The sequence below is a fragment of the Bidens hawaiensis genome, unplaced genomic scaffold (assembly GCF_021521415.1).
Source record: "Bidens hawaiensis isolate Kalapana, Puna unplaced genomic scaffold, B.hawaiensis_p1.1 tig00003430_1, whole genome shotgun sequence".
Taxonomy (NCBI): Eukaryota; Viridiplantae; Streptophyta; class Magnoliopsida; order Asterales; family Asteraceae; genus Bidens; species Bidens hawaiensis.
Window position 1 is genome coordinate 1,501,949 of NW_027491191.1, and position 72,089 is coordinate 1,574,037.

The following is a 72,089-nucleotide window of genomic DNA, read 5'->3' on the forward strand; positions in this document are numbered from 1 at the left end:
TCCTCAGGGAATACTTCTGGATAGTCGCACACGATGGGAACATCTTTCATTTCTTTCGTCTCGGCCGTAGCGTTGACAACATACGCCAGGTAGGCACCACACACTCGTCGTAATAACCCTTCGGCCTTTATCATCGAAATGACGTTAAGCCCTGAACTTTCCTTATCACCATAAACCGTCACCGCACTGCCATCCAAGGACTTTAACTTTATTATCCTACTCTTACACACTATCTGAGCTTCATATTCGGACAACCAATCCATTCCCAAAACTACATCGAACCCTCCTAATGTCATAACATACAAAGTAACAGGGAACTCATGTCCCTCCAATTCTATCTTATAGTCCTTAATCTTTTTCGTTATTTTCACCGAGGTGTCACTAGCAGTTTCTATTATGAAGGTTTCAGATACTCGGCAACATTTCATTTTAGTTTACTAAATGTCGTAGCTACAAAACTTCTATTCGCACCCGAATCAAATAATACTGAAGCAGAAATACCGTTTACTAAGAACGTACCGGTCACAACGTCAGGAAACTGTCTGGCCTGCTCTTGAGTCAGCATATAGGCCCTAGTCCTTGGCCTCCCTTGTTCAGCATCTTTCTTCTCACTCCCACCAGCTTCACCACTCGTATAAGTCCGTGCCAAGTGGCCTGTCTGCCCACACTTATAGCACGTGGGCTTTGCATGGCAATCTTGAGCAAATTGCCCCTCCTTACCACATTTGTAACAAGCATTCGACCCTAATCTACATTCCCCACCATGGGACTTCCCACACTTACGGCACACACCAGACCCAGTGCCCCACTTGCATTCTCCAGCGTGCATCTTTCCGCACGTCCTACACGACCTCTTCTCCCACACTCTCGGCTGCTTGTTCTTAGGGTTCCACAACTGAGTACCAGGTCGTTTAGCATAAGCGACCCACTTCTTATCCTTCTTCTCTTCCACCACCACGTCATCTATCGACAAATCATCGTACACCATCTCAGCCAGCCCTACAGCGGAGTCAAAAGTACCTGGTCTACCAGCCTTGACCAAGACGCGAACATTTTGCGGCAGCCCCCTAAGGTAACACTTGATCCGCTTGGCCTCAGTGTTCACCATGTCTGGCACCAACCTTGACAGACGGTTGAATTCGATGGTGTATTCGCGGTGTGTCATCTTACCCGCCTTCAGACTCAAAAACTTCATTTCAACCCTCTCAACATCCACATAAGCACAAAACCTCTTCATTACCAACTCCTTCAGATCCCCCCACTGCATAGCTTTGATTTCCTCCGGGTCTTCCTCTGTTCAACAGCTTCCCACCAGTACATGACTTCATCAAGAAACGATTTGGTGGCAAAACCCACAGCTTGATCGGGACGGCATTCGCTAATTCGGATAACCTTGTCCATCGTGGTTATCCATTGGAGAGTAGCGATTGTGTCTCCCAAGCCAGTTAGCTTCGGTGGATCACAACCTTTGAACGACTTGTAGTTGCACCCACCTCGGCCTCTCTTCCCGTCATCAACCTTCACCGACTTAACCACACTTGATTCCTCCTTCTCCTTCTCATCATCTTTCTTACTCTTTTCTCCAGACCTCTCAGCAGTCTTTGCCTGGCTTCCAGCTGACTTTTCAGGATTCTAGTTCTTCGCAGCAGCTGCTACCGCCTGGGCAATGGCAGCTTGAACAGCAGGGTCAAGTTGATACCCCTCGTTGTTACTCGGATTTCCACCGGCTGCACTTCCTTCTCCCTCAGCGTTAGTAGCTGCTTCTACTGACGGTTCTCGGAGGATGCGTGGCCTACCACGACGTCCCGTACGTCCTCCCCTTCCAGCAATTTTCTTAGCTCCAGCCAGCGTATTCTATAAGGAAACACAAATGTCATCACTTAAGAAACCATTTAGTACAAGGATAGTAAGGCTAACAGGTACTAACATTGGCCAGTTGTGATTAGCTGATCACGTTACTCTCCGTGTCCTATTCATTTCCCTTTGTGAGTCCACTTGTGCTAGTTCTACTTCTAACGTTTAAACAATCAAACCGTTTGTATCATCATATACTCCTATCACTAGTATTAAGCTAGCATTCATACATTCTTTATTTAGCAATTAAGCAAACATTCATTCATCATTCTACTTTACATGTGAATTTAATCTCATACTTTACCTTTACTTAGCTTGCTTGAGTGACACATGGCATTCTCGTACTGGCATCTTCTTCCTTTTCTTACTTTAATCCCATTCTCCGTTCGAGTCTAAGCATGTAGGATGCTTAAATCTCTCGAACTTTGCTTTGATACCAACTTGTGAGTCCCCGTCTCCGGTGCCTTACATTGGACGTTGGATTTACTCGTAAACACAGTTCTAAATATCATAGTTAATTAAAACCTTACGCGGAATATAAAACTTTCATAAATATAATACAATAAATCATAACTTGTCTTAAAACATAACTTGAAACATGTCTTTCAGTTCAAACATTAACAAATAAATCTTCATATGCCAGCTTCTTTATTCGTCTGCCATGTGTCTCTCATCAAGCCAACTGTCTCATTCTACTCACCTGCGTGCATACTAAAAGTCAGCTACGCTGAGTGAGTTCTAGTTAATCATACAACATACAATCAGTTCACATACTTGCACACATGCCCGAAGGTGTATTCATTTTTCATACTTTACTTTACATACATATCTATCCTTACTGTGTTAAGGGCCTTCCGCCCTTTACCTTTGCCGATATTTTTAGGGTCGGTTGGGCATTCGCCGACATTATTAGGGTCGGTTCCCTACATTCGACGACATTATTAGGGTCGGTTCCCTACATTCGCCGAAATTATTAGGGTCGGTTCCCTACATTCGCCGACATTCTTAGGGTCGGTTCCCTATATGTAGTACATGTACCATGCGTGTCTTTACATACCTTTCTTAATATTACATGCAATATCCAAAGATCGTTCACGTACCATCATCATAACATACATTCATCATTATATCATATGTATAAACAAGTAGTCATATCTTTGACTATCACTTGGTAGCAGATGCAACATCCGAATATCGTTCATGCACTATCATCATAACATACATATATCTTTCACTTATCATACATACACATCAATCATGCCTTTAACTATCACTTAACGGTACGTGCAATATCCGAAGATCGTTCATGCATCGTCAAACAATCATCATACATAATTCATAAAAGGCATACACTTACCACTTAAGGTAAGTGTATTAACTATCACATCGAGTATGCACACAGCCCCGAAAACATAACAAGGAAGTGGGGCTAGAAACTCACCTAAACGCGATTACGTTCACCAGTTATAGTTAATCCTTTCCTAAGCTGGGAACGACTAATTGTATAATCATACATATATTAAATACGGCTCTAGCTCTTCTTATCATCTACTTAATTAATCTCACGTATCTATGTCTGTTTTACTTCATTGGATCATTACCGGTTAGTAAATCGTTAATCGTTAACCTTATAAAGGTATCTTTCATAAATTATCAAAGTCCAAGGGTTATTGTGTAATTATCTCATTCTTTTCTAAGTCCAGAGACTTTTTTGTCAATATGTTAAACTTCTAGTTCGTAACTTATCGTTAACGAATTGGGTTACCATAACGAACTGGTCCTTGTAACGAATTGAACCCTTTAACGAACTGGTTATTAAACGAATTGGACCTTTTAACGAACTGGTCCTTTGACGAATCAGTTCATGTAGCGAATCAGTCCAGGTAACGAATTGGACCTTCCAATTCGTTATCTCCTTCAACGAATGACTATAAAGAATCAAGGGTGATTCGTTATCTTCTCCCTTAACGAATTGGACACGAACTGAAGGTAGTTCGTTATGCTTTATGTAACGAATTACATGGCGAATCACCCCTAATTCGTTAACTCCCCATTAACGAATTAGGGTTAGGTCAGAGAATTTCAGGAACATTCTCTAACATTCCCCTTTTACCTCGTACCATTTCCAGCGCCGCCTTTCCGGCGCCATCACCGGAAAAACGCGACTTCGCCGGAAAAATGAGTTTTGACTCGTTTTTCACCGTTTTTCGCCCCGTTCGATCCAGATCTGAGCTAGGGTGACCCCTAAGCTCATCTTAGGTTCGGTTTATACCTGATTCCACCCGGATCAACTTAAACGGTTTAACGGTTTCGGCTCTTCGTTTCGTGATTACATCTTACAGGTTTATGCTCAAACAACATCATACTATCTTTACCTGGGATCGGGATCGGTTTTCCTTGGTGATTTCGGCTAGAGAGAGAGAGATTAAGTTTTTGTTTTGGTGGTGTATGGAATATGTGTGAAATGAGTGATTAATGGGTATTTATAGCTTATATAATTATGGATCATGGGCTTAAGCCCATGGTCTTTTCCTCTTTCTTTCATAACCCAAGTCCATAACCCATATCCATTTAACCAAACACTAGCCCGACTCATAATAACTCGTATCTCATTTATTAACCAAACTCCTAAAAACGGGATGTTACACCTTGTTCCTTTTTCTTGAACATAGCAGATACAATAATGAATTTAGAAGTTCAGTCACCGGTTGAAGTTATTGAAACAAATCTAATTGATCGTATTTATTCAAAAGGCCTTTTGGTCATTAATAGCGTTTTAGATGTTGAAGTAGAAAAAAGAAATCGCATGGATTCTGCGTTTGAGGAAGAATTTAATGACATAATGGGAAGAGTTTTTGATACTCCTGATGATGCTTATGATTTCTACAATCACTATGCGTTTTTACATGGATTTGGAGTACGTATCCATAATGCTTATAAAAATAAGACAACAAATGAGCATTATAGAAGAATGTATGTATGCAATAAAGAAGGTTTCAAAGATTTGAAGTGTAAAAGTTCAGTAGGAGACGTTAAAAAAGGTCGAAGGGATTTAAGGACCGGATGTAACGCATGTATTCGGATTTCAAACAAAAGATTGTAAATGGTTTGTGGATGTGTTCAATGATTCACATAATCATGAGCTTATTGTTTCTCCGACCAAAGTATTGAATCACCGGTCTCATGGGAAGTTTCACCACTCACTGGCTTGCAAATCTCTAATGGCGGAACTAGGTCAATCCGGGTTGAAACCTCCTCAAATCAAGAAGGTCATAAATGCCATGAAAATTCCACACGAAAATAATGTTACATCAAAACAATGTTCTAACGTCTTAGTCGATCAACGAAAAAAATACAAAGGTAAGGAGTTCAATGGGATTATTAAACATTTCCAAGATAAATTACTAGAAGATCAGAACCTTTATTTTGTTGTGGATTTATTTGATGATGGGTCTACAAGAAATATTTTCTGGGCTGATGGGAGATCAAGAGAATCGTATATTAAATTTAAGTAGGGATGTTGTTATGTTTGATGTCACATACATGACCAATAAAATTAAGATGCCATTTGCCCCATTTTTCGGATGAGTCATCATGGGCAGTCTATATTTTTTAGTGGTGCATTATTGGAAAATGAGAAGCAAGATACTTTTGAATGGTTATTTCAAAATTTCTTAAAGTGCATGTTTGATAAGTATTTGTAACATCCCATTTTCTCGTTTTGGTTAATAATATAAATTATGAATTATTATGAGTCGGGCTTGTGTCGGGTTAAATAAATATGAGTTATGGACTTGGGTTAAAATAAATAGAGGAAAGACCATGGGCTTAAGCCTATGATCCATGATATATAAACAATAATTAACCCTTAATCCATTCATTTACACATATTCCATACACCACCCAAAACACACACTTAAGCTCTCTCTCTCTAGTATTTCTCTCTCTCTCTCTCTCTCTAGTCGAAATCACCAAGAAACCGAGCATCAACCCGAGGTAATGATAGTATGATATTGTAGAGATCCAATTCCGTTAGATCTAGTTGCAAAACGACGAGTCGACACCGTTAAACTATTAAAGTCACGAGATCCGGGTGGAATCGGGTATAAACCGAACCTAAGATGAGATTAGGGGTCTCCCTAGCTTAGATCTGGATCGAACGGGACGAAAAACGGTGAAAACTGTGGAAAACGAGTGAGATCTCGTTTTTTCCGGCGAACTCGCGGTTTTCCGGCGACGGCGGTGCCGGAAAACGGCAGACGAGGTTATTGACATGTCAGAGAATGTTTCTGACATTCTCTGACCAAACCCTGATTCGTTAACGGGAAGTTAACGAACTAGGGGTGATTCGTCAAGTGATTCATTAAGGGAAGCTTAACGAACTAGCCTTAGTTCGTGTCCAAGTTCGCTATGGAAGAGATAACGAATTAGAAGGTCCAATTCGCTACATGGACTGGTTCGTTATATGAACTGGTTCGTTAGATGGACCGATTCATCATAGGACCGATTCGTTACAAGGTCCAATTCGTTACAAGGACCAGTTCGTTATGACAAGTCAATTCATTAAAGAACTGAGTAATGAACTGAAAGTTTAAAATAATGACAGAATAGTCCCTGGACTTAAAAAATGAATGATTTAATTACAAAATAGCCCTTGAACCTTATTAATTTATAGAAGATACCTTAAAGGATTGAGAGGTTAACAATAAAATATAATCATGAAATCCTAATGGAAAATATGCTAAGAAAGTTAATGAAAATAAAATTTTTCCAAGCTGACCTGGCAGCTTAACCCCAGCCAGGGGCTCTGCCCCTTAGACCCCGCTAGGGGCTGCTGGCCCTAGAACCCCGCTGCCAGGGGAGCTGCCCCCAGACCCTCGTTCGTCGAGGGTTATAATTAGACTAGAAATGCGATATGGGTAGTGATAGTTAATTAATACGTGTAATTGTTATACAATTAGTCGCGCACAGCTAAAGAAGGGAATAACTATTAACGGTGAATGTAACCGCGTTCAAGTGAGTTTCTAGCCCCACTTCCTTGTTATGTTTTCGGGGCTGTGTGCATACTCGATGTGATAGTTAATACACTTACCTTAAGCGGTAAGTGTATGATTGGTATGATTTATGTATGATGATTGCTTGACGGTGCGTGAACGATCTTCAGATATTGCATGTATCGTCAGGAGGTAGTTAAAGATATGATTGATATATATGGTGTATGAATGATGTATGTATGTTATGTATGTTATGTTAATAGTATGTGAACGATCTTTGGATATTGCACGTATTATTATGGAAGGTATGTAAAGACAGGTATGTTACAGTTTCACGAAACAAAGGGACCAGACCCTAATAATATCTGTGAGGTTAGGGACCAAACCCTAATAATATCTGTGAGGATAGGGACCAGACCCTAATAATATCTGTGATGTTGGGGACCAGACCCTTATAATATCTGTGAGGTTATAGGGCGGAAGGCCCTTCACGTAGTATGGATAGTTATGTATGTAAAGTAAAGTATGAATGATGTACACACCTTCGGGCATGAGTGCAAGTATGTGAACTGATTGTATGTTGTATGATTAACTAAAACTCACTCAGCGTAGCTAACTTTTAGTATGCACGCAGGCGAGTAGAATGAGGCAGCTCGCTTGAGAGGAAACACATGGCATGGAATTGAAGACACTGGCATCTCAAGGAAATGTTATGTTATTTTAAAATACTATGTTTTATGTTTAAACGATTTGAATGCTCGTAAGACAAGAATTGGTGGTTATGTAATATATTAGTTTGAAAGTTTTATATTCCGCGTAAAGTTTAAATTAACTCTGATATTTAGAACTGTGTTGCTGAGTAAATCCAACGTCCATAGTGAGGCACCAGTAACGGGGCCTTACAGTATCCATACGCGATAATTACTTATCAAGATAAAGCTATTTGCAATGCAATCCAAAAACTCGGCATCGCTATTGTTCATTGCATATTAAAAAACATGAGACTGAACGTCTTTGGTCTTTTAAAGTTCAATATAGTGACTTTGAAGAGTTACACAATAAATGGAAACAAAGTAATACGATTGAATATTTTGAAACTCGTTGGAAATATTTATGTGGTAAATACAATTTTCAATGTGGCAGTTGGATAACGGAGATGTATAACCAACGTAAATATTAGGCGAAAGCCTTCTTGAAAGATTGTTTTTTTGCTGGTATGATATCAAGTGGAAGAAGCGAGAGCATTCATTCTTTTTTTTATGGATATGTAAATTCAAATACCATGTTGAATGAGTTTGTAGTACAATATGATAAAGATGTTGAGGGTCGAAGGGCTTCTGAAGAAGATGAATACTTCAGGGGCATGAATTCCAAGCTAAACTTTTCTTCTGTTAGTCCGATAGAATAAAAAGCAAGTTCACGTTACACTAAGCAGCTCTTTAAAGTATTCATGAAGGGATGGACCGAAGCTACCTTCAATTTAACTCATGAGACAATAAGCAAGAGTTTAGAAAAAATCAACTATAAGGTTGGACAATTGAATATTGATAAAATATATTGGAGAAATCTTAAGTATCGTCTCTCGGATAAGTTAGATGTTACTTGTTCTTGTTCAAAGTTTGAAACATATGGGATGTTATGAAAGCATATCTTATATGTATTGAAGAAAAAGAATGTTCAAACCCTCCCTGATCATTATACTTTACCTAGGTGGACACTCGATACTATATATAAGTTGGCTGATTGCACTATTGGGACCGAAGACACACATAGTGGGAATGAGGTCAGTAGATTAACTTTATGGTGTGTTCAATAAAACTTTAGAAAAGCGGTCGAGCAAGCAAGAGACTCTCTATCTGAGATAACGAAACAAAATAGCATGTTGTTGAAGTTTTTATAAGAGCAAAGTACTCGAACAAAGTCAAAACAGCCTGAGAGCGTGTCACAAGATTCTGATGTGGAAAGTTTACAAGTAAACTTGATGCCTCAAATTTCTATTCGTGATCCACAAGTTCATACTAATACAAAAGGTCGTCCTAAAAGTGCAACTAGATTAAAATCTTTCCAGGAAGCACCAAAAAAGAGAGCTTGTTCTTACTGCAAGGAACTAGGTCATTACATTACCGGGTGTCCAAAAAAGAAGGTAAGATCTATGTTTACTAATAAAAATGTAATCATTTTTTTGTTGTTAAAATTAATCTCATATTTAGGCGAAAGATGCTTTACTAGAAAGAGAATGATGATTTGTGGATGGGCTTGAAGATGTGTATGTTTTGGGGTCTTTTGAGTGCTGTATTGATTTTTTTTTAATTTGATTAGATACTAAGATTTTGGTTTTTTCTCATAATGTTTTAGTATGCTGGATCTATTTTTAAAAGTAGTATAAATTGAAACGGGCTAAAATGTAGAAGTTTGAAATGAGGCGGATCAAAATATAAGCAATATATATATATATATATGATTGATTTCTTTTGAGAACCACTTTGAGTTTTAAGAACTCGAAAGAACTCAACGTAACAAATTTTTTTTTGAATTTTTTTTACACATGTGTAATACGTAAGTGTAAGTGATGTACAATAAATTACGGTATTTTTTTACACACCGAATCAACTTTTTACACATGTGTAACTAACGTTTAAACTTGTGTAATTATCAAAAATATTTATTCTCTCTCCTGCTTTATTTTTTAATTGAATTTAATCTCAGCCACATATTTCATATCATTTAATTAAATATGTGGTTCAAAATTGAGTTCTTAAAGTTCTTAAAACTCACCATGGTTCTCAAAATAACCCTCCCATATATATATATATATATATATATATATATATATATATATAAACGTAAGCAGGTCAAGAGTGATATAAATTTCCATGAAAATAAATTACAACAATGACAAACTTGTAGCAGCATGAAGTGTACTAAGCCAACTAGGCTGCATGAAGCAGCATAAAGTGTATTGAGTCAACTAGGCTATAATCAGTAGTTAAAATACTAAGTTAAATGGTAAAAAGAACTGAATGTCAAAGAATGAGGAATGGTAATGGCTAGTGGAAGTGCAACTGCTGCAAGTCCCCTCATTTTGTGGTATAGCATGTTTATGTTGTATGTTAAAAAAATATGAAATGAAAATCAGTTAAGAACTTTTAAGTCCCCTCATTTTATAATTGTCTGTCTGTAATGACCGATTGTTAAATTGAAGCAGATCACAATATAGTAAAGAAATAGGAAACGGGTCAAAATAAATAAAATGGCCTAATAAACAAGTCAGATATAGACATTTAAAATGAAATGGGTCACAATACAATGAACTAAAATTAACCTGGTCAAATACAAAAACTTAAAATGAAACAGGTACAAGACCATGGGTTGAAACATACATTAACATTGATGATACTTGTACAAAGAATGTAAACTTTCTTTACAACATAACAAATTATAATCTAACAAGCACACAATTCACAAATCTCGCCCAACAGTTTTTGTATCAATATCCGAGGATGTCAAATTGCCTTCGGTGCAAAGCATGTAGCAGACACAAAAGAACACCATCATTTCCTTCACCTCAAAATGCTTCTTCCACAACTCAATCATGTGTTCATGAACGAATTTCATACCGAATCTGCAAGGAAAGAATAATATGCACAACAGCCAAGAGCTGTAAACAAGTTTAACTGAGCCGAGGCAGATTGGGCTCGCGCTTGAACTCAAAGTTAAACGAGTCGCTTAGCCTATGTGGGTCTTTGCACATTTATTTTTATATTTTTAATCTTATACATACTGATATACAAAGGACCAAAAAGTTATATTTTTTTAGTATTGCCAATTTTATAAACTAGATAAGCCTGGCTCTTGCTCGGATAAGTCACAAAACCTAGTTGGCTCGTTTACAAGAAGGGTTTTTATTTAGAGCAAGATATTGAGTAACTAACTTCATTTATACTGCAAAAGCCACCTACAGATAGATTGATTCAGGGTCGAGATTTTACTACAACAGCGGAACCATGGCCACATTGTTGTTACTGCACAAAGAAAGCCAAATGGCATATCTACAAGTAAAAAAAGGTTAAAATGATTAATTTAGTGATAAAAACTTGAGTTGTTCACCTGGCACATGAAGGTACAAAAGAATATAATTTACTCGACTCATATATTTAACAGCCCTAACAATAGTGAACGAGTCAGTGATCAAATGAAATAATTACCAAAATTGCGGTTTTTGGGCCCGACAATGCAAACATCGTCTGTAACATCGGTTCCAACATGTAACATCTGCCCTGATCCGACCCGACCAGGTACCCGTTTCTCTGACCCGATCTCTTTCTTTTATGATTTAATATTTATACTTATATTTTACTTTAAATAATAATATATTTTCCTTCCCGCCTCTTTCTCTCTCTTTCTTTCCGCCGTCCCGTCCCTCTCCTTCTCTCTTTCCGCCTTCTTTTCCCTCTTGTCGCCGTCCCGCCCTTACGCCTTGTTTCCCTCTTTTTCTTCTAACTCTTTGCTTGTCCTTTGGTTCTTCCCGCCTAAGGTTGTCTGCGCAGCTCCACGCGCCAGACTCCTTACAAGGAAGCCTGCGTGAAGACCATCTGTTCCAGCGATACGCGAGACGAACTCTTCTCGCAGCGCGCTAAGAATTGTAATTCTTCTCGCAGCGCGCGAAGAACGGTAGTTCTTCCCGCGACGCGCTAAGGATTTGTAGTTCTTCTCGCAGCGCGCTAAGGATCGTAGTTCATCCCTCGACGCGCGAAGAATTATAGTTCTTCCCGCGGCGCGCTAGGAATTTTAGTTCCTCCGGCGGCGCGCTAAGAAATGTGATTCTTCCCGCGGCGCGCTTAGAAATGTAGTTCTTTCAGCGATGCGTTAAGGTTGGTTCTGTCTGCCTTCGCGCTCGCGCTCTCTTGACCTTCTGTGTCAGCCTTCTCGCGCTAAACCCTTTGAGTTTTCTTCTGTTTAATCTAGCCGTTTGCTTTTGTGTTGTCTTATCTTTTGAGCTGTTGACCTAATCTGCTTTATGTCTGAAAAGTTACTTTCGGCGCAGCATGCGCACCAACCCCATTGGTTGGCAGAAAAAGTGACTGACATTATCTTTTGAGATCTGCTTTTTCCTTGCTTGACCAGTACCTTTTTCTGAACTGCCCATGCCTTTTTACTGTTCCCTGTCAGCTTTATCTTGCCTCTGCAGCTGCCATATCTTTCCATATCTTTTGCTTTTGGATTCTTATGCTTTTTGATATCTTTTGATTGATCCTGTTAAAGATCTTTTCCCCTTTTCTAGGGATTATGTCTCCTAGGGTTTTCCTATAAATAATGATATTATTTTTCCTAACACATCACACACAAACACTTAATTTAACCTCCTCCTTGCTCTCTCTGCCGCCTTCCTCTCTGCCTCCGTCTTCCTTTCTATTCTGCCCTGCTTTTCCGGTAATATATATATTATATATAATAATTTACTTATTAATTATGCTAACTTGTAATCAAGACTTAAAACAAATCATTAAAACAATAATCTTATTTATAGGTTAACTTGTGCTTGTTTAAAGTTGGTTCTTGCTTTATCTTACACCGCATCGTTTATCAAGTGAGTAATCTCGTACCTAATCCCTTTTTGCTTTTAATGTTTTGGGATGTTCATGTGTTCATACAAACTTAGAGTCTTAAACTGTTTATGAACTTTAGTCGCGCAGTATCCCATGTGTTGAGGACGTAGACTTGGCTGTTTATTTGTATGTGTGGATCATTAACCGTCTTGTCGGTCTATTCCGCAGTTCTCATGGTACCATTAGATGAACACGGGAGAACTATCGTTTATGATTTTCTCTTTTGTTTGCACATGCACAGTTTGTCTTGTTTGTGAGCTCAATTGTGAGCACTGGCAGTCTATGAATCTTAGAGTTGGTCCCGATCAGATTACACCCTTGTTGAAAACCAGACATACACATGTTGCGCGCAGATTTATTGTTATCTATGTATTGTATTAAACTTGATTTCTCACCAACACGCAAGTGTTTGACGTTTATTTTAACACATGTTCAGGTTTGCTGTAGCTACATTTGGAGCTTGTGGACACGTAGGACGTTGTTACTTTTGGACCTAGATTAAAATGTATCAAGACAAGTTATTGTTGTTCGAATATTTTGCCTTATAATATATTGAATTATGTTGCTTTATGTTATCTTGTGTTTACTCTGCGCGTGCGCGAATGAATGTATTTATTAAATATTGACACCCAATAGTGTCACGAGTAATGAAACAATATGTGGCGCCCCGATGTATAATCCGCCTTTGGTCGGGGTGTTACACAACAGATGCTCAACATAGACGGTTATAACACATAAGAATATTGTCAAACATACAACATCGGTGCCAATAATGTAGCAGCCTAAGATTAACACCACATTCAAACAGAAAGCATAATAAAATTCAATCAGTCTAGTTGACAATTACTAGGTTTAAATAGAAATTGGAATTCATGAATGAAATCCTAAATTTAAATGATGTGATATTCATACTGACATCAAAGCAAGTAGTCTGATAAAAGTCAATAAATATATTTAATGTGAAGGACTAAAGACTAGACTTTTGGAAGCGGTTCTTTCAGTTTGACCAACATAAAGTCAAAATAGAAGCAGCTGCGTGTGTGTGAGGACAAAGAAGATTGCAATTTCATCATTCAAAATCAGAAAGCATAATAAAATTCAATCAGACGAACTCTTTCGTGTAATTTAAGAATGCTTACCGCTCATCAATTTTTGGAGTAGAATTGATTAAAACCCTAAAAATTGACAATTCTCTAGTCCAAGATCGAAGAATTAGATTTTGAAGTAGAATACCCCCGATCTCTAGGTCGCTACATGTTGAGGAACCAAGAGAATCAGGGAAATTAGGTTTGGTTCAAAACTACATAACTTAGATATACAACGAACGGCCTTACTTATATGTTATTTTTTTCGCAATTCATATAATCCGGAAATGAAATTTAATTGATCATTGTATAATACATTAAATTAGTTATAGTATGATAATCAATCTTATATTGTTGTTCAAATTCCAATTAAATCACTAATGTCAACGCAATTTAAAACATTATACTTTCTAATATTATCGTATTTAACATTTTAAAATAATACACATTTAATATGACATTTTAGAAACTGTTTTTCACCATTCAAATTTGGATTTTCAGTATTTATGTGAAGTTTTAAAAAATGTGTTATATAGTTTGAGTTTCACCAGCTATTCAAAAACCAAAATTTAACGAATTTAACCATTTCATAAATTTTTAATATTAATGCCTTAAATAAAATAATTTATTTTTATTAACCATTTCTAAATATTTCAAGTTATTATGATTTTAATGTCAATTTCAACTATATCTATTAATATATTTATTCCTAAATATCAAAAATAAAATATATAATAAAATGTACATTTATTTGATTCAGTTTTTATATAATTCCTTTAATTTATTGTTAGTATTCATAGCATATTTAAGCCTTTATTTCTATTTTTTATATTTGACCATATTTTCTAAAACCGATTGAATACGGAATTACAGATTAAATACAAATTTTACAAATTGAATGTCAAAATTAATGTATAAAATAAACCCTCATTTTAATATTACAAAAATAAAAAAAAATCATTTTTTGAAGTTTATTTATTACAATACAACTGCACTAAATATTTTTTTTTTTTTTAAATTTACTAATAATTTTTTTTATTCATTAAAGTGAACTCTAGCATTGGATTTAATAGATCTAACAAAAAACGTTATTGAAGGTTTCTTATGCAAAAGTTAAAATAAAAATTCTTTTATAATAATTTGTATATTTATTTATTACAGTTTTTATATTTTTATATAATTATATGTTTTGCTCATATACAAAGCATGTACTTTTTCTTCATTCCAAATCTTATTAACAAAAACTACAATTATAATTTTTCAAATTCTAGCAATATAATCTATTTGTAGTCGTATCTCAAACTCAGCAAACATTATTTGACTAATTCTCATTGACATTAAAAGATTTTGATACTTTAAAATCTTAGAAAAGTTTACATTTTTTTTATTTGACAATTTTATAATTATGTCTAAATGTCAAGATGCATATGCCTAAAAATAGCATCAATTGACTTCTTGAATTTATGTACCTTAAGAATTTTGTTATTCCATCATTATTATCAAATTAACTCACTTTCTATTGTTACAAAATTCTATAAAAAAAATCATTATTGTTAGAGTCAAAAATCAATATTCGTTTTATATCAATAATAATCGTATTACCAAAATTATCGTAATATTAAATAAAATTACTTAAAAAGTTTATTCGTATTAATTAATTATGTATTTAGTAATTGTTACACTTTTAATTATGGTATCAAAATATATCAATGCCTTATTCATAAGTAGAAATAAAAAATATTTGTAACTTTCAACTTATATTCGTTTAAATAGAATTAATTATAAATTTTATTTAATACTCATCAACCATATTCATATACATCATCTACTAAGTTATATTTTAATTCATATTTTAATCACTATTTTTATTGTACAAAATGATAATACATTTTTGACCTAATATAAGTTTTGACATCAAATCAAAATCTTAAGTTGACAAACATTAATTTACATTAAATCTTATAAATTTAAACACCTAAAAATAATGCATAAAATGATTTTAACATAATTGTCAAACAAATAGTGGTTGCTAAAAATAAAACACGTTTTCTCCTTAATTTATACATTTTTCTCCGTAAATAACCAGTGAACATGGAATGTTTTCTTAGTTTATTCATATTATTCCCATAATGAAGAAATAATTTTTAATTATTTCTATGTTTAAGTTTAACAAAATTAAATTTCTATTTTCATCACCAACAAATTTGCATGTACGAAATATGGCGAGAAGTTTAATCTCTCGAGTAGAGGCAATTTGTCTAAATGGGTAAAAAAAATACAGCTACAAAGAAAACGGGTTAAACGGATACACAATGAAAGAAGCATAAAACCTAAAGAGCACAATCTGTTAAAACAATATTAATTATTATATTTATTCAATAATTATTCAACATAATTTATTCATAAGGAAATTATTTAAAAAATGGATAAGAAAGCTTTGTCTAATTTTCTAAATGATATATATTAGAAATCAACTATATGTCAACTATACTTGAATGAAAATTAATATGTTAATGAATATTGATTAAGACTTTATTTTGAAGATCAATTAATTATAGTATTATAAAAGACTAAATTTAGGTTTTAGATTGTCATAACAGTTTATTTTGTAACATATATTTAAAATATACTTATAAAAAGAAATGTCTTAGATATTGTTCATCTTTTAACATTGATGTGCAACAAATATTTAAATTGACGTGTAAATAAACACGAGTACTATCTTAGAGTAATATACATTACAGTTATTGATGTGTAATAAATGTCTTAGATAATTTCATTTTTTAAATCAACATTGAGATAGAAGTTTTGTTTAATCAAAATTGTAAAATTGTTTAGTTGATTTGGAGACTAATTTCTTTGTTTGCTTATTCTTGTACTCATGATATAAGTTATAAAATATCTTATTTTTCATTTATCTTTGTTAGTTTTTGTATGTTTTTTAAATTTGATTCAAATAAGTTTTGATGTTTATAATTCATGTAAAATTACCATTTATTTATAAATACAACATTTGTATTTCATTATTTATAAATACAACAACGCCATTATAGATATACCTGATGATCGTTTGATTGGTGATTCATACGATCATATTTCTGATATGATTGATTTTGTATATCAGCATGATTGGGAAATTTTAATGATATTTCATGTTTTCAAGAAAATGGTCATACTTGTACCTTTAAATGAGGTTGTTCAATATATTAATGACAAATTTTTGTCTTTGTTTCCCGAAGAAGAAGTTGAATATCTCAGTTCTGATAGTATAGACAAGTCTGATAGTGTTGGTCCTGGTTTCGATCCAGCATTACACTCACCGGATTTTCTAAATGGTTTAAAGATGTCTAGTATGCCTAATCATAGATTGGTTCTAAAAGTTGATGTGTCAATAATGTTACTAAGGAATATTGATCTGAAGAACGGTTTATGCAACCAGATTACAAGTAATTAACTTGGGGAGGCGTTTTATCGAAGTAAAGGTTATTTCAGGTACTAACATTGGGTTTCACACTTATATAACTCGTAGTGGTCTAACTCCTTCAGATAAGAACCTGCCATTCATATTGAAACAAAGACAGTTTCCTGTTGCGTTTTGTTTTGCAATGATCATTAACAAAAGTCAATGCCAATCACTAGCAAGAGTTGGCATATACCTGCAAGAACCGGTGTCTAAACATGGTCAACTATATGTGGATTTATCACGAGTGAAGAGTAGAGGCGGTGTTAAAGTGCTTATGTTAGACAAGGAAGGTAAAGTTACAAATAAAACTACAAATGTGGTTTATAAGGAACTATTTACTAATTTATAATTGAAAAATGGATGTTATTTTAGTTGAATGTTATGTTTTTACATGATTTATATATCAGTTGATACTAGAAATGTGTGGATGTTACATGATTTATATTTTTCAACCCATGACGCCCACGGGTCAATAACCTAGTACTATACTAATAAAAGAAAATGTTGAAGCTTATGTGTCAAGCTTACATTTCTTCTAATTCCTAATCTCTCATCTCATTCATTTTATCTATCATATCCATGGGTCATGAGTCAAAATTAATTTGTCAAGTGGGTTATAACATAGTGTGTGGATTTTATTCATTATTGAATTAAGTGTCATTTTCATACCTAAGATTTGATCAACTAACCAACTTTAGTACATTTTTCTAAATTTCTTGCAAATCAACACATGACGTTCCAAAAAAATCATATTATTTTAGTACTTTTTGTTAACCCCGTTTGTTTTTTCCGTTAAATCTACATTAAATTAATTTATAAGTATTTTGATAATCACAATTGAAATAATGGGCCTTATTTATTTTTATCGTTTGACAAATCTCGTGTAATATGTGGGTTCAAAAGCTAGTTTTATATATATATATATATGTATGTATATACTAATTTGCAAACTTCATCTCACTCGTAAACTCATACTATTCATAAAATATACAATTAAATGTGCACATGGTACAAACAGGTTCAACTACTACGTAATGAACTACATTGTTTAATGCAAACAACTTTACACGTGTTGTACTTATAGAATAACAGTTTCTTCCATCATTATTTTTATTGAACGGTCTTCTCTCTTTATTCAATTCACAAAAAAACATCACTTATTTTTATGATTTGGTACATAATAAAAATACTATCGTTTTCAATTTAAAGAACAAGCTAATTTTTATACTTTAAAGTAATTATAACTCTTATGTAATTGATAATTACTTCTTACATTATACGTAGAATAGAATTAAAAGGCATGGTCGGTGCATCTAAAACTGTCCATGCCACTTGTCATGTTATTATTCGGTCACATTATGAATTTTTTGTTTTGTTTATAGTTTTGTTTTTCTTTTTTTTTGTTATGTAATTTTTTTACGCAACGAACCTAATCGAATATTTTGCTATGTTAGTTTTTACCTAACAAACCTAACCAATACCACTGAATTTGTGTCGACTTTCTGCTGCAACACGTAGGATTCACCAACTAAAATAACGTTGTCTCTGTGTTACTTTTGTGCATCATAAGCTATATGAGTGCCAATACTGTTTTGGACGTTTACTAATTTGTTTATGGATTTAGTGTTGGTGTCGTAACGAGCTTAACCGATACTGACTGTCAACAAGCGGCTGGTTTTTTGCTAGTTGTTAACAAAGAGTTGAGAAAATAGTTAAGACATTAAATGTATCTAACATATGCCACTCTCTCTAGGTTTTCTATGGCTTCAATATATAATCGTGACTATATTATAGTACAACTAATTACAAATAATAATATTACTATTATTATAATATAATTTAGTATTTAAGTTGACAGGTTTTCACGCATCCAACTTGAAGAGTCTAATTTTAGATGGACTCTTTCATAATCATCATCATCTTGATCTACATCCTTTTGATGGATTTAATCATATTAAAGTGAACCAACAATACAATAGTTGCTTTAACAAGCAGTTAAGATGCGAATGATAAGAATCGTATAAGATCATCAGTAATTGGTCCTTTGAGACCTCAGGGAGCTTATGTGAACAACTATGTCAGTCTATAGACGTCTGATTGCACAACTCCTAGATTGGGAACGAATTTCTTAAGAAAGCGTTAGTTGAATTTATACCGTTACCCGAGCCGATGGGTAATACTAGTGCTTCCTAAGATGTTCGTCATTACATGAGATTACGTGATATAATAATAGCAAGTTCAAACAAGCCCTAATTCAAGTCAGAATAGAGTAAACCGTTACATGCTGTCTACTACAAAGGTTTAAACATAACGATTATATCAAATTCGCCATGATTACCGCCCGTCCTAAAACCGCCAGCTCAGCCACCTGTATCAAATGACAGATATATCATCATATCATATCTATCTAGTAATATGGCTTTTAATAAATTTGATTTCAAATGCTATCACTTTAATTCTAGTAATATAATAGCTTTTGATGATACCTTATCCTCTTTTGCGCTTAAGGCTCTTCAAATTCTTCAAGATGTAGCTGATAACTTCCTTCAAGGTGGCTTTTCGGTTGTCTTTGAAGTTCCAAAGTTCGTTAATTGCATATCTGCCACTGGGGTTGTATTCATTCATCTCCTTAAAGGCAGTAACCACAGCATCAAAAATTACAGTCCCCCATTCTGCCTTGAGGTCTTTTAGCAATTCATCACTCTCATCAATCACTTCCTGCATCATGCACATCTTAATATAAACGTGTACTTAATTTAATATACAAAGACCATGTTGGGTAGTTAAGGTCAAAAAGGGCAACGATCCACCCAAGTTGGATTGGGTTTATTTGCTAAAACCAAAATTTCTGTTTTTCAATTTTTGAAACCATTCAGTTTAGTTGTTTTTATATGGAATCAGTTCGGTTTCAGTTGTTTCGTTTTTCCATTTGGGCTTGAAAATTTTGGGTCCAAAAATATGGCCCAGAATTTGAATTTGGGACAAAATATTTTTGTTAATTGATAATTAATTAACTGATTACCAAACATTTGGGCTAAAATATGTAGGTATATTAAAAATAATTATAGATCACTAAAAATTTAAAATTAAAAATAAAATCTCAAAAATTCGGTTCGGTTTTAATTACAAGCAAAACCGACACTGAACTGAAAACATAAAACCAAACCGTCAATTTTTGTTGTAGGTTCGGTTTTTTTGGTTCCATGCACACCCCTAAAAATCTGTAATGTTACTATAACAAATATGGATGACTCTTTTGACAGGTTCCACCCAGTTGACCCAAATCGACTCATATATAAGTAATAGAGTTAATATTACCACCTCTATTAAAAAGGCATGGGTCAAAACAGGGCAGTGTTCAGTTTTGAGTCAACTTGGGTTGATACGCAAACTGCCATGTCAGCAAATGAATTTTATGCATACCTTATGTACACCATCTACTAGGACAACTTTCATTGGATGCCACTCAGGATTTTTAAGTTTGTCTTGCCACAAAGAGCACAACTCAGTAGCCTTGATTTGAGCATCGTCAGGGTCGAACTTCTTCTTCAACGCATCATGAAACACTCTCGAGTCAAGTTCTCCCATCCGCTTAACCCCAATGTTGGTTGTTCCACTTAACATATCTTGCAGGCCCTGAAAATTTACAAATATTTTATGCGCTAATCATGATTAGAAAAACAATATAAATAAAAGGTAAAAGATTAAATATTTGAATAAAACATTTTAGGCTGGTGTACGCGATTTGGGCCTGGCTGTGTTGACCAACAGATAGCTGTTTGACCAATTTTCATGAAAAGAATTTATAAATGATTAACATGCTATATATGATCAGAAAAGCAATGTAATTAATCATCCAACCCTTTGGATAAGACAATTTAGAACTTTGTATGCTTCCGTGTATGTCAACTCATTTAAAAAGTTGCAGGAAAAAGCTGTGAAATGACAAAATGCCCAAAATTTAAACCTTGTAATGAAATATGTTTTCAAAATACTACTAAGAGTTGATTCTGTTAGTAGAATCAGGGGCATTTTTGTCAACTCTAAATGTGACAAAAGCATTGAGTTGTTTGAATAGTTATGTGGTCGTATATACTTTGCTTTTAAATACCTGAGGGCCTATAGGCTTGTAAACAAACCGAACGAACACAAAGGGAGCATGCCCGTGCTTGTTTGCTTAACTTTAACCAAACAATCGACTACGAACAATTAAACGAACCGGTTTTCTTGTTCGTGTTTGTGTATCTTCATTCGCTAACTATATAAACAAGTGTTTCCCGAACATAGATGAACAACATAACTGAGCTACAGCCAATTAAAACTTAAAAGCAAATGTGAACAACAATGTGTTAGGTCTAAAAAGTTATTAAATCATCATTATCGTACTCAGTAAATCCCACCAATAGCAAAGCTATGGTATGGTCTGAGGAGGGTAAGATGTAGACAGCCTTACCTCTACCTCATAGGAATAGAGAGGCTGCTTCCGGTGAGACCCCCGACTCGATAGTAGTTTTGCATCAAGCCTTGGACATAAGGCACATAACACTCAACCATCGGCACACCGACCGATTGGTGCATGTCTTTCGGCTATCAACGCCACCACATGATGCCTGATCAACCGTCCGCCTTTTTTAACGTTATTTTCACGAGATTAGTAAAATAACGTCAAAATTAGTGCAATTTCACTTTTGCCCACCCGAGGGTTTACACATATATACATTATACGCGCGCACCGCAAGCAGCGCGTTAAAAAAGTTATTAAAATTAGGCTAAATTGTAATGGGTCTAAAATTCAAATGAATACATCAATGAATGTAAACCATCGTACATAAACGAACAAACATGACCAAACTTCAACGTATGATTGAATGAATGTTCACGAACATTAATGAGCATACGAGACATGTGTCCATGTTCGTTCATTGAACAATATATTTTGTTCATGTTCATTTGCTTATTCTTTAAAAGCACACAATACCAAAAACTATACATTAGAATTTAACTTTTTGACTAGAATGCAATACCTTAATCAACTCTTTGCGGGCTTCTTGTAATTCATCATTACTTTGGCGTTCTTTAACAACAAGAGTTTGATTCATTTCCTCAACGCCATCCATTTCTTCCATCTTTGCTTCCAGCTCATCATTCATCTTTTTAATCTGTTCTTGAACTGCAGTATCATCTGCATCACCCAAATGTTTCATCACCTGCAGTTTCCCCTTTAGTTCTTCAATTTCCATTTCGAGTTTTTGTTTGGCATCAAGCTGTCTCTCTAACTCTAAAACTTTCTTCAAAGCCTCCTCTTTCTCTCTCTGTCATTCAGAATCCAGTCAGCAAAAGTACCAAAATTATAATTATGTTATAATAAACAAGAAGGTATCAAAGACTTGAGGTTCAAGATTCAGTCAACTGTACCAAATTTATAATTATATTATTATATATTGACTCATTTTGCTTCTAATTAATATTTTGAAACTACCAATTTGATCAGATAGAAATAAAAACATGACCCGAATCTAGGCTTGTAAACGAACCAAACGAACACGAGCAGAGCATGTTCATATTCGTTCATTTAACTTTAACTGAACAACCGACCAGACAACGAACAAGGTTTTCATGTTCGTTAAAAGTATAAACAAACAAATGGTTTACGAATGTAAACGGACAAACCTAACTCAACATAGATGAAAGAACATAACTCTTACGATACCAATTAAAAGTAAACTGAGCGTCAATCTAGTTGGCCCAGAAAAGGAATAAACCTTAATTAAATTGTAAATAATGATATCTTAATTTCATAAAAAACTAGACGAAATTATAATGTGCCCAAAAATTATGTGAATATGTAAATAAACGTATGCGAACGTTCACGAACATAGTTGAGAGTAGAGTCATTTGCTCATATTTGTTTGTTTAATTAAATTAACAAAAAAAATTGGTTCATGTTCATGTTTGTTTATTACAGAAACGAACATAAACAAATTTCCCGCTAGTGAACCGTTTGGTTCATTTACAACGTATCAACCCAATAACCAGTAAAAGGGCTGAAACTACTATTCCAATAATAAAAACAAATAAGAATATTTTAATTAAAGTAAGAGTTCGGTAAACTTGCCTTCTGTTCTTCAACCAGCCTTAAAACACTCTCATCAGCTTTTTTTTGCTCTAAAGAAGCCTTATGCAGAGAACTGTTTTGCATGTCATTCTGGATTCACAAAAGAGGAAGTGAATCGCATAATATGATAATAGAAAAAAAAATTTGTTTGAATTAAAGATTGCATATAATGATCACCTTTTGTTTCTCCTCGTCTAATTTCAGTTTCTCACGTTCTGTTAGGGCTTCTCTCCTATTAAGCTCTTTGCTCCATGCATCAAGTTTCCTCTTTCGTTTCTCTAAATCAGCATTCAACATTTCTTGTTCGTCTAAAACCCTTTTAACATGCTCTCGTGCAAGCCGCTGCATCTTCTTTGTCTCTGGATAAGAACAATATTTGCATGTTAGCAAGACCTTAAAATATTTAGAAAAAAATAATCCATGGAAAACAAACTTTCTTTAAAAAAAGGGCATGCATGTGTGAAAGCTATATGAGGCAAGATAAAAGATTTAACAAAAAATTAAAACAAAAACATGTAATGCATTTAAATAGATAAAAACCCTCCTATTAGCTCTACTATAATAAAATCACATTCTTTTTGTATAAATAAAGTTTTTATCATCATATTTTGCTCAGTAAATCACAAAATCAACAAACACAAACCTTCAAAGAAGGCTTGATGAAGATTCTCTTTTTCTTCAATAATCCTACTCAAAGACATGCTTTTCTGATTAAACTTCATTTGCAAATCATCAAGACTTTCATTCCTCATATCAATTTCACTTGCCAACTCAACCACAGTTTTGTTTCTGGTTTTCACAGCTTCTTTAACAAGATCAGCTATTGTTTTCAGCTCTCTGTTGGCACGAAGATAATCTCCAATAGGGTCTTGTGATTCAAAATCACTTGCACGAGCTAACCACACATATATACTTGAGCCTTTTGGATTTTCAGCAAGACTCCAGTCTTTCTTACTGTGACGAGCAGCTTCATAAGACTTCTCAAACTCCATAGCATTCTTAAAACCAATCCAATCATTGTTGAACGTCACCAACGCTTGTGCAGATTGGGTTTTATCATCATTTAACAGTTGAACAACTTCGGGCTTGTATTTTGAAAACTTTTTCATCCAAAACTCTGTGTCTTCAACATCATCACCGCTATCAGGCTCTTTGACTATGTTGACCACAATCCCAGTCCAGGGCCAACAAAACAAGTCTTGCTCTTCAGAAACTGGAGTTGCAGCTACTGGAGGTGCCACTTTCAGTGGTGTTTCTGCCTCATCCGCCAACTCATTCTCTAGGTACAATGTTAAAGCAAGATGATTGGCCTTTTGCTTTGCATTTCTATTTGAAGAACCTTTGCTTACTCCTGAAGCATGTTGATGCAAGTCTTTGTACTTGAAGTTCTGTTTTTTCTTGCCAGCACAGAACGGACACCTAAGGATGCCATTGGGATACTTAACCTTTAGTGTTCCGTCCCTCAATTGCTGATATGGCTTATCTTTGTACTCAGCAATCTCTGAATCACTGAATTCGGACTCCTCACCAGAACTGTGCTCCATCTATCCTGGTGAACAAAAACAAGAAACAACATAATAAGATAAAGATACAACATGTTCAAACATTGATAGAGCACATATAAGTAAAGATTATTTCAATGATGAGACATTGTATGCTTGTTCATTGTAGAAACCCACAGATTATTTCAACTCGGATTCTATGATCTAAGGTTCAACTTAACATTCAGTTTAAGTTCACAAGTTAACGCACTGTGTACTCCATACAATTTCATGAACAGAACACAAGCAGGAAAAAAAAGTGAGTCAAACATGGTGCATTATTGTAACAATCACAGATAATTAAAATCTGTTTCCATTTACTGTATAACAAACCAAACAGGAAATCATATCTCTAGATCATTTCAGGTCGATTCGCTGTTCTACCAAACAGATTACAAGAACAAATCCCATATCATTCTCTTTCTCGACGATTATCGCCTACCAAACAAACCCCAAGGGTATTTCTCCACTAAGAAGACCGACAGCTCAACTACAAAGCTTAAAACACACAGTAATATCACAAAATTCAACACTAAGTGCGATCAAAACCTCGGTACAACAAACATATAAACCCTAAATAACATGGCGCTACCAAAATGCTCTAGGAAGATAACAAACTAGGCGTATTTCTCGACTACGAGGACAACGAGTCAACCACAAAGCTTCAAACACACATTAATTCCAAAAAAAGCAACAGTATGAACATCACTAGTGTACGAACCATCAAAACCTCCGTACAATGAAAATACAAACCCTGGCGTTACCAAAATGCACGACGAATATCAAAAACGAAGCTAGACTTTAACACCTGAAAGTACTATTTTCAACAATGATTATCGAAAACTAATTGAAATTCAGCTGTAAAGGAGATTAATGAAGGTACCTCACAAATGTACTGTTGACGATGATCGGCGATCGAGAACAGCAGCTTCCAGCAAGCACCGTCGGCCGATCGATCGGAACCCTAATAAGCACTGACTACGTACGGAAGAAAAGGAAATGGGTTCAGTGTGACCTTTATTTATTTGTCCGTTGGTGGATAAATCTGACGTGTCGGAGTGAGTGGCTGGTGAGCCATACAAGTTGGCCCAATTCAACATGGATTTGGGCCCATGGGCATAGCTATCGCTAGTCCATACGACCTGACACACGGTTAGAATTCATTTATCTTGGATTCTATGAGTTTGTCGACCCTTTGTCTTAGGATTAGTCGGTTTTATTTCTCGATGGGGTACAAGCGATGTTTCTATCTTGTATCTAATATTATTTAAGACAAAATGGCAAAACTAATCATTTATGTTTTTTCAATGGTAGTCATTTGGAAAACTTAATAACATAAATCATCCTTTACGTTTAAAAAGTCTATCGTATTATATCCTTTGGCACTAACCCAGTTAGTTTTGTTCGTTAAATCCAATCATGTGCAAAGCACATGATGGTAGTTTGGTAATTTTACATATATGTTTCCCTGACAGTCTAGCCAACCTTCACCACCAATCCTGACCAAACAACCACAAACGCCTGTTCCCCCCCCCCCCACCCCACACATACACAAACCTGCTACCGGCGCCGCCAACGATGAACGCAAAATAAACAGTGGAATTGACTGGCGAAGAAGTTCACTCACGGGAAGGTGTGAGTTTCGGAGCAGATGGCTGCGAGACGGTGGTGGAGGGTGATGTTGACAACTGTGGAGTGGGTGGGCGGTGATGGTGAAGGTGTGGTGGTGAACGATGGTGTTGATAGTTGTGGCAAGTGGGTGGTTGCAGATATATGGTGGTCGGAGACGGTTTAGAGAGGGGGGATGGTGGTGGCCGGAGTTGGTGATGGTGGTTGTAGTGGTGTAGAGAGGGAGAGAGTGCAGGTTAGAGAGGGAGAGAGAGAGAAAGAGAGGACAAGATATATCTTTGCATTTTTATTCCAAAGTTTAAGTTATAAACACAAATAGTCCCTCAAAGAGTAAAAGACGAATTTACCCTCATGTGCTTTGCACGTGATTGGTTTTAACGAGAAAAGTTAACTATGTTAGAGCCAAAGGACATACCGTGATAGAATTTTTAACCATAAAGGATGATTTATGTTATTAAGTTTGCCAAAGAACTACCATTGAAAAAACGTGCAAACATAAAGGATTAGTTTTACCATTTTGTCATTATTTAAAACTATCAAGTTATTAAGGACTTGATGAATAACATAACTAATACTTTTAAAACTCTAAATTAAAAAAAATATATAGAGGATATATTTAAGTTTTAGAGATATAAGATCCTATTATGATGTTGTAAGTTTGCAAAGCTAAAAAACCAACACTTTTGGGTATATGGCTCAGTTGGTTTTAGGCATGAGACAAATTTGATATTTTTACTAATTTGGGTTCATAATGATATCAGATGATCCTGACTTAATTAGACTAGTATCAAACTAGTTTACTCGTATTGAGATGAGATATTTAATAGAAGGTAGCCGTTTTATTGTGTGTTGCATCTCTAAAGTTATGTCACGAAAAAGCTATCACGTAGGCATGAGATACATGGCTTTTTACTCATTGATATCCATTTAAATGTATGTGACGTACTGATGTGTAATGTTATGTTGTATATCAACTTTTCAATCAATGTATAGCATTTTCAATCATGTGTGTTACAAATGAAAAGGCATTCTCTCTCTCTCTCTGTGATTATTTTTTAAAGTTTTGTTTTAAGTCTTATAACAAATGTTGACATTTTAACTCCCGAGCACCGTGAAAGTATTAAAGATGTTGTGCAATTCTCGTGTCAATAGCAATTAACAAGCTAGCATCCATACACGATGAATGTGACATTCGTCATTTTTAAAAGCCAAAATCCCGACCCATTTTAAAATTTCAACATCTAATATATAAGTGTCCTTGCCATACATCCCATTTATGGCGTTTTTTTTTAGTCATTCAAATATCAGTGTTATTAATTTGTTTATTTGTTTATTTTATTTTTCATATATATATAAAATTTGATAAAACTTTTAACTCCATGTAGTAGTTGTTTTCTTTATTTTATTTTTAATTTAATTTTGAGACAAAATTTCTAAAAGTTGTGAATCCTGTGACATTCGTCATTTTTGAAAGCCAAAAACTCGACCCATTTAAAATTTCGACATCTTTTGGATCTTCATTTATTAATAAAATGGTGAATTGTTTTTGTATTTATGTTCATGATGTTGTTTAGGTTTATAATGTTGTTTTATTATTTTTGATGTTACAAATTTAATTCTAAGTATTATATTATCTTTCTTTAATCAATTGAGTCAAAGACATTTAATGGGTTTAAACATTCAATTAGTTAAAATCCATGATTCCAAGCCTTATGACTAACCTCTTGACTGGCCATCAAATTAACTCACTTGACCTTGTTATTAACGATTTTGAGCCTATATAAAGCTCACTCATTCTCTACATTCCTTGCACAACTAATTTACACTCAAAATCATTCATGCTTCTCAATTTCTCCCAAGTCTCAAGTTTGACTTTCAAAAGACAATTGCTCAAAAATTATTATTTTCTTCTTCTTTTGTGATACAATCCCCGGGTAATATTTATTTCTTGTCATTACGCATAAGGATTGTTTCCATGATGACAACCCAAATGACATTCATGGAGGACATATCATCCTGCGTAATTGGCTTGCTTATGTTTGGTTTATGAATTTTATGTTTAAAAGTCAAGTTTTATTTTTACAAACTAATAATCAAGAACAAACATTTTTTTTAACATACTACTTCATATTTTTCAAATTATGTTACTCACAAACCCGACTCAATAACCGGGTTCGTGTCCGACCAAAAAACGAACCACTCGTGAAACTAGTTTTCTTAATTAATTGTTCGGTTGGAACAAACCGGACTCATCTAAATTAATTAGTATTTATTATAACCCTTTTGTTTTTCTAAGACTAAAATAAATTATCTTAACAAATCAAATAATCAAAAGCTTTTTTTTATAAACCCAAAAAATATATATATTTTTTTTATATATTGCTTTGCCATAAACCGAACGTCTTCGCCAAATTACTTTCTTTTCGCAAGTTCTTTTTAAGCCTAGCTATTTATTTATCTAGGGTCGTTCGTTGAAACCGAACTTTGTCGGTTCACTTGCTTAAAGGCATTTTTCGCTCTCGACTCGCTTACTTAACACGTGAGTTTTTCATAACCCCTTTTTAACTCTTTTAATATTTTTCGGGTGTAGCATGTCACAAGTTTTTATTTCTTTAGTTATGCGCTTATTTACAAAACGATTCACATTTATTGTACATGTTAATATTATTCTTGCATATTGTTTATGATTAAACGTGAACTTGCTTGCAACATGTTTACTGTTTTTATGATGGAAGTTACGCAAACGCAAACGTATACACATAGTGGGAGGGTCCGACAGGACGTACCTGCGCCGTCTAACGTTACGACTTCGGTTGTTTACGTAAGGTGGTTCTCATTTCCCCGACTTCTACGGCTTCGTCTGAATGAACGGGAGGACGACAATATTTGATTTCATTTACATTATGTTTGAATGTTTATTGCATGACGATTGTTGAATCACATATTTAATATATATTTATATACGCAAAAACTTATGAAAACTCACCAACATGTGTGTTGACAAAATATATTACTTTAAACGTGCTGCAGGTTGATACGATGAAGTAACAGGACAAGAAAATTAGTTATACCTTAGGATTATTTCAATTAATAACATTTGCTTCATTTGCTTCATTAGTTGATACGATGAAGTAACAGGACAAGAAAATTAGTAACAGCCTCTCTATCCCTATGGGATAGAGGTAAGGCTGTCTACATCTTACCCTCCTCAGACCCTACCATAGTATTGCTATTGGTGAGATATACTGAGTACGATGATGATGATGAGATGTGATGTTCTTTTTGTCTCATTATCAAACTATTTGTATACTTGCGAAGTTATGAAATAAAATAAATATATTGTCACTATTAATAGTGTTACGAGCTTATGAGTGATCTGTACGTTGCACCTGAGCGTATTCCGATTATAACCGGGGTGTTACAATGAAGGCCAAGGTTGAATATTTTAATATTAAAATAAATTAAGGATCAAATATGTTCTTTAAACACTATCTTTTATACATGTTTAACTTTTGTTATACATATCATTTTCACACATTGTCACAAGTTTAAATCAAATATTTGTAAAAATATAGACGACTAAAAACTAAAATCCAACAAAAAAAACCCGAAAACCGTGTCGATTTTAAGTAGGATGTTGGGTTGAGTATTTGGGACCAGACCTTGTACGAGATTTGTAATAAAAATTAAGGGTCATTATATTCAAACACCACCACTATGGTGTGTTAACAACTCTATACGGTTTGTATAGGGGCTATACGAGTCGTATAGCCCTCACATGACTAACTAATGTGCGGATGAAAACTTTTCCAGTGTATACGGGTCGTATAGCCCATATATGAGCCGTATAGGCTTCAAACATATGACACTCACCATAACAAAGGACAAAATTTTGCACCTATACAGCTTGTATAACCCCTGTACGAGCCGTATAGACGCCTATGGTGTCCAAATAACTTATATGGTGTGTGAATAACCTATGCCAAAAAATAATGGGTTGGGTACAAGAATGATATTAGTAGAGGTGTTTATTTCGGTAAACTAGAAATCAAACCTAGATATGTATTCGGATTTTTAATTGAATTTTTGCTTTTCAATTTCAGAAAACTGAATTTGGTATTATCTAAATAAGCCAAAAGAACTTAATATCATATAACGGTTATTTAAAGCTTTGCAATTTTAACTTAGTCCAATTACTATTTTGAAAAAGACAATATTAAAAATAATTAAAACAAGAAGAAAATTTATTCGGTTTAACAGGTGAAAAACGAAAACCAAAATGTGGTTAGCCATTAGGTTTGATTTGAACTTGCTAAACTGAACCTACACAACTAGCAGTAACGTTACTATGCATGTTAAGCTATCCTTTATGGTGAGGGGCTTCGAAACCCCTCTCCAATGTCACAGGGCTTTAAAGCCCCACCCCAAAGATGCCCTTCTATGATTAAAGGCCCCAAGGACGCCCCTATATATATACATATATATATGTATCTGTGTGTGTGCATATGTATGTATCTCTGTGTGTGAGAGATGGAGAGAGCTGCTAAGAGGAGGACCCACATTCACACACAAAGGCGCCCATCGTTTGAACGACCCTTGGGTCCGCGCCCCACCACCAAGAGCGCCCCCGCCCCCGCCACCTCACTTGACCACGCCGCATAGCGAGGAGTCTTAAAACCAAAAATAGTATTAGAAAAAGTTGTTTGAATAAATGATAAACAATACTTGTTTGACAACGATGATAAAACCAAAATGATGAATTTGAGAAGAGAAAAATGTGATGAGCTAATCTGGTAACATTATGATGAAAAGGATGAAGAAGAAGAATCATCATCATCATCAAAAACAAAAGGTACAAAATTTCTGGTACCAAAGCTTCTGCTCAAACCAACCGGAGGAGTTGACAGCTATTATTATTATTATTATCTTCTATTCCAATTTTACACGCCGGAATCAAGCACTTGCATATTAAACCTAATATATATATATATCAATTGAACAACTCATTCAATCGTTCATTGTATTAAAATTTTGAAAGTTAACCGTACCGATGTTAGCAAGGCGGTTGATCCAGTTAGGTATAGGATTTCCGGTAAGTTTCATACACGCATCGATGCAGAAATGATTGCAGTTTCGACTGACTAGGTTATACGAGTCTCCTCTGTAGCCTCCGGCAAGTTCCTCCATGATTCCTCTGATTTCCTTCAGACTCATCTCCGTCCATCCCATCCGAATCTGCTTCCGGAACCTCAATCCTTCGCATTGCTTCGGTTCTCCTTCGAAGATTCCGCTCGTTGAGCGTTCGTGATATCCGAACGCAAACTCAACTCCATGAACTACACATGTTAAAAACGATGAACTCAGCTACTTGAGATCGGATCGATAAGAAACTAGCCTAGTTATTGAATCTTACTTAGCATGTATTTTTAAGTTTTACATGTTTGAACTTTTATCTATTAATTTCACATATTAGAAAGGAAACAAGACCCGTCAAGAAACACTCTGATGATGTCTGTTTTCACTTAAATAGTCAACTTAAAAAGTTATTGTCATAACGGTCGCATAATATCCGGACGACCATACTTTGAAAATTATTGGTCAGGACGACTGTTTGACCAATATATGGACGGTTATGGTTGTTCTGATTATAGAAACTTTTAAAACTATTGGTCAGAACGGACGATCCAGATTTCCGACATGTTGATGAATTAATTCTCCCCCTGCACAGCAGCATATATATATATATATACTCGCTGGATTGAAGGCTGAAATCAATTGAACTGGAATTAAGCTACCGGAATAATTAGAAATGAAGATGTATGTATCAAGTCATGAGATGAGTGAAGGTTGGTGGCATACTGCCATCAGCGAGATATAACCGCCGCCGCATCTTCTACTTAAATAGTCAACTTAAAAAGTTATTGTCATAACGGTCGCATAATATCCGGACGACCATACTTTGAAAATTATTGGTCAGGACGACTGTTTGACCAATATATGGACGGTTATGGTTGTTCTGATTATAGAAACTTTTAAAACTATTGGTCAGAACGGACGTTTGACCAATATTTGGTTGATTGTTCTGATTATAGAAACTTTGAAAATTATTGGTCAGAACAGCCATTTATAAGATGGTATGTGTAAATTGTCGTATTAAAAACAATAAAATTGTGTTTATTTAAAAATGTATCATCAAGTTGTACAAAGTGGAGATGAAACCTTGAAGGGCGGAATGATAGACACCGAGGCCGAGCCAGTAAGCGCATCCGTTGAGGGAGCAAAGATCATAGACATTAAGGTAAACCGGTACCGATCCAGATTTCCGAAATGTTGATGAATTAATTCTCCCCCTGCACAGCAGCATATATATATATATATACTCGCTGGATTGAAGGCTGAAATCAATTGAACTGGAATTAAGCTACCGGAATAATTAGAAATGAAGATGTATGTATCAAGTCGTGAGATGAGTGAAGGTTGGTGGCATACTGCCATCAGCGAGATATAACCGCCGCCGCATCTTCTACTTTGTTTTTGGCGGCCCACCATCAAGTTTTGTTTTTAATTTATATATATACATTTACAACTAAAGTGGTGCATAAGCACTTGTAACTTTAGCTTTAAAGATGTCTTTGCATTGTTGAGTTTGTGCTGGCTGTAAATAGGTAGGTATGTACCTCTGCAATCGTGTGTTGTATGTAGCCCCATAATCTAGAAAGAGACGAAGGACGTTCAGAGATGGCTTTGATGGTGGTCATTGTGGTGCTGAGAGAGAGGAGAAAGACCGTCGTGGTGGATAACGGTCACCTGTTCTTCAATAGGTTCCGTCTTCTGTTGATTTTGGCGAATAGCTTACATTTTTTTGTTTTACTTTGAATTGCTATTTGAAACCTAAATGAATGTTTGATTCTTCTATTACTGTTCTTTTATGTGGTTGAAACAATCCGGTGATTGGGAGTTTCATTCTTTCGTGTTTCTATCTTCAATTTTTCATCCACTTTAGTTGTAGTTAACTTTAATTTTTTTTTATTTGTATTAGGATTTAGTTTTCTATTGCTTTGTAATTGATGTTGTCATTCAGTTTAGCTTCTGACAGCTGGGGTTGAAGTTTATTGGGTTCTCTTTTCTATTGATTTATTTGTTTAAGAACAAGGGCTAATTTTGTGTAGTTTGTTTGGGGTTAAAAACACTTCAGGGTAATAGAATTTTACTATTAATTCCTATTTGTGGTTTTTAGTTACCCTTGATTGGAAGCTTATGATAGTTTGAATTTTAATTAGCCTTGATTGGAAGCTTATGTTAGTTTGAATATGTTGTACATATGAATTGAAATAGAATTTTAGATGAACATGCGTTATTAATTCTTTTGCCTTTACTTTTGGATGTATGTTGTTACTTTATGTTTTTGTTATTGTGTGTGGTGATCTAAGATGCCGTCTCTTGCTTTTAAGAAATAAGTTGACGCATCCAACAAGTTGGCAAGGCAAAAGAGTTCTACAAGTGTGACGATTATGACATCGTGACCATCACCATAGTAAGGTAAATTATCATTTTTAAATCTTGCATCAAGGCTGTAACATTTAGGCTTGGTAAACCATTCCTAGGATGATATTCATCTATAAAATGACTTCAGTGGTGTTATGCAGAATTGAAGTGCTGTGTATTTGCATTACCATTGACATTAGTGATGATGCAAGTTATTATTATTATTATTTTGCGTTAACATCGAGACATTTAGGCCTAGCAAATGAGTTCTAACATGAATCTATTTACAAAATAACTTCTGTTAGTTAGCTTTTTATTAAAACAGTATGCTTAATGATGATGTTATTGTTATCATTATTAATTAATAATTAAATTTTGCGAGATCTTCACACTTAAGCCCTGTAAATAATCTGTAGAACATCGGTTTTTAAAACAAGTGAAACTGCTACAACAGTTAATACACAATTAACATGTTCGGACGGTGTGACTGTAGGTTGATCTTAGTTCATCTCTTAGGTTGTAATCTTATTCTTTTTTAAATCATTTGAATCACGTATTCGCATAAACAAAAGCACCATCACGAATTATGTTTTATGTATAGCATTAACCAAAATCCACAATTACATCAATAAGAAATATGACATGTCTTTGCATACATACAGGTACCACGTATTAGCAACAATGGAAGACATCACTAGCACGAAAACTACAACCTTTTTCGTTCAGAACAATGGCTGTGTTAGTAGGCGAAAGTTGTGAGGACCTCATCAAGAGACATGGTTGTCCAAACACCACCGCCTTCACTTGCAAATCAGACGTCTCGCTCGGCATTGAACTAACGACAAAATAGCTGCCACCAACAACACTGACAAAGGATTCCAAGAAAAAAAGCCCCCCCTTACACGGCAGGTTAACGTACTTACGATACTCAAATTTATTGAAAATAAACTGACGTAGACAACAATGGCAATCTGCAGAAGATGAATCGCCTTTCTTAATGATTCACAAAAGTTACCGGCCATGAGAGAGGGGATGGTGCCCAAACGAGGCGGTGGTAACTTCATCTTTTTGAGTGAAGTGAAGATGTAAATAAGCAGTTTTACACCCCACCCCCGCAACGCGGGGGGTGTAATTACTAATTTAATACATTCCAGAATTAGAAATATAATACACTAATAAACATTAACAAAACAAATTTGCTATGTTAAAAAAATATGGTATAAAAGCTACATAATATGGTATTACACGCTCAGTATATTTTCTTTTTTAAATTTCAAAAAGCTACATGTCGCCCCCGGAGCGGTGTTCTCGCCCAATTTCGCCCCTTTTCATTGTCCACTACGGGTGGCCTAAACATGAATTGTCGCATGTCTTATTATCAAAACAATTAATCACACTTGTATACATTGCATGTAACTATACACATGAAATCTACTTGATGGTGCATATAACGTGTCTAGTGTATATAACATGTCACATATGTATTATAAGCTTGCTAGATTTTTATGAAAGACTTAAAACCAGTATGCGTGTATAAAATAATGCTATTTAGTTACATGAAAGTTTTTAAAAAAACTAATAATTTTATCAAACTTCGTCAAAGTTTAAATACAATTTTTTGAAGGTTTCGGCATAAGCTATAAAAATACACGAATTCAACTTTTAACACATAATAATGAAGGTTATTTAAAACAGACATATTTTTACAATTTTACATAGCCCCATTTATATATGACATATGTAAAGTTATCTTAGTTGTCTATACGACAATACATATGACATGCCACGTCATATTAGTTGTATGCGTGTTATAATAGCTGTATATACGATGATACGTATGATTTGTAATTACTTTAAATAAATTTGTATTTTTTAACCTTTTGAATTGGCTACTTTTCTACAAAACCTGCTAACGTTTAAATATGAATTTCGTAATGTTTATGTATAAAATATAAACCAAAATGTCAAAAAGGAGAGGAGGATGGTGTTATGGAGGTCATATAAAAAAGTAGATGGATTTAGGCCCTAGATCATATTCCTTCAAACCAAATAAATTATTGAAGATGATAACACAACTAAAAATTATATATTCAATTCTATTATTTAAGAATCTTTTTATAGTAATTATGACGTTTAATTAATCGATTTTATATAAACTAAAACATTGATTAAAAATCTAGACAAGTACACCCCTCAAATTTATTAAAATGTTTTTTAAAAAAATCGGATATTAAATATCTGACAAAAAAAAGTGTAAAATAGAACAAATAAAGTATTTTAGGGGGTGTTTGGCCTAGCTTTTTTAGCAAAGCTTATAGCTTTTTTAGCTTTTTTTACAAAATAAGCTTAATTTGGTGTTTGGTTTAGCTTTTTTAGCTTATGCTTATAAGCTTATATAAGCTAATTTGAAGAAGCTTATTTAAAGATGGTTTTTTAGCTTATTTGATAAAGCTTATTTGTTTAATGGTGTAAATTACACATTTGTCCTCAAATGGTGATGGATTAGTAATTATTATTCTAACAAATTAAAGAATGGTGGATTTAACAACTTATTAAGACACATAATTAACTTGTAGAATATAAGCTAATCCAAACACTTAAAAAAAGCTTATCAAATAATAAAAAATAAGCTATAAGCTAATTTTTTATATAAGCATAAGCTTAAAAATAAAAGCTAGGCCAAACACCCTCTTAGTAGAGACCCAAATGCGTGTTGTTTTTGTTTCTGTTCGCCTACCTGCTACTAGTTAGAGGAGAGGTGCTGGGCTTTTCTGATAGAAGTTTGTTCTTAAAAAAAAGTATGTTGAATTTACTAATAAACAACTATAATGCCAGTCAATGACGTCAACAGCAATCAAAAAAATGATCTTAAACCTTCAACAAAATTCAGAATCAAAATTAATAAAACTGCTCGGGTTATTTGATCACACTCTAAAGACAGATCCGGAAGTGTAGAAGCCAAACAACACAGGGAACAAACATGATCCCGAATTAATTACAGAAACTCGTCACATTTTGTATTATTATCTTATGAGGCTGCTTCAGTAAGATGCAATGTAAAATGTGATATTGCAGACTGTAAATGGGATGAAAGATCTTGAGGAACTGGGGAATCGAATATTGTGTTGAAGCATTCTAACTTGACCTCAGTTGTTGAACCCACACCGGGATCGGCTACAAGAAGATCACTTATTTCCTCCGCCATCTTCGTGTACACCGTTCTGTTATTCAAAACCCAAATATTAATATCAATATAACACAAAATAAATTCAAAGATTTCCACAGTAAGTGCAGTATTTGGTTACCAGAACCCATGTACACATTGAAGCCGAAATTATTACGATGATTAAATTTTTTAAAAATACAGTAAATAGTAAATAGCATGCTGAAACTGTTAAAAACTTGAAATTATTAAAATTGATAATTGTAGGAAGTTAAGTTGAGTTTTGTATATTTCAAGTTAGTTTTTTAGGTCAGTTTAAGATAAGATTTCAGATAATTTTAACCATAAACTGCTGTGCACGACATGTAACGAACCAAACATTCAGCGAACAGTTTGGCGAGAAGTTCGTTTATTTAATATACGAGCGAACAGCCGAACATGAACACATACTTGTTCGTTCGTTTATGTCTGTGAACGTTCATTTGTGTTCGTCATTTAAATTCTTTATGTTCGTTAGTTTACGTATGCTTAAGTTCGTTCATTTGCATTCATTAATAACTTAATATAATCATTTAAAATTTCCAATTCGTTAATATAATCATTTAAAAATTAAAATTCCAACACAACTTAATATGCTTTTAATAATTTTAGGCTCAACACAATGTTCTTTGGATGACTTTTAACTAGTTTTAGCTTAGTTATGTTTGTTTGTTTCGTCTATGTTGAGTTATGTCCGTTCGTTTACGTTCATGAACTGTTCTTTATACCATTAACGAACAAACATGAACACAAACATCTTCAATTTATTAACAAGCAAACACAAACAAAAAAGAAGCCCGTTCGTTTGATATTTTGAGTTCGATCTTTTGTTCGGTTAAAGTTAAACTAACGAACACAAACAGTTTCAGTTCATGTTCGTCCAGTTCGTCTAGAACCCGGGGTATACATGGAACTGGAATCATGAAAACCCGGGCCCATTGCCATCCATAATCCCAAGTGATTAGAAAAACTTGTAAGTTAAAAATCAGGGGTAAAATAGGACATTAGTAAATTAATAAACTGTTTTATCACCTGGCATCAATAGACAAGCGGTCCTCCCAAAAAGCCAAAGTTCCTTTCAAACGACTAAAAAACTTTCTGCATTCATCATTTTTGTCCTGAAGAGACCCCTACAAGAGTAAAAAGGTTGCATACAAAAAGTGAAAGGCACATTTTTGTGTAATGTAATTAACTGATTAATACAACTGTTACTCAAGCTTATCACTATAAAACTACATACCAGTTCAGTCATTGTATCATCATCTTCCTTCAAAGAACTTTTTAGTGAATAAAAAGTTATGTAAATTCCAGCTCCCAAATCCCAATTTTCAATTTCTGATTTATGGTCTTCCATCGAGGTTGCAAGCCTCAAAATCTCTGATTGTTTGCCTGAACCATGAAGAAGGTTAGCAAACAGTTACCACTAGAACTTTCAAAAAATTTCAATGCATTCAATGTTACAGCTTTACAACACTTTTATTTACTACTTTTAACAATTATGTAGCAGCATTTTCTAACCAGAGGGTACCACTATATGACATGCAAAGTCTACACAAAATTATATACCTATTTTGTTTTAATACATCAGATGAAAATATCTAAAATCAAACAGAAATTTACAACAAATCATACCCAAACTGATTACCTGACACGAAAAGAGAATTTATTTACTACTTTTTACAAATATATAGCAGCATTTTCTACCCAGTGGGTACCACTATATGACATGCAAAGTCTACACAAAATTATATATCTGTTTTGTTTTAAAGATCAGGTGTATATATCTGAAATCGAATAAAATTTTACAAAAAATCACATCCAGAAAAGTAGGTAACTGATTACCTGACACGAAAAGAGAATGTGCAACTGAAGTTATGAAAATTGAATGTGCTTTTTGCCAAAACGCACATCCAAGATAGTGTTCAAGAGCCTTGAAAGAATTTCCATTGTAAGCATGATACACAGCCTGCAGAATTTAAATAAGTTATAAAATAACTTTATGAAAAACAGATTTTAAGGATAAGGTATAAAGAAATATCTAAATAACAAAAGCCAATTATCATCGAAGCCATTTCAAATTATTGATTAATTCGCCCACTGTCCTATTTCTAACTAATGTATGTTTTAGTCATACAGGAACGAACATGAAGGCATGCCTTGTTCGTTCATTTATGTTCATGAACGTTTGTTTACATTTGTTCAGTTGACTAACCAAGGCCTCCTGCAACCATGCAGATGGAACTCCCAATTCAACAATAAATTGGCGTTGACTTTCTTGACTACTCCATGTTTCACAATACTGGAATAAGATTTCCCTAATGCTTGCATATACGGATAGTCATCACGATGTGGCATGTGGAGTACAACATAAATAGCCCAATGACAGTGTCCTAGGTTTAACAACTGTGAAACAAAAGCCATATCAAGAACATGAAGATCATCACAATTAAATGTCCCAACAGCTTCCAGCACTGCACGTTGATGCCAGATCATGTGATGATCAAGTGGATCATGAGTTGAAGCAAACGAACTAAACATAGTCTTCAACATGTGAATATTAGTAAAGTCTCTATCTTCATTACAATGAAGAAGCATGAGATAATATGCAAGATCAAAACGGTTACCAGGAATCCAACTTTCACCATCTTTTACAAGCTTTTCATCTATGTAAACAGGAACCGGATACGGCGCCCGCCCAGTTTCTAGAAGTTGCTGATAGGTTTTGAATATAGTAGTCAACTCAGAAGCAGGTGGAAGGTGATACCACATTAACAACCCTAAAAACCGTTTCCAGTCGATATTCTTTTCACCTAATGCACCATGAATGTTACCAGCGAGCAACTCAAAAAGCCTTATCCTGTCTTTCTCAATAAAATTGAAATCTAGATTGTTTGTTTTCCAAAGATCAAGTGTCGGTCGATGTCCATACGATTAACTGTTGACCCGCCAGCTTGGCTTAACAGACAAGCAAGTCTCACATCTCCCCTAGAAGCAGACAATTCAACAGCTGCATCAATTTGCCGGCCAGTTAAAAGTAAAAACAACTGTTGTAAATCTTTTGAGTCGTTTAAGGAACTTATTTCATCTTGTACACGGTGGCAGACACTTTCTTGTAACCATACGCTGAACTCTGCTCTTCGGATTAACGGGAGTGCTGCCTCGTCAGCATCTAATGAACTTTCTTTTGATGAAAAAAGAACATTTATAAGCTCCCAAACAAAAACTTGGTGCATTAACATCACCCGAGCAGAAGAAGATAATCCTGGTACTTCTAATTGCTTTTCAATAATCCCAATATATTTTCGGCATATAGGCAACAATTCAAAACCGTTAAACACAAGCTTTCGAGTCTTTAACTTATATGAATCAAACATGATTTCCTTTGGTTCATAGTTAATTTCTTTATGAAAATTTAAAGGAGAATCAAAGCATAGATCAATAAGTTCTTCTCGTACTTTGTTGTCTTCATCTCTTACCACATTATCGATTGCAAATTTTTCTAAACTTATTGTAGAAGAAAGATATGAATTCTTCTTACTGTCACCAACAGAACCACAGTGAATAAGAAGGTTGTTTGGACCCCATGCTATACCAAATTCTTCTCATTTCCTTCATTCTAACAGGGTCAAGCCCGAGGTGTGAAGGAAGTGAATGAGAAAGCAAACAGGAATCTGTTAACGGGCTGTCTTCATCAATATCATTATCATTCAATGTCACCTGGTTTCTAACTTCTACACCAGCGTCATCCATCAAGACATCACCTTCTTCGTCATCGCTCAAACCAAATCTGCTAAAATGTTGAACAGAAAACTTCCATTCTTTTCGATGTGAGTCAAAAGAAATGAACTCGGCTCCTTGATTTTCTGCACTTGATTTCAGCTTTTCTATTGAGAAGGGTTTTTGTAGCACTAAACTCACTTCAGCCGGTTTGTTAAGTCCCTTGCCAACAACGGGTTTGGTAGTTTCATCTTCGTAAACAACAATCTCATGCCTTTTAAACTTGACAATCTGGTCTAAATCTAACCATCTGACATCGGTTTCCCCAAAAAACCTAACACTTCCATATCCGCATCTACCAACAGTAAAGTTTAGAACCCTGGTGCAATGACCCGGGTCCGCAAGTTCCCTGATAGTCAACTCGGTCAAGCTAGGTTCCATGAAATAATCAGAAGCTCGCAGGCTAGGTAAGCAAGTTTTAATCTCACATGTGAGTGAGCATGCCATCATCACCATCTAAACTTACTTTCCTTTTCTTAAATTGAGATACAAGATGATGCTGATATGATCCAGGCATGTTGAGTTTAATGTTTACCGTGTGTAATTTATTTGTCGCAGAGATTCTTCAAAACCACCTGATCCAGTGCATAAGAAAGAAGGTATAAAAACAGCAATAGGACTTTGACAGAATCCATGCAGTTAATATCAGCGATATATCGGTGGGATATCGTCCCCAAGAAAAATATCAGTTTTAGTATTGGTAACAATTAGATATTGACCGATATTTTGGATGCCATGATTGATGTGGTACAATTAGATAATGCTTCAAATATTGACACTTTTGAGTTTTGACTTTGAATAATGCTATTGATATTATATATGTTTATGTTTTCAAACATATATATAAAAATTCTGCATGATATTAAAATTACCGATATCCCACCGTGAAAAGCGATATCTCAAATATAGGTCCTTGACCGATATTCGATTATTTTAGACATTAACTGCAAAGAACAGAATATGAAAAAAAAAAGAATTACAGAAACAAGAAACAAGTGAAGTGATAGGATTTATGTAAGTTGATAATTACTACTGGTGAAGTGAAGCTAAAAGTGAGTAGGTTAAGTAGTATTGGTGAAGGTAGGTTTCAAGTTCAACTGAGTGTGGATTCTTATTTATTAAACCTATGCTCCAGGCAAGGGCAAGACAAGACAAGACGGGAACAAGACAAGACAAGACGCTCTGACGCTGCCGCTGGTGGTGATGAAAATTTTACCATATCATACCATACCAGATCTGGATTGTGAGCTTTTTAATTTAGGCCCAATGCTCTATGACCCACCCACGATATTACTGCTTCGGCCCACACCGGCATTGAATCCCTTTTTAAGAGTTTTATTATGTGTTTTCGTCTCACAATTTTTGTATGTATTGAGTGCCCTCCTTAAAACAAGGTCCATGACTTTAGACCCTTTTATATATAAAAGTCCAAGCTTTGTCACTGAGTCAGTTAGAAACGCCTAATCAAACTCACTTTTTTCGGACCTATAATTCAAGCTAATTATTTTAACCACCTTTTTAGGTACACTTAAATAACATCTTTAAAGAGAGTATTCTCAACCAATACATGCGCGCACAAACTTGCCCAAAACAACTTTTATTTGAATATGTATTCCAATAATAGGAGCATACTTACGTACATGCACTGCACGTGGTTTCAGTTTGTTATCCGTTAAGTTTGCTACGCTAACAAGTGCTTCCAAACATAGTCACACCAACAATGTAGTGATAACGTCTAAAAACACCACTTGCATGTTTCTATATCTCTAGGAATATATAATGTCTTGTTAACAAAATGCTCATGTCAATGTTTATATTGGCAACTTTATTTGATATGTCTCAATTTGGTAATCGTTTCTACTACAATCTTTCACTTAATGTCATCCACCAATGCATTTGTTGCTATAGTATGAAGAAAAAAATTGACAAAATTAAAACACATGTCTTATGTTTAAGCCTGGACAATAATATTTAAATCGTAAAACATTTGAGAACCTCTTTTATGAAATCTTAAAATTAAAAGTTAATTGTAGCCCTATTGAAAAGGTCGATTTAATCTATATACTCATAACGCTATATTGATATTCCATGATTACATACGGAAAAAGATAATTGCATATTTAAACAAATTATGTGAGGGACAATGAGAGTGTTTGTCGTCGAAGTAATAGAAAATGTAGTAACTAATTGAGGGATAAAAACAAAGCAGTATCGATCATATACGAAATTAAGGAAATCAACCACCTACGCCCTAAGCTAAGACCAACCACTCGAAAAACATATAGCCTTTCTTTCTTGATTGTCTGTCGATCTTAATATAGTTCAAGCGGATTCCTATTATGTTCATGTGGTCACTCTATGGTACATTGTACATTATCCCGCTAGTAATAACCCAAAATTAAACACCAGAAAATATATATTCTGATTAATAATATACTCTAAATGTGACATTGAGTAAATAAAAGATCAAACTCCTATTTGTTGTTTACTTTGTGTGTCAAATAGTTGTATCCAAAAGTTTTATCGCATTGTAACAAAATGAAAGAGAAGAAATATGTGTCATTTTGAGTTAAGTTGTGAGACACTTAGAGAAGATGGAATTATAACAAAAACACGGATTGATATACAAATGGACGTACACCATAAAAAGCTGTAACTTATTTCCTAGTTTCACTCTCATTCTCTCCATTATTATTATTATTATTATTATTATTATTATTATTATTATAGCTCCCTCCATGCACTTGACATTCACATTCCATTAATCCACTCCATCTCTCACACTGCATTCAACCATGGCGGACGGCATGAGTTGGGATGAACTCAAGAAGGAAAATGTGGATCTTGTATGTTATCCGACTTCTCCCTTACTTACCTACTTTTATCATCAACATGTTCTATACATTAGTACTTTTGTACTTTTGCATGATTAGTAGTAGTTTTATTTGGTTCCAATAGACCATTACAAACAGACAACTGTTTAAATCACTAACAGAGATCGAAACTAGGTATTATTATTAGTGCTATTTCTTTTATGTTTCTTCTTTATTGTTTTCCGGTCTAAACGTCCACGGCTGAATGCAAATAATATGCATATAGTATCTAGCGTTTATTAGTCATCCCTATATACTGTAATTGTCTACTGAATGCAAATCAATCTTTTTTTACCATCCTATAACACTACGTTTTGCACGAGGATCGAATGGATTCCACTCGTTCCATAATCTAAAACTTCTTTTAGACAATGACAATGGGAGTTTTTGTTTTCATGATTCGATTATAACTGTTACGAATATGAATGGAGGATGTAGAATAATTGCAGCTACTTAGTCGAGTCCAACTGGTCATGGATAGTAATGTTATGACTTCAATATCTATGAATATAATTTTCAAAAGACTTGGTTTTGCGATCAAAAAATTGCTAGCAGCACAACTTGTTGCCCGTTTGCCTTATGTATGGATGTAAATGCTACTCGTGTTATTAAACGATACCTATTATCCAAAAAAAAAGCGTTTATTGATTTGGTGACTTAAAATTTGTTTTGATTGGTTTGTACAGGAGACGGTTCCGGTTAAGGAGGTCTTCGAAACGCTGAAATGTACAAGAGAGGGACTGACAGGTGAAGAAGGGAACAGGAGGCTTAACATATTTGGCCCTAACAAGCTAGAAGAGAAGAAGGTAAATCGTTAACTGCAAATTGTTTATGATTTTTTTATATTATTGTGCAACTTATGTTTATGAAACTATCGATATCTTATTTATGTACTTGAAATTATAGGAAAGCAAGTTTCTCAAGTTCTTGGGGTTCATGTGGAATCCTCTGTCATGGGTCATGGAGGCTGCTGCAATTATGGCCATTGTCTTGGCCAACGGAGGGGTACGTCTCTTACTAGTATTAACTGATTATTATTCGTTAATATAATATCGTAAGAAAAAGCAAATGAACCAAAACTGGATACTAATGATCAGACAATGATCACTTTTTCAAAACACAAATGTGACTTAAAGAAAACTTCCGTTTTTCGTGTTATCTTGATGCTATGATGTATGCATATATGCACCTGATTTAGATGACATAATTACAGGGAAAGCCTCCAGATTGGCAAGACTTTGTTGGAATCACAACATTGCTGATTATCAACTCCACTATCAGTTTCATAGAGGAAAACAATGCAGGCAATGCTGCAGCGGCTTTAATGGCAGGTCTTGCTCCAAAAACAAAGGTCATCAGGGACGGAAAATGGGACGAACGCGATGCAGCCATTTTAGTACCAGGAGATGTGATCAGTGTCAAATTGGGAGATATTATTCCAGCTGACGCTCGCCTTCTAGAAGGCGATCCTCTCAAGATTGACCAGTCTGCATTGACCGGTGAATCATTACCCGTGACCAAGCATCCAGGTGACAGTGTGTATTCAGGGTCAACCTGCAAACAAGGTGAAATTGAAGCAGTTGTCATCGCCACTGGAGTCCACACGTTCTTCGGGAAGGCTGCTCATTTAGTCGATAGCACAAATCAAGTTGGTCATTTCCAAAAGGTATTATTGTCACAAAAACCAGATTTATATAATATTATTTTAGGCTGCTCAGCTAGTATATTGTTAACAATATTTGATGGAATGTTTTTTAGGTGTTGACCTCAATTGGAAACTTCTGCATATGCTCCATCGCGATCGGTCTCATTATTGAAATAGTCGTGATGTACCCGATTCAGCACCGAACGTATAGAAACGGGATTGACAATTTACTGGTTCTACTCATTGGTGGAATCCCAATTGCCATGCCAACTGTTTTGTCAGTCACCATGGCAATCGGGTCCCACAAGTTATCCGAGCAAGGTGCAATCACCAAAAGAATGACAGCCATTGAAGAATTGGCGGGAATGGATGTTTTGTGTAGTGACAAAACTGGCACTCTCACACTCAACAAACTCACAGTTGACAAAACTCTCATTGAGGTTGGTTTAAACTTTAAAGTTTAAACATGAGGGCTCGGTTTTGAAACGGGCTGGGACAATCAGGGTTGACCCGCAAACACTTTTTTGTTCAGGTTTTTCCAAAGGATATGGATAAGGATCAAGTTATTCTAATGGGAGCAAGGGCTTCAAGAGTGGAAAATCAAGATGCAATAGATGCTTGTATTGTAGGAATGCTTTCAGATCCAAAGGAGGTAATAACATATAGCATATAATAATAATACTAATAATAATAATAATATCTTGAGTATTTCTTATATTACGCAGGCACGAGCAGGAGTCACCGAGGTACATTTTCTCCCCTTTAATCCAGTGGAGAAACGAACAGCTATGACATACATCGATCAAAATGGAAACTGGCATAGAGCGAGCAAAGGTGCACCGGAGCAGGTACTTAAATAAGATTAAAAGGGTTATATTATTTCAATAATTATCTTACTTTTTAAATAAACCGATTTGCAAGGTTTTATGCATTAAAATACACTTTAAACGACTTTCTACATATTTGAGCCCATATAACTGTCATTCATAATAATCCTTTTTCGTTTTATAGTCACATGTTATCTCAAAATATCTCAGATTGTGGACATATGCAACCTAAAGGATGATGAGAAGAAGAAAGTGTTTAACATAATTGACAAATTTGCTGAACGTGGTCTTCGTTCTCTAGCTGTTTGCCAACAGACAGTACCCGAAAAATCAAAGGATAGCCCGGGAAGCCCATGGGTATTTGTGGGTCTACTTCCACTATTTGACCCGCCAAGACACGACAGTGCTGAAACCATTAGGCGGGCACTACACCTTGGAGTCAATGTCAAAATGATCACGGGTGATCAGTTAGCCATTGGCAAGGAAACAGGCCGAAGGCTCGGAATGGGAACAAACATGTATCCTTCTTCTTCACTTTTGGGCCAAAATAAAGATTCAGCAATTGCTGATATACCAATTGAAGAGCTTATTGAGAAGGCTGATGGTTTTGCTGGAGTCTTCCCTGGTAAACTATTCTTCTTCTTCTTATTATTATTGGTAAATATGAAAGTGTGTTGCTAACATTTATGATTTTTTTTTTGGCAGAACACAAATATGAAATTGTGAGGAAGCTACAAGAGAGGAAGCATATATGTGGAATGACAGGAGACGGAGTGAACGATGCACCCGCATTAAAACGGGCCGACATCGGTATCGCAGTTGCTGATGCAACCGATGCAGCCCGTGGTGCATCTGATATCGTGTTGACCGAGCCTGGACTCAGTGTGATTATTAGTGCAGTTTTGACCAGCCGAGCCATCTTTCAAAGGATGAAAAACTACACCATTTATGCTGTCTCTATCACCATCCGTATTGTACTCGGGTTCATGTTGATTGCACTTATATGGCAATTCGATTTCTCGCCTTTTATGGTTTTGATTATCGCAATCCTTAATGATGGAACCATTATGACTATTTCTAAAGATAAAGTCAAACCTTCACCGCTCCCAGATTCATGGAAGTTGAAAGAAATCTTTGCTACCGGGGTTGTTCTTGGCACTTATTTAGCCGTTATGACCGTTGTTTTCTTCTGGTTAGCAAAGGAATCTGACTTCTTTACGGTAGCATAAACCCTTAAGACTGTTTACATTATTCACAACTATCATCATTCAGTTATGACAAATGAGTGTGTTTACAGGTGAAATTTGGTGTGCACCCGATTAATGACAATGAACATGAGCTAATGTCAGCACTTTACCTCCAAGTTAGCATCATAAGTCAAGCACTCATCTTTGTTACAAGATCAAGAAGCTGGTCTTTCGTTGAACGCCCCGGTCTTTTACTCCTCACTGCCTTCTTTATTGCTCAACTGGTGAGTTTGTTTATTATTATGACAGTGGCTTTGCTGTCACAATCCATTGAGATTCAGCTCTGCCTCCTCGCTCAGACGCATTTATATTTTATATCAGGAATTCTAACAAATAATTATTTGATGTAGATTGCTACATCAATCGCCGTGTACGCAAACTGGGACTTTGCGAGAGTTCATGGAATCGGTTGGGGTTGGGCTGGTGTGATTTGGCTATATAGCATCATCTTCTACTTCCCGTTGGATATCTTCAAATTCATCATCCGGTTTGCCTTGAGTGGCAAGGCATGGGACAACATGCTCCAAAACAAGACTGCTTTCACCAACAAAAAGGACTATGGGCGGGGCGAGAGGGAAGCCCAATGGGCCTCGGCCCAACGGACCCTGCACGGGCTCCAAGCGCCAACCGCAAACGACATCTTGGGTGACAAGAGCGACTACGGGGAGCTATCAGAACTTGCCGAGCAGGCAAAGAGGCGCGCAGAGGTTGCTAGGTAATATTTGTTTCTTAATGTGTCGGGTCAAGCTAGTGGTCAGGTTGGGGCAAATGGGCGGAGACTCAGCTCATAATGCAGTCTTCATTTGCAGGCTAAGGGAGCTTCACACTCTGAAAGGGCACGTGGAGTCGGTGGTGAAGCTCAAGGGTCTCGATATTGAAACGATTCAACAACACTACACGGTTTAAGTGACCGGGAAGGGAAGGCATTTTTGGAGAAGAACATAAATAAGGATTAGGAAAAGCATGATTTCGAGAAGGTCTGTTTTTCACGGGAGATCATCGTCGTCGTCATAATGGAGATGCGCGAATAAGCCGATAAAGGAGATCGGGCTATACCTGATCTGCAGTTAGATCTCATATTCTTTGTTTTGTTCATGTCTAACATTGTATTTCATCTATTCAGTCTTAATTAGTTTAATTCTATTTATTGCCTCAAAGTTTACCTGTTATATATATATATATATATTTCCCTCCCTTTTAGTGCCATTAAAACCAATTAAACTGTTTGTTTGAGATCAATCATCAAAGGATTTTCTTGACTGGGCGTAAAAGAATAGACTTTGATGTAACACATTAACTAATTTTTGACCACTTTAAATACAAGCTTATATTTATTATTATTTTTTTTGAAAGTTGAACTTCAAAGCTTATATTTATTTCTCTCTCTCGTATATAAGAACTATCCACATATCTTTAAACACGTTAAACGTCACCACATCATCATTTTAATGGTCATATTTATAATTTAAATAAATAGATCATAACTATATGCATTTCATTTTAAACAAACTCATCGACCGTAACAAATACTAAAGTCTGAAACTTTGCAGTATTTATAAACCGTTGAAATCGAGATAACCACCCAAACTGAAGCAAGTCAGTCTGTCTGAGATCCAAACGGTTAGGTTCACCTGTGATGGTTTTAACGACTCAGTTCTGTTTAGAACTTGGAACCAACCCTACAAACCGTTCCCTTTATTGTTGTTGTTATTATTATTATAACTTTCGAAGATATTGTATGTATTATAACTATGAATCATCTTTATCATTTTAACACAACTATGAAAATAAATTGGTGCACGACTTCACACTATCAAACTGATACAATATAATAAATTAAATAAATATATATATATATATATATATATTAATATATTTATTTAATTATGTTTATATATTATTTTGTTTTCTTACTATACTCTAGTTAGGTTTCCTTATTATTTACGTTTCCTATATTCATGCATTAACTTTGATTTCTCTTCATTCTCTCATTTTCTTGAAGCCTAACCCACTCTACGGGTCCATTGGGAGATTGATCATCTCAAATCGCTCTCTATCAAAACCATTAAATCGACCAATCATGCCGACCCACCCAACCTTACCCAACTGGTTTAGTTTGTTGTTTTCTAAAACTGTAATGAACAGTATAGCTCAGAATTTTCATCAAAATCAACCGAACAAGAAGTCAAGAACTTAAACACCAGGTAAACTAAGTTGGGAAAACTTTTCCTTAAGAAAGTATTCGAAATTATATTACATTACATCACATTAATCCTTATTGACTCGCTTTCAACAATTAATATTATTGGATAAGGACTCCAGAAACTAAGGGATACCCTGCTATTCATGCTCACATCCATTCAAAGGTACAGCTATTTATGCATAAAGTACAAAATATCATCATAATTATAATAATTCATAATTCATGTGAAAGTATTAAAGTGGTCATGTGGCCAACAACCAACTATAGAGTCACACTATTTCCGGGTGGGTTGCTACATTAAATTTCATAAACAAAAGTACACACATCATTGCATAGCAACCAATAAGATAATTAATTAAATATCAATAACACTACCAATCAAAATGCAGATGAGTTTCATCTATATCCCTCCAAAACATCAACTTTCCATACATGTCCAAACCAACATTGTACTTTGTGCATCAAACATGGTCCTTTGGACTTCTATATAAATTATTAAGTTTTGAAGGGATATAAAGTGCATCCTAAAAAACACCAATCTATACAAACATTAAACATAGAATAATTAAGATTCGGTTACTCTTAACGAACCTCCAAGCTCGATAGGTACAAGTGGGATTAACGAATGCAACACGTCGGTAATAAGTGGTCGGTAACTTGGCTCGGGTTGTACACATAGCACAGCTACAGCAGCAACCTGTAGAGTTTATTATTATATTAGATATATATATTTACAGAAAAATTATTGTATGTAACGATAAAACAATTGTACTAACTTGATATAAATGCTTCAAGTCCATTGTATCTCTAATCACAGGATCAACAATATTTGGAAGCTTTGATCTGTCTGTTAGCTGAGGCATTGCCTGTTCACATAATAAAATTTTAATTTTATTTTTATCTAACTCTGAAACATCCTTTAACGCATTTTTTGGAAAAAACAATTTTTAGAGACAATTTGAATAAATATGAATGATTATATCGTATACCCATGTGACGATTGATTGACATTGAGACGGTGACATTTTCTCCACAGGTTTTCTCCCTATCAAAAGCTCCAAAAGTACGACTCCAAACGCGTACACATCACTTTTATCAGTAAGTTTACCTGTAAAAGATTCAACATCTTATTTTTATATAAATAAAAAAAATTCAAAAATTTGTTAGAATAAAATAAACGATTGCATACCATCTAAAAGATACTCGGGAGCTACATAACCTAATGAACCAGAAAGCTTTATGCTGTTCTTGCCATGAATCCCGCCTGTAATAGCGAGTCCAAAATCAGAGAGCTGAAAAGAAGTCAAGCATCATTAATCAAAAGTCAAAACTATAAATCGTTCGAATTTGGTATATTCAATACGTAAAACCATCAAAATATTACTTTAGCATTGAAACTGGAACCTAGAAGGATGTTTGATGATTTTAAATCTCTGTGAATCACAGGCGGGGTGCAACGTTCGTGAAGATACTCGAGTCCTCTGTATTCAAAGCATATAAATGCACATTATTAATCATCAGAAATCACCAAAATTAATAAAAAAAAAGTATATTTAGATTAAAGGTGGAAATTTCGATTCATTCACTTATAAATGGGTCATTTGGGCAGTGTTTTATACTTTTACCTCAAACGGGTCAAAAAAAAGTCAAATAAAAAACTATTTATAGTTGCATACAATTTGCTAAATTATTATGTTTAAAGATTTGGATTATTATTGTAATACATTGTTTTAGTAGTCATAGGTAATGCATTCATGATTAATATCTAAGTTTCCAAATATGGGACAGCTTCAATTTACCTTGCAATATCTAGTGCAACTTTCATTCGCTGCTGCCAACTTAAACTAGTTCCATGAGACGGACCTTAATCATACCAAAAACAATTATCACAAAAAAGGTCATTTATAAGCAATCATTATCATTTTAATAAAATTCAATTGTACTGAGAAATGATACATAAATTACCATGTAACTGGGATTCTAAAGAACCGTTATGCATCATTTCATAGACCAAAAATCTGGTCTCGCCATGTATGCAATAACCCAAAAGATTCACAATGTTCTGATGCTGAATTCTGCTTAAACAACTTATCTCATTCTGAAAAATGCAAATAAGACACATAATTTATACAAATTCATAGAGGGTTTATCACACCAAAATGTAGCAACATTCATGTTTTTGTCATCGCATGCAGGACTGTAAACGAGCCAAGCCAAGTTGGGCTTGGGCGGATCGGCTCGTTTATCTTAATAAGCTTAAATGTTAAGCTCGAGCAACACGTGGCTGTTTATTTAAAAATAAGTTGTATATTTACACACATTGATGTATATAAAAAGAAAAGAATATTATCTTTTTAACATACACATAATGCATAATTAATATACTTCAAAATTTAAAATTTATATATATTAAAACTTGCGCTTTACTTATACAATTTTATTTAATATATTAAATTTATACTTACGGAAGAATTGTTATATATAAATATCAATAATATATATATGGTTACACATAAAAATAATTTAATAAAAATAATTATAAATGTGTACAAATAGAATAATTACAATAAGTGAAATAATAAACGAGCAGAGTTAAATTGAGCTTTAATTTAAACGATCCAGCTAAACGAGCTAAGCTTTTTAAACAACCCTAATATTGTGTAATGAACTATACTTTTACCATTTGATGTAACAAACATTAATTTCTTTACCATTGATGCAATTGACAGGCTAAAACCTGCTCACTCGGTCAACTGCATCAAATATGTTTGTAATACCAAATGATAAAAAAATAGTTCATTACATACAATGACAAAATTTTGAAAATTTTCAATTAAGTTCATTTAGAGGCAACATTTTAAAACTTGGAAACCTACCTCAAACCCTCTATGAGCATCTGGCCCTGAAACATGGATTCTTTTCACAGCTGCAAGGAAGTGATCATTGAAACAGGCTTTGTATACACTCCCAAATGCACCATGCCCTATGATATTGTCTTCATGAAAATTGTTTGTTGCAGACACTAACCACTCGTATTCGATCACAGTTACCGAACCTTTTTTACCAGTCATTCTCAAAGGGTTGAATTTATCCAAAATTGGACCCAATGACAACCCTTTTGAAGCATCTGTGAGTATGCAAAAACACATTAGATCAAGATCAAAAGTGTGTTCAGTGTTTATGATATGAATTTTTTGTATTTGTAGGCGGTTTAGAATGTAGCTAACTTTTTATTTAGAGTAGGATCAGTGGACGTGTGAGTTAGACGTACCAAATCTTTTTCCTAATATAAACCAAACATTAAACATTTTTTCAATAATATAAACCAAAAAATAATAATATTAAAAATTATAAATTAAAACGCTAACTGTTTCTAGACTCTAAAAAAATTAAAAACAAAAATGTTAAATTTAATAAATAAAAATAACAAAATAGTTAAAATAAAAAAAATATAAAACCACAGTTATAATCCTAAACCACCAAATAATCCAAAAAAAAAAATTCTCATATAATCCTGGAAAAGAAGAGAGAGAGAGAGAAAAAAAAATACCTTGGTTTTGTTGGGGTTTTTCAGTGTTGGATGTTTTAGAGTATTTAAACCTATAGATCCATAAACATGAAAAGGAAATCAAAATAGCAGCAAGAAGAGTTGAAGCAATGATTAGTGCTACAAGAATCTTCTTATTCAAATCTTCATGGTGCACCACTTTGATTTCAGATGATCCTGCGTCTATCAAACAAACTTGATCAACATTCATAAAGCAAAAAACAAAAACAAAAAAAAAATACTCATTGAGGCATTTCATCAAACAGTTGGAGTGCATTAAGCTCCCAAAGACAAAAATCAAGACTTGGGTTTTGTTAAAGAGTGTTTGAAAATGCATGTGGGTGTATAAAACCATCAAATTTAAGAGTGAATTAGTTTGAATACCTGGAGGAATTGCATTGACTTGAGTTGGAAATGGTGGTTTATTCTGGGTGGGAAGGACAGGGTGAGCCAGAGGAGGGTGTGAAGCATGGATTGGTGGAAAAGAGAATAAACCCAAAATGGATATTATGATGAGCAGAAGAAGAAGAAGAAGATTCATCTCCATTTTTATGCAGACAGACAGATTGTGTTTTGGAAGAGAGATGAAGAAGAAGAAGAAGGATATTCCCAATATTTCATGTGTATGTCTCTTTTACTTTGAAATTTTGAAATGTTTCCAAGTCTCTCTCTAAAGTATTAAATGCAGTATTTTACGTTATATCAATATAATATGATTTTCTAAATCAATAATTAGTATGATATATCTAGCGTTTTTTTTTTAAAGGCTCATTGTAACCGGATACTGGACTCTCTCAATACGCCTCATATAGACCTATAATGGGCGTCTGGGTCTAAATTCAAAATGTCGGTGGTGTTACATGTTGTCTAGAGGCACAATGCACCCCGTACATGTCTATATGAGGCTTATTGACCCTAACCAATGGCGAGGCTTAGTTGGGGCCAGAGGTGGCCCCAACCCCCTCCGTTTTTTCGCTTGATAGTGTAAAATTATTCTTTTTCGGCCGAAAATTTTTATACATGACGTAAATTTACCTGTTTCCGACCGAAATTTTGAGTTCGGCCCCCTCCATATTCACTTGGTAGTGTACATTAATCCTTTTTCGGCCGAAAATTATTATACATAGTGTAAATTTACCCGTTTCTGACCGAATTTTTGAGCTCGGCCCCTCTGTTTACTCGCTCGGTAGTGTAAATTTCTTTTTTTCCGGCCGAAAATTTTTATACTTAGTGTAAATTTAACAGTTTCCGACCGAAGTTTTAGCCCTCTCCCCTCTAGTTTATTAATTTTTTTATGCATATTAAGTCCGGCCCCCTCGACGTGTATGTCCAAGCTTCTCCACTGACCCTAACCATCTTCAATACGTCTAGTACATGTCGATATGGGGTGTATAGAACCTAACTTAAAAATATCATTACAATGGTGTCACATCTTATCTGGAGGTTGTGCTATATGCAGTGTATACACCAATATGCACCTACACAACACATTTATATATTTTTTTTGGCAACCTTGGTTAGCTTTTGAGAAAATAAAGATATATACGCCACCTATAGGCTTATATGCCGCGTATAGATGTTAGAAAAAAAAAACTTAAACTGCTTATATGGGGAGTATGGACATATACGCGACGTATGAGTTTGATTTTGGTCGGAATGCAGTGGCGTGTGTCCTATACGCAAGTCATTCCTTGAACTATACACTCGTTATAACCCTATACAAGACATATAAAGTAAAAACAAAAGGGTAATAAAATTATAGTTTCAAAAGTGTGTAATAGTGTATATAACTTTTAGAAAAAAATATTCTGGTTCAAAATATTTTGATATAAATAAAAATGTTACAGCAAATTCTTTTACAACACGAAATGCTAATCGAAAGAAAGAGAAAAAAAACGTCCGTATGTTAAGTAAAATTATATTATATAGCTTCTAAAAGGAGTTTGGGCTAGCAACGACTGGTTAAAGCGTTACGTTACTGATACATGGATAGTGAAGTTTTAACTTGTTCATTCTTAGCTAGTGTGTTGTTTAAAAAAATGTTAAGAAAAATGTGATGGACTGAAATTGGGTGGATTCTCTTTTTTTAGCCCTCTCGGGCGTTAAGGGGATGACAAGATGTTTAAGTGGGTGTTGTGGTTTGTCAGCCTGATAACAGAAGGCATTGATCATGGCGCCTCCAAAATGAAAGGCATTAGGCTGAGGGGTGTGGGGCTTCAACGGGGGCGCTAGAGCCCCTCCGCTCGCGCCCCCAGGCGCTAACACCACACCACCGGGGCGCTAGCGGGGGCGCTAACGGGGCGCTAGCGCGAAAAAACATGCAGGCGTGAGCCTGTTAGCGGGAGAAGAGAGAGTAAAGTGGCATAGGAAGTCGGAAAAGAGCCGTTGATGGTGTTGATTAAATTAAAAAAAAATATTTTCTTAAACTATAAATATATACCTTTATAAAATATACTTCATTTCACAATTATACACCTTTCCTCCTAAAATCCTCTCAAAACTAACACAAAAAAATGTCGTGGTACTCGTCTGATTCCGACTCCTCCGAAGAGGATGATTTGCTTCTTCATGTAGGGGGAGTTTTGACCGCAACCGTGGTGGATCTCTTGCAAAATCAAGCCCATCAACCTCGAGTCCCGAGATTTAGAGCACCACCTCGTGATCGTGATCGATCGGGTGCTAACGATACTTTGATTAGGCATTATTTTAGCCCTCAACCGGTATACGAGGAGTCGGATTTTCGAACTCGTTTCCGAATGAGCAGACAATTGTTCATGCGTATAGCAAGTGATTTAGAGGCACGGTATCCCTTTTTTCAACAAAGGGAGGATGCTAGGGGTCTCCCCGGTTTTACCTCTCTTCAAAAATGCACGGCTGCTATCCGTCAATTAGCGTACGACATCTCGTCGGACGCTTTGGATGAGTATTTACAGATGTCGAAAAGGGTTGCACGTGAATCCCTTCATTTTTTCTGCCAAGGTAAAAAACATTAATTTTAGTTTTTATTAAATATTTATTACATTTTGTAATATATATTATATGTTTATAGATTATTTTATATACGTAGGAGTCATATCGATTTACTCTCGGAGATATCTGCGTAAACCTACAATGTATGACATCCAACGCATATATGAGGTGCACGCAGAAAAACATGGTTTTCCTGGGATGCTAGGTAGCATCGATTGTACGCATGTTGGATGGGCTATGTGTCCAACGGCCTGGCGAGGTCAGTTCCACCGTGGTGATCATGAAGGGCCGACCCTTATACTTGAGGCTGCGGTGTCACAGGATCTTTGGTTTTGGCATGCTTTTTTTGGTGTTGCTGGGTCAAATAACGACGTTAATGTTATCGATCAGTCACGTTTGATCAACGACCTTATCGACGGGGTTGAACCACCTCAATCTTTTGTTGCAAATGGAGAACTCTTCAAGTACGGGTACTATCTGGTCGATGGTATTTACAACGAATGGGCTTTGTTAGTTCAAGCTTTTACAGATCCAATCGCCGACAAACGGAAGTATTTTACGAAGAAGCAAGAGTCTGCTAGAAAAGATATTGAAAGAGCTTTTGGAGCTCTGAAAAAACAATATTATGTACTGGCGAACCCGATACGTTATTGGACTCGGGAGAGGATAATGGACGTCGTCTACACGTGTCTGATCCTACACAACATGACGTTAGAAGACGAGGGCAAAGCTATCTGCCAAAACTACCAAGGTGACATTCCGCCACAACCGTCCACAATCAGTGATCAACAAAGACTTCATAACATAGCAAATATCAAGAGCCGTGAGATACACGGGAATCTTCGACATGAGTTGGTTGAACATTTGTGGGCGAGGCGACCCGATGATCTTGTATTAGATTAGTGTTATTATTAAGTATTATTGTTTGTTTAATTTTTAGTATGTTTTTTTTTGTAATTTGAATTTTAGATATTAATGTGTTTTTTTTATTAATGTGTGTTTTTTTAATAATTTATGAGTTTTTTTAATAATACGTTGTTTGAATATATTTATAAAAAAATATAAAAAAAAATTTTCGCTGGAGCCCCTGTTGGAGCCGCTCCACACCAGGGGCCAGGGCTCCAACGGGGGCTCCAACAACCCCCTTATCCAGTTTCTCTCTCTGCCACACGTCATAATATTATTGGTTAGAGCCCCCATTAAAGCCCCCACACCTCTCAGCCTTATGAACATGTCTCTTCAAATTATGTATAAATCATCAAGCAATGATTAACCATGGAATTCATTCAAATTTAATTATTGAACTTGTGATTGGATAGCTAGCTATATATCAATAATAATGATTATGATATGGTGATTAACATTTATTCAATGGATTTGATTTATTGTTTTAAAATATTTATGGGGTGTGATAAGTGTTTTGACAGGAAAATATAAATTTTAAAACTTGGGAAAATATCAAAATCCAACACTTTGTCCATGAGAATCACTGTAGCAGTCGTCCCTTCAAATTTATAATCATTTTCCAACTAAATTTTCAACCGATCAAGCCAAGTCACGTGTCAAAATCTAGTTGAGACGTCTAATATTTTTAAAACTACGCAGACGCTTAGAAAATCTGGATTTTTAAAACCTAGGGGACACCATGATTTTAATTTACTTATTTCAAAAAAAGGGAGCCTGGTGATTTTTATAACCTTTGCATACCTTTTTTTTAACGACCAACTAAGTAACGCCGGTACTTCGTACGCGACCCCCATTGGCTAAAGGTAGCCCGATCCGGCCACTAGTTCGGATGGACAGAGCCCCTAGCGGTCCACCTATTGAGGGATTCACCGGATAAAACCTGACCCCACGCCCGTCAAGTAGCACGACAGCGAGGAGCCGGTAAAACAGGGTGAGATCAGAACTCGAACACTGGAAGCCAAGGTCATCCCTCATATCTCCCATATAAATTGGTGATAGTGAGGTTTGAACCCCCTACCTCTCACTAGTAAAATGAATGCTCTACCATTGAGCCACATCCAATTTATACCGTTGTATACTAAAGAAATATAGACACGTCGAGGGATTCCTTATTTAAGTTGAAAAGACATTTTTGTGATAAGTTGGAAAAGGACTTATAGTCATCTAAGAAGGAGTTTCCAAAAAAGTGTTTGGATTAACTTAAAAGCAATAAGTTAATAAGTTGTTTTTTTTAAAAGTGTTTGGTTTAGCTTATTTATGTAAGGGTGTAATGGTTAAAGAAAAATGGGTGGAATGAAAGGGTGGAATGGAAATTCCAAACCTATAAGTTGATAAGTTATCAAATCTCAACTTATTGAAAACCCTTTTTTTAGTGCGTAAAGTGGGACCAGTGGCCAAAATATTTTGAGATATGATTATTATTGGCCAACTACAAAAATATGATATTATTATATTCAATGATTTAAACCAAAAAACTTTACATTTGTGAGGGTAAATACCATATCACTAAATCAATTGGTCACAGGTATTTTTATATCAAAACTCTATTTGAAAAAGATAATTTGTTTAAAGGTATTTTTGAAACGGAATTTAAGATAATTCAATATTACTCTTTTCTATTTTGCATGTGTTGTCGTTTTAATGGTATGATACCATAACAGTGAAGATTGTGTAGGTGACCAAATGAACAGGCCCACACACATTTTTATCATTGTTGTACCTAAGCATTCATGCAATTATAGTTTGATGTTTAGCTATTAGTAAAATAAAAATAAAAGTAAACTTCACGGGGCCTGAAAATTTTTGGGTGCTATGTGATAACTTTTGTTTGGTTCGGTTTGATTCGAGTCGAGCCATTTAAAAATATTCAAATAAACTTCACGTAACCAAAATTAATGCATGAAACATTATTATAAATGGAAAATGAAAGAACAATATCTATAAAGTTGTTCTTTAGTTTTTTATTGGTTTTCATTTTTTTTAATCTAACAATAACATCATATATAGAGACATTCTTAAGTAAGTAATATTCTGGTAGGATTCACAATATCCGACCCTACAATATTTATAGTACTAGACTAAATAAAAAATGTGGGCTTTCATATTGGGTTCAAAGTTACTTTAAACTTATAAACTGGGTTAAAATTAGACTTGAGTTTCTGAATTAGAGAATATCAGCTTACATTGTAGTATATAGAGAGAGAGAGAAAATTCCAATTTCCCTCCCTGTGATATATCGACGACGGGAGATGGATTGACCACTGAAAAAGAATTTGCGCATTATGTAACAATGTATTTGTTAATTTTGTAATATGAGCCCCTGGTTGAGGGTACTTTAGTAACTAGACAAATAATAATAATATCTAATAATAATAACAATAATAGTAATAATAATAATACTAGAGCAGCTCATCATCATCATTATCATCATCTCAACCATCATCATCATCATCATCATCATAATCATCATCATCATCATCTTCTCAACTCTCTCATCCCTCCCCGTCGCCACCGTCGCCGTCTTCGTCCACCGGAAAACTTCCCACCACCAAACCCATAGGTTTTATACAAGAATTTGAACAAAAAAAACATAGATCTAGATCTAAGGTGTAGATGAGATTTGAAAATAAATATGGTGATGCCACTTTGATGAACAAGAATGGTAGCGCATGGTGTTTGGTGAGTGGTGATGTGATGATGGAGGTTGAAAAAGTGAAAAGGGCCGGAATCCGATTTTCCGGCAGCCGGTGGCCGGAATCCGATTTTCCGACAGAGAGGCATGAGAGGATGGTGGCTGTAATGTTTATTGACCAGAATACGATTTTCGGCGGCGATGGCGACGATGACGGGTTGCGGGTGAAGAAGATAGGTGGTGGTGATGAAGATGAAGATATGGTGTGACGAAGGAATGGTGGTGACGGCGGCGGTGATAGGTTATGGGTGAAGAAGATGAAGATGAATGATGAAGATGAAGATATGAGTTTGTGTTTGAATGATGATGTTAATTTATGTGTTTGTATAAGATTTATGGGTTAGGGTTCTTAGACGGAGATGATTTTCTTGATTTTTTGGGTTTGTGTTTGTGTTAGGGTTCTTGATGTTCTTGATTTTCTGGGTTCATGTTCTTGATGTGTTTGAATGTTAATGATGAAGATGAAGATGAAAGGTATAATAGTCATTTAACTAATTATTAACACTGTAGGGAGCATTCTGATCAAAATAAGCACTGCAGAGAGCCAAAAAAAACCCGCCCAGTAAACATAGGTGCGCAAATTCTTTTTCAGTGGTCAATCCATCTCCCGACGATATATCACAGGGAGGCAAATTGGAATTTTCTCATATATATGTGTGTGTGTGTGACACATATATGTGTGTGTAATTTTTTTTTCTATTTTTTCAGCATGGAATATTTCTTGAAATTCTATGAGGGATTGTGCCAAAATTTTCTTGGGTCAGTCGATATTTTAACATATAATTACAACTAAAAACTATTTTTTAGCAGGGTACGCCGCCCGATCGTGTGCCTCAGCACCAGGTGTGTCCCAGGTATTTAGCTAAAAGCCTAATCTTTTAAATTTAATTGTTATATATTTTAAATTGTTAAATGCATAGGGAAATGTTGCAAAAGTCGTTTGGCGGACCATAGACGACCGATTGATGAGTTTGGAGTAGTCAAAGTAATTAGGGAGTACTCGAAAAGTACTAGGACATGGTAAATATAAATAAAATTAATTTTTGAATATTATATTTTTGTCAAACATAATTCACGTCAAATGTGTACTGTAGCTGACTCGACAACTTTTGAATGGCTTTTAACTGACTTTTAGAGAACCCTAGCCCGCCTATCCCTACTTTTAGAAATTCCTAGGCCGACTTTGGCCGCCTAGACCGCCTCACCTGACTTTTGATCGACTTTGACCGTCTCCGACTAATTCAGGCCGACTTGGAAAAAGTCTCCAATGTAGGGGTTCGAAAACCGACTAGTCGTCGACTAGTCAACATTGAAATCTGACTTTTGCTACACTGGCACAGAGTTACAAGTTTTAAAATGAAAATCGAGTATGCTTAAATTGATTAAATATGTTACTAAGCAGAAACCACGTAGTATATATTCAAAGAATAAAACATTTTTATTCATCATAATCAAATTATTGTTAGTAAGAATATGCTTGGTTACTCGTTAATACAAATTAAATTAATACGCACATAATTATGTATTTGTGTTTTGATAATTAAATCAAACTAGGTATAAACCGGCTGTGTTGCGGCGGTGCAGCAACGCGAATTTGTTCGGTATTCGTTAAATCTTTAAGTCCATTACCACACCGACACTAAATCAAAAGGATAAATCTGCAAACTCCCAATACAATATTGACACGCGTACAACTTATGATCAAAACGACACGAATTTGATCGGAATTGGTTACGTTCACTATGGTATCGACAATAAGCACTAAAAATAAATTAGTAAATACTCATTATAGTAACGGTACCCATATAACTTATGATACAAAAAATAACATTTAACACAACGTTTATTCGATCGGTAAAACCGGCATTGTGGTAACGAATCGACACGAATTCGATCGATATTAAATAGGTTCGCTAGGGTATCAAAATAAACCTAGATAATAATTTCAGAAAATGGACATTAAAAGAAAAAAAATAATAATAATAAATAATAATAATAATAATAATAATAGATAATATAAAACATAAAAGAAACAAAAAGAAATATTTAAAAAATGAATTCCAATCTCCAACAAACCAAAGAAAGAAAAAATAGCAAAAAACTAACATCTTGTTAGAAGTTTGGTTCTAACCAGCATTCTCATCATATGAACACAATAATAAAGCATTATCAAATACCATAGTATCCATCAGATCTCAGACCACATGGTAGAGTTGGTTTATTCATCAAAATACTTGCATAAAAGTCATAATAGCTAATTCCAAAAAACCTTTGTGGCACCAACATTGCCACGTTGTGACGGTTTGACGCAAATCCGGTCGGTATCGGTTAAGTTCATAACGACATCTACACTAAATAAAAGAAAATATGTGTGAACACTCCAAATACTGTCAACACACGTACAACTTATGATCAAAGCGACACATATACGGTCGGTATTGGTTAGGTTTGTAATGGTACCGACACTAAATTAGAAAAACAAATTAGCAAACATATACCTTTAAATATATATATATATATATATATATATATATATAACACTTCTCACTGTAAAAAAACTTCTGAAATGATCCAATACCTATATATATATATATATATATATATATATATATATATATATATATATATATATATATATATATATATATATATGGGGTGTGTGGAGAAATACATGCGATTTGGCATGAATTCGGTTGGTATTGATAGGTTCGCCACGATACTGGACTAAACCCAAAAAATAATTTTGAAAAGTTAACATATTTAAAAAAAACACACATAAACAAAACACAGGTGTTAACAGAGGCGAATCGACACACATTCTGTTGGTATCAGTTAAGTTCGTTATCGTACCAGAAGTAAATATAAAAATAATTTTGTTATTGGCTAGCTTCGTTACGGTACTGAACTAAAGAAACAAAAATATGGGCATTGAGGCAATGAGTCGATGCATATTTAGTTGGAATCTCTTAGGTTTTTTACGATACCGAAATTAATTCTAAAACTTAATTTCATCAAGTTATCATACTTAAAAAGACCTTAAAAAATTGCCTTTGAAAAAACTAAATTCAAATATGTTTAAAAATCGTCACGGACTCACAACCCACAAAATAAAAACAATCTATCTATTCTAATAAAAGACTACCATTTTTGTCACTTGTCAATCTCATAGCCATCATTACTTTTTTTTCAACCAATTTTAATATACGGACCTTATCTTTTAAGTCATTTCTATATATGAATAAAAGTTTATTTTTATTAAATGTAAATACTTATTGATTCATTCATCAACATTAATAGTGAAATAAAGTTGCAAGCCTGTTAAAATAAAATTTAAAAGTCAAGTACAGGTAATTGCAAATTAAAAAAAATAAAGGTGCGTCATTGTCGAAGAATTTGGATTTGTATGGTAAACTATAAATTGTTTTTAAGTTGGGATTCGAACAGCAGTGCATAATTTTTTATATAAGATTGGTTTCGATTTGAATTTAAAATTTTCTCATATGCATTTGAACTCAGGAAATACGTATTTTCTTAATTTTCTACAAAAAATTTGTATAAATATTGCAAACATGGAGAATACATATTATATATATATATATATCTTTGTTTTTAGCATTAAATCATTGAAGTTGAATAATATACTTATAATCTATATATATATATATATATATATATATATATATTGGTCTTTAGCATTAAATCATTGAAGTTGAATAATATACTTATAATCTAACTATCTATATAATTGTCTACCATGAAATCCTATGTGTTGCTCTCAGGTTGTTCCCCCCATTCTCTAGAGCCACAGATTGCTTGATTTCTAAATGGAGGTTTCTCATGCATTTGACCCAAATTCACCGTTATGGGTCTTACCAAACCCGGATAGTCTTTAAATGAGTTATAACATCTCATATATTTATGAAACTCTTTCATAATCAAACAATAATTTTACGGGTCATGGGTTTCATCAAACCCGGATAACTCCTAAACGGGTTATACATCTCATTTATTTGTGAAATAACCCATTAATCATCAAAAAATAATTTACACGAATTATGGGTCTTACCAAACCCTAATAGCCCTAAAACGGGTTATAAGATCTAATTTATTGGTAAACACTATCATTAAACCCTAATTTAATTTATATCCTTTACATGTTCTCTATTGATGGTCTATCATCTTAATCGCCGGTTAACTTCTGATACTACCCACCATTGTAAACTATATTAACATCCCGTTTTTCATTAGACAAATATTTGTGTTTATGTTTGTTCATTTAAAAAAATCAACATGCTTGTGTCCGATTATTTTTGTTCATTAAAAATCTAAAAAACCTACACATCTCAATTGAAAAAACTCAAATGCTAAAAAATATAATAACAGACTAATATATATGTATTAAATTAAAACTAAACTACGTTAAAAAATAAAATAAATCATCATAAAATAGCAAAACGATTAAACCAAAAACTTGAATAAACCCCCGTAACACGGGAGGATCAAACTAGTTCATATGTATATTGATTTACTATATAAACTATATGTCATTTATTAATACAACTTTTTTGAGTAGTATAAAGAGTTTTAGCAATAAGAAGATCAATATTTAGTTTTCAATATTTTCTTCTATAACTCTGACAAAAATGTCTCAAAAACATATATTTATAACTTGATATATATATTTTATACATTTAAATATATTTTATTTAATATGTCTTATAAGATAAATTACTTAATTAATAGCATTTAATATTTTAAACTAAAAATTTGTTTCAACTCCATTATTTACGTTTTCGAAAAATCATTTAGGATATTGAAATCTACAATATCGTTTTCATCAATTATTTACATAATTTCAATATTATATTATTTATTAATTTTATTTTTACATAAATACAACGAACTGAGGTAATGTTAGTGTTAAATGTTGGTTAGTACATTAAAGTGTTTATTATAGTTTATATTCAAAATAATAAGCGTTAAACATTCGATTCATAATATGTAGAATGAGAACAATCGACTTAGACTAAATCTTGATAACGCTAGCGGCTAAGGCTTAGCCTTTAATACCTATATATATATATATATGATTTTAATTTAATAGTTTATTCGGGTTGACCCGAAACCTAGAATCTGGACCCAAGAACCAACCCGAATTATTTTGGTTCTGGTTCGAATAAGTATTTTCTTAGGTTCGAGTTTCTCGGGTCGGGTTAGTTTGGGTTCGAGTAAAAGTTTTCTTAGGTTGGATTTCAGGTTACGGGTAAAAGTGACAACCCTACTTTCAACTAATATATATAAGAATCACTACATTCACTTTATGAAACTTTAAATCTAAGAATATTATTCTAACTCAGAATAATCGGTATTATTTGAACATGGTTTTAAATTGTAATGTAAATTGTAATTGTATTAACAATATATGATCAATTTGTTGATTGTAGTTTACTTAATAATTAAAGTTTAAAATTTTCATCAATTACCCGTGTAATGCACGAGCCTCAAACTAGTAAATAGATAAAAAAATAATTATCACCTATAGTCAACATGAAAGGAATCGAACCCGGGTGATAAATAGATAAAAAAAAAACTAAAGGAACCAGCCTCCCAAATTAGTATCACTAACAAGTACGTGAAGTCTATGAAACTATATTATAAGTACTAATTTTTTTTTGGGCACCAGTTATTGATTTTTATCTATATGTATAACTATAATAATTTATACTCAATTTTTTAATGACTTCTCTCTCTCTTTTTTATTATTCAGGGCAATCTCACTGTTAAGGATAACTAGCTCCATCTACCACTAACTTTCATTCTTTTTTTTTTAACGAACAAGTAATCTGTAACCACTATTAAAAGCCTAGCTACTTGGAGTAACTCAATGACAAAAGTGTAAGAATAAATATATGATATATATAGTTATGTATGGCTCTCATGATCATTTATATTATAATAGATCAAAGTTAATTAATTATAACTTATTATTATATTAGCTAAGTAGTTGTTGATGAATCAAATTACCCTTTCTTACTAATCAAGGGTTTCCCCTTGGGTGTATATAAATATATGAAGAGGATAACTAACATCACACAACATAACCCTAAACCTCACATAAGAATTTTGTGACCCTCTTTCTCTATATATATTATTCGGGTTCTCAAGAACCCTAATCTTCATCACTAATATACATCATAAAGGGGAACTCGACAAAACTGACTATCATGTCGTCTGGATCTTTCTCATCATCCGTGGCTTCTCTCTCTGCTGTGACATGTATGTTTTAGTTGCAGGTTTATCATAATATTCATGTTTTCTATTACATACATGAAGAACTAATAAACAAAAAGATAACTCCACAAGCTCGCGATTGCAGACAGTGCTGGATAGCCCAAGCCTACCATCTTTTGTTATGGAAAACCCCGTCACTCAAAGACCTAGTGTGATAAAACCCGATTGGGATTCGATTCAAACTGAGATCTTGCGATTTCTAGCTCAAATCTTCACTTCTTCAAATTAAGCTAAACATTTATGTTTTAACACAACTTACAACATTAACATTTTATTGGGATAAAAGTCACTTAACTTCTTGTCTTGGTAGACAACGTTATTTCTCCATTAAAGTAAAATTATCACAGGAATCAAAAGGGAAATTTATAAGTGTGGTGGATCAAATTCTTTGTAAGAAAGTACTATTTATAGATTGGAGTTTGAATTTTAAAATCCAGTTACCTTTTTTATTATACCAATTTGATACAAATAACAAAATTGTGTCAGTTATTGAAGAAACACTAAGTGAACCCTGGACAGATTATAGATAATCTAGACAGATTATAGATAATCTGGGGGTTAAGTAATGTTTCCCACGGATGAGGTCTAACTGAGAAGGCTGTTCTTTAGGAGACCTGCAAAACAAACACCGTAAGCTCGTCACTGAGAAGGGGGGGGTTCCTCCTTGTGACCACCCTCCGGCGTGAGAATCAGACTAGGTTGCTCTGAATATAAGTGTATATTAAGAGATTGCGAGATAACTGGGTAGCAGATGATCTTACCATTCCAAGATGTTGGGGTATTTATAGCCGAAGGTAGGTTAGAAGGTATAGCCGGCTGAATAGTATTCCTGTTCTACCAACAGTGGACTATGCACAGGCAATACTGGTTGGTGGATAGGTTACGGCCAACAGTAACTATGTCGGCTGCACTATTCCTCCAACTGTAGATTATGCACGTCCTACCTACTGTGGATTATACGCAGGCCATGCTGGTTGGTGAATAGGTTACGGCCCACAGTAACACTATTTCACCAACTGTAGGCTGCGCATGCCCTGCAGTAAGGGTTGGTGAGTAGGCAGCGGCTAATAGTGACAAACAGTACTAGAGGGTGCTCCTCCTCGTACTGTTGTCGGTGAGCTGTCACCCTGTGATTGGTTCATGGGCTGTTCTGGTCAGATTGTCTGTCATATCCATACCTTGGTAGGTATAGTACAGATCTTTCAGAATCATACGGACTGGCTCATTTTGGCGGGATTGTTCCCGTCTTGCTCATTCCTTCATGTGACTACTGAAGTATCTATTGTCTTGTGCGTGTAGCCCTGCTGTCTGCGGGTAGCCTTCCCTGATGGCTTGTATCCGCAACTGCGGGAACAGGCGGGGTACTTCACCATTGGGAGGCTTTCCCTGCGTGTACAGCTTGCGTACTGCGCGTAAGGTTATCTGAGCATGGTGGGTCCTGCGGAAGCAGATGGCCTTTGCGCAGACGTCCCTGTTCAAGGTGAGTCTTGCGGGACCAACCGGGCTCTGCTGGGACCTACCTCTTCAAGTCCCCCCAGTCCAATGTTCTTCTCATGAATGTTTAATAAAGTGAGGTGAACTTTTGGACTTTGAGCAAGGGGTTTTGAAAAGGCTTTTTAGTTTTAAGGTTCTCCGTGGGGATTCTTCCCGCGGGTTTCCTAGTGTCACTTGCAAAAATTCCCGATTTTTTTGCTTGATCTTTGGGTATGATGCGGGTAGGTATGTAACCTTCTCGCAAGGCAGGAGCGTTGAGGCTTACTTGTATATAGTCTCCATGAGGTTCTGGTGGTTTTCAACATAGTGATCAATTATGCTAAGACCACCAATTCCATTACGGAGTTTCAAACAATATAATTCTCGACGTTCCCGTTATGCGGGGATGTTATTCCTCTATCCGCAAGCATTGCCTAGAAGATCCTTCTTGGTTTCAATTCTCTGCGGGTGCTAGGTATGTGAAGGGTTTTGCCTTAACACTGTACCCGCACCTGTCTTATAGTTACTTGGTTGCCAAGGTATTCTTGGCTTCAATTCCCTGCGGGTGCTAGGTATGTGAAGGGTTTTGCCTTAACACTGTACCCGCACCTGTCTTATAGTTATTTGGTTGCCAAGGTATTCTTGGCTTCAATTCCCTGCGGGTGCTAGGTATGTGAAGGGTTTTGCCTTAACACTGTACCCACACCTGTCTTATAGTTATTTGGTTGCCAAGGTATTCTTGGCTTCAATTCCCTGCGGGTGCTAGGTATGTGAAGGGTTTTGCCTTAACACTGTACCCGCACCTGTCTTATATTTATTTGGTTGCCAAGGTATTCTTGGCTTCAATTCCCTGCGGGTGCTAGGTATGTGAAGGGTTTTGCCTTAACACTGTACCCGCACCCGGCTTATGGTTACTTGTTTGCCAAGGTAAGGGGTGTTTTCCCGCTTACTTTTGAATCTTTTTTGAATTTTGAATTTCAAAATTCGAAGAGTTGGTAGAAAGATAGGAACAGTCCAAACGTCTGAAACGTCGTGCGACGGTTTCTTCTGACTGTGTTAGGTCGTGCAGGAAGTTATGGTGACGTGACATTATATGGTCATTCCAGTCTCTTTTTCAGGCGCGTGGGCGCGATTTTTCGGGCGCGTGGCCGCGAAATTGCTGGCACACGTCCTGTCAACAGCTGTTGCCAGCCTGCTTTATGCCACGTGTCATAGTTTCATTGCACCTTCGATTTCTCTCTCCTCCGCATTAAATTCATCGCATTAATTGCGATTAGTATATAAAGGGGGAGAGGGCTGTTTGCAATCCACACTTTCACCCTTCTCTCCTTCTTCTTTAGCGATTTCCGGCAAATACTCCCCTTTTCAGGCTAGCATTTTCCCGAAATCGCTTTCTTTTTTCTGCACAATGTCTTCTCGTGATCTTGAGTCTTCGGCCGATGACAAGAGTACTGCTGGTGAGTGCCAGTGTGCTCTGCCCGGCGATCAGTACCGGTATGTTGTTAGGAAGTTCATGCTCGATCCTCTCGAGCCTGAGTTTCCTGAACCCCATCAGACCGTGTACGATGCCCCCAGTGGCAAGATCGGGGTATATGCTGCATTCTTTGTTTATGGGAACCTTAGGTTCCCATTGACAAAGTTTGTTTACCGTGTCCTCGAAAGGCACGGTGTTCATCTGACCGAGCTGCACCCAATGGCGATCGCGAAGATTCGCCACTTCGAGTGGGTGTGCCGGATATTGGGTGTTGAGCCCTACGTGGACCGCCTGATGACCTTCTATACTTGGAGGTGCATCCAGGGCTGGTACACCCTGACAACCCGAATCAAGGGTTTGAAGATTTGCGCGACAGAGCGCAGTCTCCGATCGTGGAAGCGGGAGTTCTTCTACATTTCTGCTCGCGCCGTCCCCATTGCCATGAAGTTTAAAAATGGCCAAGCCATTCCGAGCCACCACGCTACAAACTACCAGGAGGCGGAATGGTTTGCAAAGATATCCCTGGTCCAATCTCCGGTTTTCCGGTTTCCGGAGTCCGGGATGGTGATGTTGGGGATGAGCCGAGTGTGGAAGGAGGCTGACGCGCAAAAGGTTCCAATCGTCCTCGAATACGGTTCGAACTCTATCCCTTACGGTATGCTCTGTTTCTCTTTGCTTATACGATTTTATCTTCTAACTGTTTATTTTCTTTCAGAGGGGAACAACTTGGAGTCGCTCCTGTACCCGCGGGAAGCTGACGGTCCCGCGCGGATGGGTACTCGTGCTCTAGACGAGAACGAGTTGCCCATCCTGGAACAAATGACGGATCGGTTTGTGGAGGTCTATCCGCCGGGCCAAGAGATCCTGAGCCACCGGCGGCCAGGTAAGGCGATATTCTATCCTCAACCCCTCACTGCTGTACCTGCTGCTGGAATTCCTTACGTCCTTTCTTCTTCTGAGGAATCCGCAGATGGTCCTCCGCTAGTGCGGAAGAGGAAGGCTGCCGGCGGGAAAGGGAAGGAGAAGGTGGCCTCCACAGCTGATCCGGTGCTTCTATCTGACACCGAGTAAGATAATGAAGAGGTGGTGGGGAACTCCGGTGGTGAGAAGACCACTGCTCCGGAGGCTACGACTGTTACCTCCGGAGAACCGACGACGACGGTGACCGGCATCAAGAGACCGGCCCCATCGGGCTTGTCCCCGCCCCTCCGTACGTTCAGGCTCAAGAAAACCCGTAAGTACAAACATTCTTGTAGATTTATCACTTTATAAATTTGTTAACACTTATCTTCTTGTGCAGGCGTGGATGTTGACGCATTCCAGGGTGGAGCGCAGGGGAGTACTTCTCCGCCAATGACGGTAGGCTCGGTCAGCCTACCTGAGGCGTCGACCCAGGCACCTTCGCCTGCTTCCGCTGGTCCAGTTGTTCAATCCTTTGAGCCAACTGTTCCAGCCGAGATGACGTCACCGCCGGCGGTGAGTGCAATTTTTACAGCATCGTTCACCGAGCCGGCGGTTATTGTTGCTGCTGACTCTTCGGCGGCGTCCGCGGCGGACACCATGCCTCCGCCATCGACTGCGGCGGAAACAATGCCGCCTCCGCCATCGGCCTCGACGGCTGGACCTTCAGGTACGCGCGGGGCTTCTCGCCGATATTTGTTACCTTCCCATCTGCCTGACCTTTTCGATGGATTTCCCTTAGGTTCAGGTGATGGGTTCGGTGGCTATCGGCCTGTGATCGACCCTACAGGTGCGTAGGGCTCTTTTGTCCTTTTATGTAATTTTTATCATCTTTTCCTAACTGCTTTGTTTCTTTTGCAGTGTCGGATTCCAATGAAGTGTATGTTCCAAGATGGAACATACGCCGAGGAACAACCCTTCGCACACCTGTGGAGTGCGTGGACTGGGCTCGCCACGCTGCTCCCCATGGTGCGTTGGGGGAAGCCATGGTTAGCTACCAGGAGGGTAGGCTAACCAACGAGCTTCGGGTTCTCCTGGCCCGGATGCAGCCACGCGTCGAGCTGCTTTGTCGTGAAAACGACAAGTTGAAAGCAGCTCGCGTTAAGGAAGTATCTCAGGCGCGTGCTCTCCGGGAGGAGAACCAAAAACTGACCGCAGTATCTGCGGAGAAGGAGAAGGCCTTCAAGGCCCTCGAGGTTGAGGTTCAAGCGCGACTCGAGGCCCGCTCCAAGGCTGCCCAAGCTGTTAACGAACAGCTTCGGCTAGCTAAGGAGACTGCGAGGAACGCGACCGAGAGGGCCACCAAGGCTGAAGCTGTTGCTGAGCCTCTCCGCCTGGAGAATGAAGAACTTAAAGCTAAGTTAGAGGCTCTTCAACAGGCTCATGATGCCTTGGCTATGGAGGATGCGAAGAAGCTTCAAGAGATCCTGGACCAGAGGGGTGTGCTTGCGCACACCGAGCGGAAGCTTAAGGGCGTTGAAGAGGCCGCTGCAAGGGATGTGCTTCTCGCCAACCTTAATAAGAACGAAGCTGAACGCGCCTGCACCCAAGCTCTGGTTGCCAAGGAATGGCTTCTTCGAGAAGCGTTGCCTCAGGTATTTTAGCTTTATGTCGTCACGCTTTCCTTTGTAGAATAGAAGTTCTTATACTTGTACATTTTTTGTAGGTTGTGCATCGGATCTTTTCAGAGACATCTTACGACGATGCTATGAGCGCAGCCCTCAACGCTTCTCATGAGGATGGGGAATGGACCGGCTTCCTGCTTGGTCTAGGGTTTGCTGAGAAAGGCGTCCCGCCTTCCAACTTCCCTTTGTATAACGCGGATACCGAAACTATTTATGACCAAGCAGTGAACCAGTATGCTGCCTTCCCGCATCCGGTGGTGGAGAAGGTAAATGAAATTGCTGCTGCTGATGATGGGCTTGCTGTCGTTAGAGCTTTCCTTGAACCGTCACCCTCTGCTGACGGTGCGGGTCCAAGTGGGAGTGGTCCTGAAGCATGATCCAAAAGATCCCTTTCCGCCACTAGCGTAGATATTTGCTCTTGTACTTTTGTATGCGGGTATATACCCAGCAATGTTTGTAATATTCAAGTTGATGAAATAAAGAATGTCCTTTTCTTTGTTTATTTTACGCATGTTTACACTTAGCAATTTCTTTAGTACTTAGAT

General features: G+C 35.7%; 2 protein-coding genes and 3 pseudogenes across 5 annotated transcripts; 1 reads left to right on the forward strand and 4 right to left on the reverse strand.

Moving 5' to 3' along the window:
* Nucleotides 1-19,199: 19,199 nt before the first annotated feature.
* Nucleotides 19,200-25,631, reverse strand: LOC143623387 (factor of DNA methylation 1-like). 2 transcript variants are annotated; one of them, XM_077094314.1, is made up of 8 exons: nt 25,542-25,631; nt 23,761-24,666; nt 23,295-23,476; nt 23,114-23,207; nt 22,027-22,310; nt 20,426-20,638; nt 19,489-19,720; nt 19,200-19,370 (listed from the first exon to the last, which is right to left on the reverse strand). In XM_077094314.1, the coding sequence occupies exons 2-7, from the start codon at nt 24,659-24,661 to the stop codon at nt 19,490-19,492; spliced, it is 1,905 nt and encodes a 634-aa protein (XP_076950429.1). In that variant the 5' UTR covers nt 24,662-24,666; nt 25,542-25,631; the 3' UTR covers nt 19,200-19,370; nt 19,489. The 2 variants fall into 2 exon arrangements, with proteins under 2 accessions (XP_076950429.1, XP_076950430.1); XM_077094315.1 differs by having other exon boundaries at nt 23,761-24,661; nt 25,542-25,564.
* A 5,538-nt stretch (nt 25,632-31,169) lies between these two features.
* Nucleotides 31,170-32,651, reverse strand: LOC143623401 (deSI-like protein At4g17486 pseudogene; annotated as a pseudogene).
* Nucleotides 32,652-36,760: 4,109 nt separating this feature from the next.
* LOC143623402 (nuclear pore complex protein NUP96-like) lies at nt 36,761-41,268 on the reverse strand (annotated as a pseudogene). The gene is made up of 6 exons (XR_013151886.1): nt 40,658-41,268; nt 39,187-40,572; nt 38,817-38,940; nt 38,215-38,363; nt 38,007-38,104; nt 36,761-36,993 (listed from the first exon to the last, which is right to left on the reverse strand). The product of XR_013151886.1 is annotated as a nuclear pore complex protein NUP96-like (transcript).
* A 3,277-nt stretch (nt 41,269-44,545) lies between these two features.
* Nucleotides 44,546-48,249, forward strand: LOC143623377 (ATPase 9, plasma membrane-type-like; annotated as a pseudogene). Its single transcript, XR_013151879.1, has 8 exons — nt 44,546-44,629; nt 44,838-45,290; nt 45,383-45,709; nt 45,802-45,921; nt 45,995-46,117; nt 46,307-47,567; nt 47,694-48,058; nt 48,153-48,249. The product of XR_013151879.1 is annotated as an ATPase 9, plasma membrane-type-like (transcript).
* A 1,644-nt stretch (nt 48,250-49,893) lies between these two features.
* LOC143623403 (putative receptor-like protein kinase At1g80640) lies at nt 49,894-53,640 on the reverse strand. The gene is made up of 10 exons (XM_077094324.1): nt 53,478-53,640; nt 53,097-53,288; nt 52,423-52,673; nt 51,512-51,644; nt 51,346-51,409; nt 50,931-51,027; nt 50,736-50,838; nt 50,536-50,654; nt 50,323-50,412; nt 49,894-50,243 (listed from the first exon to the last, which is right to left on the reverse strand). The coding sequence occupies exons 1-10, from the start codon at nt 53,638-53,640 to the stop codon at nt 50,112-50,114; spliced, it is 1,344 nt and encodes a 447-aa protein (XP_076950439.1). The 3' UTR covers nt 49,894-50,111.
* Nucleotides 53,641-72,089: the final 18,449 nt, after the last annotated feature.

Bases quoted from the DNA above. Each gene is read 5' to 3' on its own strand.
- LOC143623387 (XM_077094314.1), bottom strand. From the start codon at position 24,661: ATGGAGCACAGTTCTGGTGAGGAGTCCGAATTCAGTGATTCAGAGATT. The intron at 23,208-23,294 runs GTGATCATTATA...TTGTGAATCCAG, and splicing joins TAGACGAGGAGAAACAAAAG to AATGACATGCAAAACAGTTC. The intron at 22,311-23,113 runs GTTTACCGAACT...AATGACAGAGAG, and splicing joins GGTTGAAGAACAGAAGGCAA to AGAAAGAGGAGGCTTTGAAG.
- LOC143623403 (XM_077094324.1), bottom strand. From the start codon at position 53,640: ATGGAGATGAATCTTCTTCTTCTTCTTCTGCTCATCATAATATCCATT. The intron at 52,674-53,096 runs GTATTTTTTTTT...GCATACTCACAG, and splicing joins AAAACCCCAACAAAACCAAG to ATGCTTCAAAAGGGTTGTCA. The intron at 50,413-50,535 runs GTATACGATATA...TTATGTGAACAG, and splicing joins GTCAATCAATCGTCACATGG to GCAATGCCTCAGCTAACAGA.